This window comes from Ziziphus jujuba, chromosome 1 (assembly GCF_031755915.1).
Source record: "Ziziphus jujuba cultivar Dongzao chromosome 1, ASM3175591v1".
Classification (NCBI taxonomy): Eukaryota; Viridiplantae; Streptophyta; class Magnoliopsida; order Rosales; family Rhamnaceae; genus Ziziphus; species Ziziphus jujuba.
In genome coordinates, this window is record NC_083379.1 from 13,203,102 (window position 1) to 13,275,190 (window position 72,089).

Sequence of the window (72,089 nt, forward strand, 5' to 3'; positions counted from 1 at the left end):
TCTCTTTCTCTCTCCTCTCTCTCTTTCTCTCTCTTCCCCGAGTGTTTTAACAAATAAAACCCCTGCGTGACACTGTTCATGCCACGTGGACCAATCAGAAGCTGACACGTGGCATTTCACTGTTCACCGACCCAAAAACATTAAAATAATACGGTATCCGGTAAACTTCAAACGTCCATAACTTTTTAACCGGATGTCCGTTTTGAGCGTGCCGCTAGTCTATGAACTCGTATCGACGAGCACTTCACAACATGCATGAGTCAAAGCTCAATTCCCCATAAACAAAAAGTCAACTCTAATACCCCCTGGACAGTTTGGACCGCAACTTGTTTCGTCCATAACTTTCAAACCGTAGCTCCGTTTTTGACGTGCTAGTAGTCTACGAACTCAGGGCGTCATGCACTTCACCACGGTACCCTGGTCAACTCGAAATTCCCACCAAGTCAAAAAGTCAACTTTTGACCCCATTCGGTCAACGGTCAACGGTCAACCTCGGTCAACGTGCACGGATTTCGGTGCGATTTGGGACGGGGTGTTACACCCGTGGTTATTTTGTCCAAATTCCTCACCGTTTGAAAAATCCGATAACGGAAAGTTCGACCGATGCTTCAACAGTGTTTTTCGGCCACCGGAGGAAACTTTGGACCAAGGTAAGCATACTGATGAGTTCATTGTCTCTTGGGCTTTTTGTCAATATAAAATTTGTGAATTTTGGAGATCGTTTGATAATTTTTCCATTTTTGGATCAATTAGTTAATTTTCGAATAAGTTGGGGACTGTGTTTAGACAAAATTGGTCAAATTAGCTAAAATTGGAGTTGAATTAGTGAAATTTGATATTATTAGGACCCGTTAGGTGGTTCAATTTTGAAATATTAGGCTTCGGGTGAAAATCTCCAATTTTGGGTACTGGGTCCTAAGGACACGCAGTATAATTGGACTGTCCGGTGTCCAATTTATGCAATTTTGTGATACTGTAAATTATTTTGAGACATTTGGATTATACAAGTGCCTCTCGTTTAGTTGTTTAGAGCCTGAGGAATATTTTGTTATATTACAAGTACTCGAATTGAGCCTGGAGGCGATCCTGTAGAGGAGCAGGCGTGAGCATCTACAGTACTGTGAGTGGTTATATCATTTTTAAATGATTTGGGTATATAGTATAGTATATATGTGGTTTAAATATTTTACGTATATATCATTTGATTGAATGTTATTTTATGCATATATAAATATTTACTTTCACATATATGTGTTATCATTTTATATGACTTTTGATAATATTTTAAGTGATTTTCAAGTTTAATGGATCCATAAATGGACTTGTGGTATTTAAATATCTTGGTAATTAAATTGAGAGTTTAAATCATTTTGGAAACTATTTGGTTTGAGAAACTAGATTGAAAATCATATGATTTTAAGCATGATCAAATATTTTATATTTTTATGTGCTTAAAATTGGTTTATGGTGAATATATTTCACTGTGGTATTTCTGATTTTCATATGAAATGATGTTTTGAGATTTTGAAATATTTAATTAAGCAATGGAAGTTTAAATGTTAAATTATGAATTATGATACAGTATCGTTTAGAAAAGTATATATATAGTCTTACAAGATTGTTTCATGTACACTGTATTGGTTATTTTTAAATTGATGTACCATAGAATGCCAATACCTTGGATCAATATTATATTATATTATATTATATTACCGCGTGCTGGATTTACCACGGTGCCGTGAGGTTGGTTTCATCTAATGGTTATCTATTATTACCACGGACTGTGAGGTTGGGTTTATCCGATGGTTTATTATTATTACCACAGTGCCGTGAAGTTGGTATCATCCAATGGTTTATTATTGCCACGGACCATGAGGTTAGGTATGTCCCGACGGTTATTTATTATTTCCATGACACCGTTCATACATTGGAGGTCGTGAGGTGGGTGTATCCCAAGGTTTGCATATTGATATATCGTATGGTATATTGTATGTGTTTGTATATTTTGTTGATTTACAAAAATTGTGGTGATTTCTACTTTTTCATACTTATTTGGTGGAACTGTATTTATTATATTTTATGCCCAAATGTTTATATCATGATTTGAGACATTTCATAATATTACAATGATCGTTCCTTCATATTTTTTAGTATCGGTTTTTATGATATTAGTTAGGGTACAAGTTTGGGTTTTGTGAAATGATTTTTAAACGAGGAACTTTTCAAACGAGTGTAACGAAAGGTCTTGAGAGAAAGATTTTTCAGAAGTAAATCGTTATTTTTCCTATTATACTTTGCCACTCACTGAGATTCTTTTATCTCACGTTTTATTGTTTTAAATTTGTTCACCTAGGTCCAGACAGCTAGTAGCAGTCTACCTCGGGCACAGATTATCGCTTGTTTCTTTCCACTACAGCAGCTGTATTTATCCTTTCTTTACCTGTTGTTATCTTCTGCACTTATTTATTACTTATTTGTTCTCATAGACTTTGTTGACACTCTTAGAATGCTCTGATTTTAAATATGGGATTCTGTAGAAACCATAATACTCATGTGTGTAGTTATGGCCTATAGTATAGTAGGCCGATTGTGGACTTATTTATATATATATATTTATATATTTGAGGTATTAATGTTAATGCTGATGTTTGATTATCTACGTTTTAAGATGAGATTGCATTGGATATTTTCTAATGATTGTCCAGTGGGACTTCACTAGGCGGGATCACCTGGGAGATCCTGAGAGGGTTCTCGCGGTGGATACTGTCAATTTGGTATCAGAGCTTTAGGTTCTAAATTCATCGGGGTTGCGCATTGCTATGCAACTCATCTTGTGTTTTGCATACTTTGCTAATCTATTTCTTGACATTGATTTCATTTCTTTTGTTCGTGGACATAGTTCCATTTTTCCTTATGGCGCACAGAGGTAGACGTAGGTCTCAGCAGGCTTCAGCCGAAAGTATGGATGCACCCACTTATGAGGAGCATCTTGTCGAGCACCTGGTTCGATCACTCGAGAGGAGTCAGTTTACTGGATATACTGTTGATCAGGCTTGTAGACTTGGTGCAGTGGGTTTTGATGGCTCCACAGACCCTATTGTAGCCTTATCTTGGCTAGATGATATGGAGAAAATCTTGGATGAGGGTATGCAGTGTCCGGATGATGACAGAGTCAGGATAGCTAGTTTTATGCTAAGGAGTAATGCAAGAAAATGGTGGGCTTACGAGAGGACTAGGAGACGCCACACTTGGGCACAGTTTAAGACCGCTTTTCATACTGAGTTCTGCCCTCCAGCTTTTATTGAGACCAAGAGACTAGAATTCGAGACACTCACTTAGGATAGCATGACAGTTTTTGAGTACGAGCGGAGGTTCAGAGAGCTGTCAGAGTTTTGTCCCAATTTGATTGCGGATGAGGTTAGCAAGAAGAGAAGGTTTCTCGATGGATTGAGTGAGCCCATAGCTTTAAGCATCTCAGGTGCTGTTCACCCCACATATCAGTCGATGAGAGATGCTGCTCTTGAGGTAGAGAGACAGGCTCTGATGCGCAAGACTAAGCGCCGATCATATGATGGTTTATCTTCGGGAAACCCCAGCCAGGGATCGTCAAAGAGGGGTAGTTTCAGTTCAAGATCTTCAGGTAGCAGAGGATCCAGAGGGGGTAGGCATGATGCCAGTGGTAGCAGATTTCAAAGAGGTAGACATACCCAGGGTGCTGGATTTCGATCAGTGAGTAGTGGGAGCAGTCATTTTCAGAGGTCCGTAGGCCGAGGTGGTTTAGGTTCTGCATGTACCATTTGTGGCAAGTCTCATGACGGACCGTGCTAGTGGGATGGATCATGCTTTCGGTGCGGACAATCAGGACATTTCAAGAGAGATTGCCCTTATCAAGGTCAGACCCAGTTTAGAGCCTCAGGATCAGGCGCTCAGTTTCAGCAGACCAGTGGGTACAGAGGACAGGATACTCACATTGGTCAGACTTCAGGCGGTTCTGTGAGCACTGGGCAGCAGTCGGCAGCTGCAGCTAGAGGCAGAGGTCAGAGGGGACGACCACCTGCTAAAGGCAAGGTGTATGCTATGACCAGGCAGAGGCACAGGCGACCCCCGACGTTGTGACAGATACATTATCTATACTTGGTGATGATGCACGTGTACTCATTGACCTAGGGGCTACATATTCTTTTATTTCACGTGGGTATGTTGCACGAGTCAGGATGACTCCCATTCCTTTAGGATGTTGCTTAAAGATTTCCACACCCACAGGAGAGTCATTATGGCCTAGTCAAATTCTTAGAGGTAGTTTACTTTGTATTGAGGGCCAAGTTATGGAGGCCGATTTGATCTTGTTAGATCTCCAAGGGTTGGACGTGATTCTCAGCATGGATTGGCTTGCTTCACATTATGCTTTAGTGGATTGTTTTCGCAAGGAGGTGATATTTAGACGACCTAGTCTACCAGTAGTGATCTTCTATGGAGAGCGGAGGCAGACATTTTCAGGTTGGATTTCTGCTATCTATGCTAGACGTTTACTTCAGAAGGGTTGTAAAGGGTATCTAGCCCACATAGTTGATACTCGAATTAGTGAGGTGAGGTTGGAGGATGTACTAGTGGTGAAGGATTTCCCATATGTGTTCCCTGATGATCTTCCAGGTTTACCTCCTGAGCGGGAGATAGACTTTCCCATTGAGTTAGTTCCTGGTACGGCTCCTATTTCCTTACCACCTTATCGGATGGCACCAGCTGAATTGAAAGAGTTGAAGGCTCAGCTGTAAGAGTTAGTAGATGGAGGATTCATTAGGCCTCGTGTTTCACTTTGGGGTGCGCCGGTGTTATTTGTGAAGAAGAAGGATGGTACTTGGAGGTTGTGTGTAGATTATAGGCAGTTGAATAAGGTCACCATCCGTAACAAATACCCTTTTCCTCGGATTGATGATCTTTTTGATCAGCTTCAGGGTGCTAAGGTATTTTCTAAGATTGACTTGAGGTCAGGATACCATCAGTTAAGGATTAGGTAATCGGACATTCCTAAAACTGCATTCAGGACAAGATACGGGCATTATGAGTTTTTGGTGATGTCTTTTGGACTCACCAATGCCCCTGCAGTTTTTATGGACTTAATGAATCGGGTTTTCCGTCCATATTTAGACCAGTTCGTTATTATTTTCATTGATGATATTTTGGTGTACTCGCGGAGTGAGATAGAGCATGAGATGCATTTAAGTGTAGTGTTGCAAACCTTAAGGCAACACCAGTTGTATGCCAAGTTCAGTAAATGTGAGTTTTGGTTAAGTCGAGTGGGATTTCTTGGACATGTAGTTTCTGTTGATGGCATTTATGTAGAACCTCAAAAGGTAGAAGCAGTGTCAGATTGGGAGCAACCCACTACGGTGACTGAAGTACGGAGTTTCCTAGGTTTAGCAGGGTATTACCGCAGGTTCATTGAAGGATTCTCCAAGATAGCAGGACCACTTCACTATTTGACCAGGAAAAGAGTTAAGTTCGAGTGGACTGACAAATGTGAGGAGAGCTTCCAAAAGTTAAAGGAAAAGTTTATTTCAGCTCTTGTTCTGACATTGCCCGAGGGCAATGATGGTTTTGAAGTTTATAGTGATGCTTCACGTCAAGGTTTAGGTTGTGTTTTGATGCAGCATAAGAGAGTTGTTGCCTACGCTTCTAGGCAGTTGAAGAAGCACGAGTTGAATTATCCCACTCACGACTTAGAGCTTGCTGCGGTGATCTTTGCATTGAAGACTTGGAGACATTACTTGTATAGAGCTATTTGTCAGATCTTTACTGACCATAAAAGTCTTAAGTATTTGTTTACTTAGAAGAAATTAAACTTAAGGCAAAGGAGATGGATGGAGTTGCTCAAGGATTATGATTGCACTATTGATTACCATTCGGATAAGGCAAATGTAGTAGCCGATGCATTAAGTAGGAAGTCTACAGGCTCATTAGCTTATATGCAGACAATACAACTTCCTTTGATGGTTGAGTTGAGAGAGTTTAGGTGTCAATTTTCGGATGCGCAAGTCTAGAGCACTTTTCGCTAGCTTCCAATTACGACAAATACTTGTAGATCGTGTTCTCGAGGCCCAGTTTAAAGACCCTTATTTGATGAGTATGAGGAAGAAAGTTGAAGAAGGGGGACAATCAAATTTCACTATTAGAGGTGATTAGGCCTTGGTGATTGGTACTAGGCTCTGTGTTCCTGCAAATGAAGAGCTAAAAAGGCAAATACTGGAAGAAGCCCATAGTTCTGCCTATGCTATGCACCCGGAACCACCAAGATGTACCATACCTTAAAAGAGTATTATTGGTGGGCAGGGATGAAAAGAGAAGTTGCTGAGTATGTATCCAGGTGTTTAATTTGCCAGCAAGTGAAGGCGGAAAGACAAAAGCCTTCTGGACTCCTACAACCTTTACCCATCCCAGAATGGAAATTGGAGCGCATCACGATGGATTTTGTATTCAAGCTTCCCCCCACGGTTCAAAGGCATGACGGTATTTGGGTGATCGTGGATCGACTCACTAAGTCTGCACATTTCCTACCCATTCGTGAGAAGTTTTCTCCTTAGAAGTTGTCGGACTCCATTATGTTGGAATAAGACATGTGAAAGGAAACTTCTAGGTCCTGAGATTGTACAGGCGACAATGGATAAGGTCAATATTATATAGGCCAAGTTGAAAGCAGCACAAGACAGGCGAAAGAGCTATGCGGACGTGCATAGGAAGGATCTCGAGTTCGAGATTGGCGATCGAGTATTCTTGAAGCTCTCTCATTGGAAAAATGTAGTACGTTTTGGAAAACGAGGGAAGCTAAGTCCTCGCTACATTAGACCGTATGAGGTAGTAGAAAGGATAGGTCCAGTGGCTTACAGGATTAACTTACCGGAGGAGCTTTCTCGAGCCCATGATATTTTTCACATCTCCATGCTCCACAAGTATATCTCAGACCCATCACATGTGTTGGAGACACCAGAGATTGAATTGAGGGATGACTTGTCTTATGAGGAGCAGCCAGTGCAAATTTTAGGAAGGGAAGAGAAAAGGCTTCGCAACAAGACTATAGCTTTGTTGAAGGTTCTTTGAAGAAACCACCTTGTCGAGGAGGCGACTTGGGAGCGAGAGGATCAAATGCAGAGTCAGTATCCTTACCTCTTCCAAAACTAAGGTACGAATTTCATGGACAAAATTTCTTTAAGGGGGGTAGGTTGTAACACCCCGTACCAAAAAAAAATCCAAGATTAAGCAAGTTTAACCAAATTGACTAAGTTTGACCAAGTTTGACCAAGTGAACAATGTATGGGTTCAAGTTGATTTTTTCAATAGCCAATATTTTTGGTTTGACTAAGGTACCATTGTGTAGATCTCATCGATACGAGTTCATAGATTGGCGGCATGCCAAATTCTGAGTTACGGGTAAAAAGTTATAATTCTAAGAAGTTTTAAGCATAAATTTTAAATCAGTGTCCAAGCCAGTCTCCATTTTTTGTCTATTAGTGACCCAAGGCTTTATATAAGCCTAGGTAAGCGGATCAAACAGGAAACAAAGCCCAAAATACCTATTTCTTCCTTAAAACCCGAGAAATTCTCTCCTCAGACCCGTGGGTCCGAACTGGATTGTTTCGACTCGTTTACCGTCAAACCGGGTCACCGCTATTTTGCCCATTTTCGGCCAACCACCACTTACACGCGCCAGCCACCTAAGAAGGTCACCTGAAGGGGAGCTCAGGCATGATATTTCACGGCAAGAAGTGGCCGGACACGCCCAGATCGGGCTGGCGAAGTTCACAGCGGCTGGCGAGATGGGTTGCCGGATTTTCTCATTTCTTGGCCATTTCAGGCCAACCCATACACCCTTCCCACTATTTTCAACCCCTCTGAACTCATTCCCGTGGTTATTTTGTCCAGATTCCTCACCATTTGAAAGATCCGACAACGGGAAGTTCGGTCGACGCTTCAACAGTGTTTTTCGGCCACCGGAGGAAACTTTGGACCAAGGTGCGCATACTGATGAGCTCCTTATCTCTTGGGCTTTCTGTTAATATAAAGTTTGTGAATTTTGGAGGTTGTTTGATAATGTTTCCAGTTTTGGATCAATTAGTTAATTTTCGAATAAGTTGGAGACTATGTTTAGACAAAATTGGTTAAATTAGCTAAAATTGGAGTTGAATTAGTGAAATTGGATATTATTAGGACCCATTAGGTGGTTCAATTTTGAAATATTAGGCTTCGAGTGAAAATCCCCAATTTTGGGTACCAGATACTAAGGACACGCGGTATAATTGGACTATCCGGTGTCCAATTTATGCAATTTTATAGTACTGTAAATTATGTTAAGACATTTGGATTATACAGTGTCTCTGGTTTAGTTTTTTGGAACCTGAGGAATATTTTGTTATATTACAGGCACTCGAGTTGAGCCTGGAGGTGATCCTGTAGAGGAGCAGGCGTGAGCATCTATAGCACTGTGAGTGGTTATATCATTTTTAAATGATTTGGGTATATAGTATAGTATATATGTGGTTTAAATATTTTACGTATATATCATTTGATTGAAATGTTGTTTTATGCATGTATAAATATTTGCTTTCACATATATGTATTATCATTTTATATGACTTTTGATAATATTTTACGTGATTTTCAATTTTAATGGATCCATAAATGGATTTATGGTATTTAAATATCTTGGTAATTAAATTGAGATTTTAAATCATTTTGGAAACTATTTGGTTTGAGAAACCAGATTGAAAATCATCTGATTTTAAGCATAATCAAATATTTTATATTTTTTTGTGCTTACAATTGGTTTATGGTGAATATATTTCACTGTGGTATTTCTGGTTTTCGTATGAAATGATGTTTTGAGATTTTGAAGTATTTAATTAAGCGGTGGAAGTTTAAATGTTAAATTATGAATTATGATACAGTATCGTTTGGAAAAGTATATATATAGTCTTACAAGATTGTTTCATGTACACTGTATTGGTTATTTTTAAATTGATGTACCATGGAATGCCAATACCTTGGATCAGTATTATATTATATTATATTACCGCATGCTGGGTTTACCACGGTGCCGTAAGGTTGGTTTCATCTAACGGTTATCTATTATTACCACGAATTGTGAGGTCGGATTTATCCGATGGTTTATTATTATTACCACAGTGCCGTGAGGTTGGTATCATCCAACTGTTTATTATTGCCACGGACTATGAGATTGAGTACGTCCCGACGGTTATTTATTATTTCCATGACACCGTTCATACATTGAGGGTCATGAGGTGGGTGTATCCCACGGTTTGCATATTGGTACATCGTATGGTACATTGTATGTGTTTGTATATATTGTTGATTTACAAATATTGTGGTGATTTCTACTTTTTCATATTTATTTGGTGGAACTATATTCATTATATTTTATGCCCAAATGTTTATATCATGATTTGAGACATTTCATAATATTACAATGATTGTTCCTTTATACTTTTGAGCATCGGTTTTTATGATATTAATTAGGGTACAAGTTTGGGTTTTGTGAAATGATTTTTAAACGGAGAACTTTTTAAACGACTGTAACGAGAGGTTTTGAGAGAAAGATTTTTCAGAAGTAAATCATTATTTTTCTATTATACTATGCCACTCACTGAGATTCCTTTATCTCACGTTTTATTGTTTTAAATTCGTTCTCCTAGGCCCAGGCAGCTAGTAGCAGAATAGCTTGCGCACAGCTTATCGCTTGTTTCCTTCCACTGCGGCAGCTGTATTTATCCTTTCTTTACCTGTTGTTATCTTCTGCACTTATTTATTACTTATTTATACTCATAGACTTTGTTGACATTCTTAGAATGCTCTGATTTTAAATATAAGACTGTAGAAACCATAGTACTCATGTGTGTAGTTATGGCCTGTAGTACCGTAGGCCAATTGTGGACTTATTTATATATATATTTATATATTTGAGGTATTAATGTTAATGCTAGTGTTTGATTATCTACGTTTTAAGATGAGATTTCATTGGATATTTTCTAGAGATTGTCCAGTGGAACTTCACTAGACGGGATCATCCGGGAGGTCCTGAGAGGGTTCCCGAGGTGGGTCCTGTTAGATTTGTCCACATATGCATAGATCAATAATAACTATCTCAACAGCCTTTTATCCAAAAAAAAATTTATGAGAATTAGAAAATATGAATAGCAGCTTCTTAGGTTTTATGTTTTGTTAGGCAGCCTTAAGTTCTCTGGTTCGGTTAGGGTGTTCTTGTACATTATAAAATCAAGTTGATTTGCATTCTTTGAGAGTCAATCTAATTACAAAATAATCATCAAAGTTTCATGAAATTCACCTGCTAAGCTACTATTAGTAATTTTATGTTTAAATTCACCTGCTAAGCTACTATTAAATGAACATTTCCCTTATATATAAGATAAGATTGATGATTTGCCAAAGTCTTAGGAAAAATAAAAAATAAAAAATAAAAAACACCTTGGAGGTGACCTTTTACTTTTAAAGGCTCTGTAAGACATTGTGAAGTTTTTTTGTCAATTTCTATATCATATCATATAAGTAATCATTAATATTTATAAGTGAAAATGCTTTAATAGAAAATTTAAAAAATATATAATTTTTTAAAATATATTAATTTTTCAATTTTTTCTGGACCTCTCAATCTAAGGTCCCTGGGGTTGCATGGATTATGGTCAACAGGGGAGTTTTACGGGAGATATATATATATATATATATATATATATGAAAAATATTGACGGAGGATATCCCACTTATGACAAAATTACCATAAAAAAAAAAGTTAATGACAAATGAAAAAAATAAATTGAAATTGACTATTGGAATATAAAAATATGATATAAACTACGAAATTTAATCATTGATTAGAGATCTTAACAAAAATAAATAAATTGAAATTGATTACTGAATTAATAATATGTAATATAAACGAAGAAATTTAATTATCGATTAGAAATCTTACCTAAATAAAATTAATGCTTTGAAGTCTGTTTGTTTTAGAAGTCTAGACTTATATCACTAATCAAACTCGTTTAATCCTATAAATATAAAATAATATAGAATTCTACTTATATTAAAATTCTAGAGTTATATTCCTAATAAAAAAATTTTTTGGTAAATATATTCCTAATAAAATTTGTTAATAATAAAAATCTATAAAAAAAGAAGCGGTGACCGAAATCTTCTTCATTCTTGCATTACGTATTCATTCATTTAGTACGTAAAGAAGACGTGGGGCCCTTAATCCAGAATTGAGAGATAGGAAAGAAATAGAGAGAGTACATATTCTTGCATTAATTTTTCATTACCGATCGAGTTAGTAGTAAGTAGTAAGTAAGTATGGAGAAGAAGAGTGAAGAAGTTGATGAATATGAAAGCTGGGAAGAGATTGAGTTGAAGCGAAGGAGAAAAAGACAGAGAGAAGCTGCAAGACTTGCGTTAGATCAGATTCAAAGAAGCGTAGCGTTCGGTGATGATCTTGAAGCTGAAAAGGAGATGGGGTTACTGTCTGGCTGGTCGCCTTACTACTATGTTGGTGACAGAAATCGGCCATTATTAAGTGGAATGGGGTTGTCTCTGAAGCATGAGTTTGAAGATGGTGATGATGAGGACGAGGAGGTCATCTTTTGCGGTGATATCAACCTCAACCTCAACCTCAACCTCAATCATGGCAGCGCTATTCAAACAAAGGCAGCCAACAATATTCAATCATTGTCAGAAAGACAGACTGCTCGGGTTGCTATGTTAAAGTCCCGCTTTATGGACGTAATCTCCAAGTCACAACACCAACTTGGTCTTCTTGATCATCGCACCAAAGATTTGAAGAAACAACAACAGCCAATGATCAAGTATCAAAATTTCGAGAGACCAATCGAGGAGAGCAAAACCAAAATGGCGGCTACCATTAAAGATCAAGATTTGAAGAAAAAGCCAATGTTCAAGAACCCATGTTTCCGGAGACCAAGCTGCAGTAGTAAAGATTTCAAGAAACAACAACAGCCAATAATGAAGCTGGATCCAACTGTCAAGAGGCCGATCAAGGAGTGCAAAGCCAAATCTGCTACCATTACTAAAGAACAAGATTTGAAGAAAAAGCTGATAGTGATCAAGGTCGATGGAGCTGGTATCAAGAAGCCGAGGCAGTGCAAAAGCAAATTGGCTGCCATTAAAGCTAGCTTGAATCGGAGGAGGTGTTACATGTTGCATTGAAAATTCATTAGAGGAGCTACGTTGTGCTTGCTTACTTGTTAATCAAGAAACAAAAATATGTATTGCTCTGTACTCTGCTTATCTTGATTATAGTGAAAACATTGGCAACAAAGTGGACGTAGCTCTCACATTGAGAGTGAACCACTCTAAATCTTGTGTTCCAGTTTTATTATTTTTTGTTTTTCTGCATTATTATTAGTTCTCTTGTATTTAAAAATTTATAAATAAACAATTAAAGAGAGATTGATTTCTAAAAGAATAAAAGCAACTTGGATAACTTTAGGGCAAAATATCATTACTATATTTTCGAAGACAGCAAACATTGTTTTTAAGGGAAAGGAAAACATCTTTTTAAGTATAGCTGTACACATGCACATATTAATTAATAATTAACATTAATTAATAATTTATTATTTTTTTTTTTTGGTGAATACATTCTTTAATTAATATTTGCAAGAGTATCAAATTTAAAGGGTTGTTTTTAATTACTGCCACAAATAAACGTGGTGTGGCCTGTGTATTAGGTTTTTATTTTTTTATTTTTTATTTTTCCTCCTTGAGGTTACGGGTAGACCAAAATTGCGGTTTGCAGTCGACTCAAATCTGCTTGAGCACTCTCAAAGAAATTTCTGAAACCAAAACAAAATCAGCAACTGGAATAAATTCTCTTTGTCATCATTTGCTTCATGCATAACAATTTGTAGGCCTATTTTTTTTCTTCTCCATGTTTTCTGCAAATTAAGTAGATCATTTAATTATTATTATCAAACGTCGATAATAATTCTAGTTCAGATTTGACCATCGATGATGATTTAAAAAAAAAAAAGATTTGACCATTGATTATTGATTCAAAGTATATTCCGATTAAAGGTTCCTTGGACCTGAAAGTAGTCGGCATTTTGACCTGACTTATAAAGAAACCTAGATCATTACTCGATTGGACATTTTATGAGCTATATTATTGGTCGTCTTTTTTATTTTATTTTATTATTATTATTATTATTTTGATGATGATGATGATGATGAAATAAACATTAGGCAACGTTTCAGAGTGTTGCTATTTCCACGATCAGAATTATTTTTCTCACTGTTATTTTTTCGAAATTACAAATAAATCCTTTCGGTGTTCTTTTTTTTTTTTCAGTTTGATTTTTTAAGGTTTCATGTTGGCTTCTTCTTCATCGCATCGCCGACAAATTCCTGCCCAATCTAGGCATGATCGAACACCTTCAAAAATTTGACCTATTTCCTTTAATGGGTCTCTCGCATAATAGTTCTTCAACGCTTCCCAGCTTTAGTTTCTTAGATTTGTCGAACAATTGGATCTCTGGCGACATGTCTGAGGATGTAGCACTAATTCTGCCTTCTCTTTCACTAATATCCCATTATCAAAAGTAGCTTTTTTCTTACTGAACCATTACACAAAATTCTTGTATAGATAACATGTCATTCGTCCTTGTCAACAAGAACAATTGATAATAATTGGGGTCCAAATAGTCCAGTGTACCCTGAGAAGCTATACAAACAAGCTCTCGAAATACCAAAAGCCTCAAAAGTCCAAAATCTTTCTTGTTTATAGTTGATTCCAGAGCTTTTTAGTTTTTGAAACTTGCTCTATGCCAATGGAATTGTTTTTTTTTTTTTTTTTTTTTTTTTTAAATATAATAACAGAAAAAAAAAATTTTAATTTTTTAAAATATAATAATAAAAAATAAGAGGAGTTTTTAGTAATTTTATAGAAAAGTACAGTGGGAAAAGAAATTTCAATGGTGCAAATAGCAGCACTCACGTTTTAATTCCTTTTCCCTCCTTTCGAAAACCGAAACAGAGCTTCCTCTTCCTCTTTACCTTTGCTTACTCTTATCCACAACAAAATAGCAGTTGTAGAGCAAGCCTGATCTGATGTAGGCCTTGCGCCACAGCCACATCTCAGATGTATCGGTTCTCTTTCTCTACCACTTTTTATTGTTTCACCAACCCTAGACCCAGATCTTCCAAAGCTTCTTCTCAGAATTTCACCATGACTTCTCACTCTCCAAGATTCTCACGGAGATGAGCAGTTTTCTGGCGCTCTTAACCTTTTTTTATCTCCCCAATATCAGCTACTTAGCTCTTCTTACTCTTGTTGATTGATCAAACTTTTTCTTCAGTTAACCTACTTTATCTTCCAGTTGTTTTTTATCGCCGATGCAAGCAATAAAAAAAATTTGGAAAATGGTGGTTTTGATTCGTAATTTTGTTTTTTTTTTTTTTTTTTTTTTTTGTCCCGGTCATAGAGTCTAGCCCTCGCCATTTTCTTCAATTTCTTGGTAAAAAATCGAAACGAAATAATTGACCCCCCAAAAAAAACCATGTGCAATAGAAGAATCTTGTTTGATTCTGTCAATTTTTTTTTTTTCTTTTTCTATACATATATATATATATATATATATTTAAAATAATAGTCTTTTGGCTTTCTTTTTGTCTAAGAAATTTGATTTTCTTTTGTATTTGTTCTAATGGGCTTGTGAATTCCAGAAGGAAATGGAGAGTGAAGAAGAGATGAATCATGGACCATGGTGGTGTCTATGAGATATGCTTGGATAAGATAGTGCTGCGGAAATGGCTATTGTTAAAGGTTGAGAGAATGCTTACTGGTTTATCTGATCAATTTCATATCTGGCTTTACTTATTTAGGTTTATTATCATTTTATTTTGCTGTGCTGCATTTGATAACCGTATAAATTCTTTTTAGACAACTAGGAAGCTGCTTTAGCCTTGTAGTTGGCTTTCTTTTGTGTGGTTCTGGTTGTGCTTAATGTGCTTTTCTTCTGATTTAATTTCCGCTGAGATTAGTTCTATTATTATTATTGTTTTCCTTTTATCTCGGTTTTGTTGTGGGGTGGGTTTGGCAATGGTGACTGTTATGCAGACTTTTGGTTCGTGTGATCTCCAAAAATATAATTAATTTTATGACTAGTTTATGTCTTATCATAATTACCATGCGGAAGTCGTAAAAAGGGTGAGAATGCAATTAGATTTATGATTCATGAGGCCTTCTTTTGTACACTTAATTAAGAGGGTTAAACTCATTGTTTTTGCTTTAACTAGTGAACAATTTGCTCTTTTGATGATGTGGTACTTAATTCATTGTATTCAGTGCTGGAGTGTTGTTTTTAATATTGCTGACTCCAAGGCAGATTTGATGCTTATGTGCAATAGCTGATTTGGCATGGTCGTTGCCCATATATAAGTATATATATATATATATATATTGCTATGTATGGTATGTGTGAGAGCTTGGGTGAGCTGAGCATTCTTTGTAGCTAGAGTTGTGTAGAGAGAATGAGCCTCCATTTAGCTTTTGCAGTGAGATGCCATTGAAGAGCTGTTATAAGCTTATAATCTGTATTTCCTATGAAGATTAATACAATCAGACTTCCTTGTTGAGCGAGATGCAGTAGCATGATCTTGTGTTACTCTTTCTAAAAGATGGGTTAACTCATCTAGATTTCTTGTCTAAGAAAGTTTTCTTAAGTTCTTTTATTAATAAAAAAATGGTTCCTGTTTCTAATCACATGCATGTAAATTTAATTGGCTGAATATGCATGAAAATGTAGTATTTCAAGTCTAAACTCTTTGGTTTTGCGCTTAGATATTGTGTATTTTACATCTTTAGGATAACTTGAAAACAAGGTTGACTTGTTATGATATCGGTCATTAATTTTACTATCCTTTTTCCAGTTTAGGTGCTCTACTGTTTCTGAAACTTAATTCTGCCCCCTACTTATGGTTTCTTAAAATTAAATATAGACATTCTTTTTCACTATCTTTTTATGAGGTATCTTAAATATTTGTACGTTTATGAATTCTCATTAGTGTGAAAGAGTCACCAGGCTATTTTGTCAATTGGCATTAAATCCTCCACTAACAAACAAATGATAAAAATATCTCCCACATAGAAACCAGTAGATCCTAGAAGTTAATATAGATCTTCATCAGAAAACTTTGTAGCTAAACTTTTGAATGTGAATGAAATAGATCTCCATTTTATTAACAAACTAGCATAGAGAGAGAGAGAGAGAGAGAGTATAAACAAGCAGAAAACACCTCACTACTATTTACCGGCTTATTCACCTTTAATTTTATAACCTTAACAAGAGTTACAGATAATATTGGTTAAGCCCTTGGCATTTCGGGTCAGGAAATTATGCAAATCGCTCCTTTCTTTAGACTCTCCAAAGTTCTCCATTTCAACTTCTACCAAGAAATGTCGCCAACATGTTGCGCAGCAAACCGCATCCTCTTCAACTGCACACTTGTAACGGAACTGCATATATTTATATTAAATTTTGTTAATTTCATTAATAATGAATTGAATATATATTTATATATGTAAATCAGTCCCTTTCAGGTGTGGACATTCACAAATTATATAACTTGCAGATCCAGTATTTTCAATCTTAGAAACAATACACTGATTAAAAAGCATACCTTCAAAGAATACACTATGCCGTCTTGTAATTTTATAGAAATTGTTTCCGGATGAGGAACAAACCATAGCAAACCTTCAACCAATTGCACAATATTATGCTTTCTGTACTTCACTTCTACCTTTAAATGCTTGAGATCGTACAATGGAGAAATCATGGTCTCTCTTATGTTTTCAGGATAAATCAATACCTTTCAAAAGTTAAAGAAAACAAACAAACAAGTTCAAGGTCAATCACTTTTTGAATAATAATAAAATTGAAAAATATATAAAATATATATTTAAAATAAAATAAATAAATAAATAAATAAATAAAAAACCACACACCCACCCAGCCACACGCCCACACACACTAAAGAAAGCATTAGTACTGCTACCGACACCTAGCTGGTTAATTACCAATGGATGTGGCAATTAAAGATGTGTCATAATGATGTGTAACTATTTTATTGATGAAAAATTAATAGAAACTAAATATGATTAAGTGAAATTCAATATAAAGCAATAAGATAATGATATGTCATTTATTTGGTACTAATATCATCATTGTAAACAAAAAAAGTAAGATATAAAATGGTTTAGTAAAAAAAGAAAGAGAGTGAGACAATATGGATAGGTAGGTATTACCTCTGTAGAGATATCATGCAGAAACAAAGTTTCGCATTGATTAAAGGATTCAATAAAATTCCTGAAAGGTCGATGATACTGTTCCGAGATAAGGGAAGGTCTATTCAACCATAGTTTGGCATGAAGCTTAGACTTAGAGATGAGGAGCGGAGGTGAAGGCAGTAAATCCCCTCTGTAAATGAATGAAACTAAGTTTGGAGCTTCAATCTCAACTGAAGACAAATTCGCACATGTGCTCAAATTCAAGCTTCTTAGTTTCCCACCACAAAACTCAATCTTGTTCAATAAATTGCACCCTTTCAGTTCCAAATGCTCAAGAAATAGAAATCTAGATAAATTGTCTTCAACCCATTTATCTGTCACAACACTAGCACCCCCCAGTTTCAGGCTTTTGAGATTTTTACAGTTGCTGATATTCATGCTCTTACAATGATTTTTCTTCTCCAAATCAAATACAAAAGATTCAAGGTTTGGGGCTGTAATGTGAATATTCTCTAGTCCTTGACATTTCATCAAAACCAAAGTTCTCAGATTGTTGCTGCTAAAACAAATATTCTTCAATCTTGTACAGTCATACAGCTTAAGAGTCTCAAGCAAGTTCAAGCTAGAAACATGGTCCGAAAACCACTCATTAGTTATAATTTTTGTGCTCTTGAACCGTAGGAATTTAAGAGTCTTGAAAGAGTTGGGATCGAATAATATTTGACAACTTTGTTTTTGAAACAGCACATAAGCTGAGTATGAAAAAGATTCAAGACGGGCCTGAGGATCGATGCTAATCTTCACCAGCTGGGGACAAGAATTCAATACAACATGCTTGAGTTTATCACCAAGCAAGCTAATAGTTTCTAACCCAGTGCAGTAAGTGAGATCAACATCCTCGATCAACGGACAGCTCAAAACCAAATTTCGATGCCTTAACTTCAAATTAAACCCATTAATCTTCAATCTAGTGATGTGTTGGGCTGAAAAGATGGTGTTTTGCAAATTGCAAACTTGGCTTTGTTGGCTCAAGGGATAAACCCTTTCATTTGTCAAATTAAACTCTTTGACTTTGTTGGCCAATGAAAAGTCTACCATCTTAGAAGCCAAAACATCACTAGTTAATGGACTCACAAAACTCAGCCTGGGAAAACAAGTATCACTGTGATAATGAGTAAGCAATTCAAGAGATTTAGTCACAAAATCAGGGAAGAAGGAAATAATTTGGTAAGATTTAAATTTTTTTGAGCTTTTTTTGAATGAGTCGAAATTGAAATCGAGTACTGGAATGGATTTAAATGCAGAGAAAAACTTCTTGGAAGTGAAGCTGAAACGAATTGCATCCTCCAAAGAAAGCAAAGACGTGATTTTGATGATCAATGATTCAGGCAAGTCTGAGATTAGGTCATGATCATGATGGGTTTTCTCTAATTCTTCCATCTTCTTTATTTTCTTCAATGGCTGATCAACATAATATTCTCTCAAACTCGAATTCAAAGTTTCTTCTTCCATCTGATCGCAAGTTCTTTTTTTTATCACATTAAATTCTAATGTTAAAGCTAGAATTTTATATAGCATAGGGGTTTTCTGATATTCATTATTCCAATTTAGATTAGGAAACCTCTAATTTCCAAATTAGATTAGGATGTATAGGGGTTTTCTGATATTCATTATTCTAATTAGATTAGGAAACCTTTAAGTAACTCCAGAACAAGTAGGAGACACCTCACTACTATTGGATCAGCTTATTCACCTTTAGTTTTATCACCTTAACAAGAATTAGAGATAATATTGGTTAAACACTTGGCATTTTGGGCCAGGAAATTATACGCAATTAAATATATAAATTAATTAATTAAAAACAAACTATATTATCAGGCAACATCTAGTCATTCAATTTTTAAGGTGGTTATGTACAAAAGGCATAATTTTTTAGTTTTCCTTATTACTTGTATATATATATATATATATATATATTTAATTTTTTATATTATTTTACACAAAAAAAAATTAATTTGGAAAATTATTTTTTTAATATGACAAATTTAACAATTTTTTAAAAGAAAATAAACCTAATTATGCAACAAATAATTGAGTTTAGGAAGCACAGTAACAAAATAATAATAAATAATCCTTAGAGACCAAAGTTCAAAATATAGTATTTTTGTTAAATATAATAGTGATAATACTGTACTTCTTCTTTGTCTTCCATCTCCTCTGACTAGGAAAGCCGAGATGAGTTCGTCATATATAAAAAGAAAAAAATATAAGCAAATGGAGTTATCCGTGCGAACCGTGCCCATAACTAGCTGAAAAACTTTTTATCCAAGAAGTTTGATCGAAATTCGCAATATGATGAATTAGTGGAGCTTCTTGTTCTTAGTTGTTGTGGGTTCAGTTACTATCTTCTTGTAACTTTTTGTGTATATTTTGGGTGATCGTAGAGATTAATGCATGCTTGCCAGTTTGATTTTCTTGATGATTTCTATTTACTTGAGATGGATAAGAAAGGTTTCCCCAATTAACCCAGTTCAATTTCTCTGCTTTTAAAACCAATTTACATCGAAATTGATCTTACAGAGATAGAAATTTAGAAAAATGCTTTGGAGTTGGAAGATATATACAACGCCCTTTAGTTTGGCTACGAGCATGTTGGTTTTGTGTTTGTAAGCTGCCCATTGTATAAAAAGGAAAACAAACAGCATATACTGAAATATCAGATTGATGAAATTTTCCACCAGAATACTTTTCTTGTTTATATATCATTAACCTTTTTACCAAGAGCAACTAAAATGGATAAATTCAAAGGTTTTTATTTTTTATTTTTTAAACGAAACAGAAAACTGAAATTGTGGTTTTAATAGAGCAGAGATGGTTACGGTGGGTTTGGTAAGTGAACAGTTACTTTCTTTTTTATATTTTTTTATTTAAAAAGGTGAATTTAATTTACAATTTCGTAAAAAAATTTATAAAAATTCAATAAAATTTTTGGGATCAAGGTTGGATTTTATATCAATAATTTTCTTCACAATTTAATTTTTGAAATCTTTTCAAATTCATTAAAATCAATCATTTTTAAAATTATTTAAAATCAATGATTTTTTGAATATTTCTATATTTTAAAAACAATTTATAAAGTCTTAAGTAAATGAACTTGGATTTTATGAACTTTTATAAAATACATAAAAATATAAATTGAATATCATTAAATTTGTATAAACTTCTTTAAAATTTAAATAGAATATTTCTAAACTTTTAAATACTTTTTAAATACTTTAAACTTTAAATTGAATATACTCAATTTTTTTTCTTTTTCAAAAATATTATTTAATTGAAAAATAGGTGATTTACATATGTTTGTTTTTTAACTCTTTGTTTATTCAAAATCATGCCAGTTAAGTAGATAATTCTCCATGCCATCTTTTATTGTTACACATACTAAATTTGTTAATCAAAATTTTGATAAATAATAATATGGTAATATACGAATAGTTGATAAATTATTCGTGCTTTATAATTATAAAAGAAAAATTAATTCTATAATGCTAATTTACTATTCACTCAAAGTTTGATAGACAAATTTGACAAATATAGAATTACTGTTTAACATATATACTATATATAAAAATAAAAAGGTTTAAATTCAGTTATTAAAAAAAAATTAAACTATTGAGAAAGAAGTCAAAAACTAGAAAATTTTGTAAATCTATAAATTACAAAAGTTAATTTGGCTTTTGTCTTTTGTGTATCTATTTGATAAAGCTAATTTTTAAATAAAAAAGTCTACTCAAAAGTTAAAAAAAAAAAAATTTGTTAAAAGGTAAAAATATTTGATAAGTGTCAATAAACATTTGTCGATCAAAAAAATAATTTTTTTTAATAAATCCAAATTTTAATTTTTTTTATAATTTTTTCACATATATATATTTTTTTTTATTTATAATCAAATACTTATTAGTATTTTAATAAATATTTTTTTTAAAAAAAATCTATTATATAAAATTTTATAAATTAAAACTCTACATTTTTATCTGCTATATGAAACGGATACTTAACACGGTGTTTTATAAACCTCCCAAGAAAGCGTAGTGATTTTTGTTTTTTTTTTTTTGGGTAATTATCCTGCATTAACGCACAAAAGAAAACCCCACCAAAGGGCTTACACCAGAGAGGAAGGGGACCCTTCCTCAGAAGAAAGCAAATCAAAAATAAACGAGGGAAAAAGGGGCAATCCAGGACCCTCCCAAATGCCATAAACAGAACCTCTCAAAGCCCACTTCACTAAGGCATCAGCAAGATGATTTCAATCCTAGGAGACCAGTCTTAGGACCAATCATTAGTTGCAAAAAGCTCTCTCAAATGGAGAATATCAAAACGAGAATCCCATATACAAGGATCATTCTTTCCATTAATCTGGTACACCACACTCTGGGCGTCACTCCACCAACCTAAAGCCTTCCACCCTTTCCCCAAAGCCACCTCAGAAGCCCAAGATAAAGCTTTAAATTCTGCTAGCTTCACAGAATCAGAGATCATGCCTTTAGCAGCAGCTAAGATGACATTCCCATAAGCATTCCTCACAACCAAGGCAGCAGCACTTTTGCGCCCCTTGACTGCAGCATCTACATTGACTGCCAATCTACCCGGTGCAGGGCAAAACCAACATTTAGGGTGATCCAACTTGGGCTCTTTCAAACCCATAGTTCTCATTCCTTCCAAAAATTCATCCACCATGAACTCAAACCTCCTCACCAGCACGGCTATACAATTATCTTTCTAGAACAACTTCTTATTCCTTAAGCCCCATATCACATAAAGAAGGCAACAAAAGACCAAAGAAAGAGAATTAGGATCAGTGTCAAATCTATCCAGAGTAAGGGGGTTCAAGCACCAAGTAACCAACTCCTCAATATTATTGCAATTAATATCTTCGAGTCGTAATCCCCATATGCTTCCAAATGCCACGGCTTTCGAAACTGGGCATTCTTTGAATAGGTGAAAGTAGATTCCTCCTTTTCTCCACATAACGAACAAAAGACATCTCCTACTTCAAACATGTACCCAATGGCTTGCTTGGTGGGTAGCACCTACGCAACCACTCTCAAAAGGAAAATCTTGACCTATTCATGTAGGTTGGCCTTCCAAATAGCTTGCCAAATTCCTACTTGGGCTGAACCCAAGTCTTCTTGAAGTAGCTCACTGCAACTCTTGACTGTGAATATGCCATTACCACTTCCTGTCCATAAAAGGCTATCCTCGCAAAGACTCCTTGGTTTCTCAAGCTGAAGGATAGCATTGGCCGATTGAGAGTCAAAGATTTCTTTAATAACAATTTCCTTCCACCGCCTGTCAGGACCCGTCCAGAATTCCTCCTCCGGAACCCTAGACAGCCCTGATCCCAGGGAAATACCACCGAACCTTCCAACGGAAAATCCGGCAGCACCTCCCCTAAGGGATTTACTTACCACAAATTTACCTGCACTGAAAACACACTTCAAAAATATCCCCTTATTCCTCCCACAAACTACAAATTGGTTCCACAAATTGCAGTACTTAAAAAAATAAATACAGTAATCCAGTGCAAAATAAATACAACAAGAGTGAAAGAAATATTACAACTGCAATAAAAGAATAACAGGGTACTGCCGAACTAAAACAGCGAGGAAGATCAAGTCCGCTCCGAGTGAACACCGACAACCTGGTACCTAGAGGAACGGAATTTAAGAGTGTGAGATGCTAATCATCTCAGTGAGCGACCCTACTACTATACCATATATTATCACAGTAATAAGTATAAATAATAATTATTTGGAAATAATATTTTCTCTCAAAACCCTTACAATTCACTCAGTTGGAAAGGTTCCCCTTTTAAAACAATTTCACAAAACTCTTTATCCATATTCCCCGAAAACCAAGACATCAATTAAATACCAGAAGCGGTAACAATTATATTTTTAATTCCAATTCAGTTTCCAAACATTTTATTTTTAAAACACAGTTCTGAAAATCATTTGATGCACCCACTATATACCAGTGGCGCCAACAGTACCCAGCGTCCCAAGGTACCGCCAGACAGGAGGTTATAGAGAGAAACCGGCATACGGTCGCGTGGCGTCCCACAGCGCCGCTGCTAACCTGGTGTCCCGGCCAAAGGGGGGTGGCCGCCCTCTCCAATGGCATCCACAGGACACCCTCATAATATCAACCGCGCGCTACTCACACCCACCTGCGCGCTAATCACATCACCTGCGCGCTAATCACAACCGTGTGCACACTAACCATATCACATATACCATATGTCAGGACCCGTCCAGAATTCCTCCTCCGGAACCCTAGACAGCCCTGATCCCAGGGAAATACCACCGAACCTTCCAACGGAAAATCCGGCAGCACCTCCCCTAAGGGATTTACTTATCACAAATTTACCTGCACTGAAAACACACTTCAAAAATATCCCCTTATTCCTCCCACAAACTACAAATTGGTTCCACAAATTGCAGTACTTAAAAAAATAAATACAGTAATCCAGTGCAAAATAAATACAACAAGAGTGAAAGAAATATTACAACTGCAATAAAAGAATAACAGGGTACTGCCGAACTAAAACAGCGAGGAAGATCAAGTCCGCTCCGAGTGAACACCGACAATCTGGTACCTAGAGGAACGGAATTTAAGAGTGTGAGATGCTAATCATCTCAGTGAGCGACCCTACTACTCTACACTATCATACCACGGTAATAGGTATATAAATAATAATTATTTGGAAATAATATTTTCTCTCAAAACCCTTACAATTCTCTCAGTTGGAAAGGTTCCCCTTTTAAAACAATTTCACAAAACCCTTTATCCATATTCCCCGAAAACCAAGACATCAATTAAATACCAGAAGCGGTAACAATTATATTTTTAATTCCAATTCAGTTTCCAAACATTTTATTTTTAAAACACAGTTCTGAAAATAATTTGATGCACCCACTATATACCAGTGGCGCCAACAGTACCCAGCGTCCCAAGGTACCGCCAGACAGGAGGTTATAGAAAGAAACCGGCATACGGTCGTGTGGCGTCCCACAGCGCCGCTGCTAACCTGGTGTCCCGGCCAAAGGGGGGTGGCCGCCCTCTCCGATGGCATCCACAGGACACCCTCATAATATCAACCGCGCGCTACTCACACCCACCTGCGCGCTAATCACAACCGTGTGCACACTAACCATATCACATATACCATATCACATAATCAGAACACCAGTACGTGCACGGTGCATCTAAAAATTATAAAATCCATAAATTTAAATCATAAAACAAATTTCACATTTTTCATAAGCATAGCGGGCATAATCCATCCGCTTGAACCGGGAAATTCTCCACAATTTCCTTATAATCCATACCATAAATTCCATGATTTTCAAATCCACCAACTCCCAAATCCATCAATTCAAATATCCACATTTTTTTTTTCCAAGCATAAATAATTTCTCGAAATATCATAATCAAATCCCATAATATTTTATGGGCATATTTCATAAAAATTGAAATCACCAACATAACCAAATATTTTCCTTGAAATATTTGAAAATCAAATCGTGCCCAATTTACCATTAAAACCACACCAATTTCAAAATCCTCAAAACCATAAAATAATTCCACATGGCATAAATTGGTGAAATACACATTTTCTTAAATCCGATAAATTCACAAATAATTCCACAATAATTCAAATAAATATTTGGCACATAGAAATTAAATTCCAAATATTTAAATCACACATTATATATTCACCAATTAAATTTCCAAAATTAATTTGAAGGTGGGTCACTCACCTTGAGCACGCAATTAACCCATGATCCACTACGGGATCAATTCTACGACTCACCGGTGCTCCTAGAACAAAATTCACAGACAGTCAAATAAATTAATATTTTATTCGGGTAAATAATACCCGGTACCCGGGGCTCAAACACAAACTTTAACCAAAATGGTCGAATGATATACCGAATCGAAGCTTGTGGGACGAGGATCACCAATCCGGTCTCCGTCGACCCCAATTCCGCCGGAGGTAGCCGGAATTTGGTCGGAAAGTTTCGACCGGTGTTCACTTCCCCATATCTCGCAAACCGCTTCGAATTTCTGGGATTGGAGGCCATTTTTGGATTCAGAGGACCCAAAATAGGGGGATAGGAGGCTCAATTGGGAGTGGGCTGGCCGGAAAACACAAGAAAAGAGGAGAGAGAAACTTGGCCGGCCGGCGGCTTCTCCGGCCCGATCGGCGCGCGTCCGGCGGCGGCTGGCCGTGAAACTTGGCGGCCAAGCTCGTGAGGTGGCGGGCTTCCTTGGTGGCTGGCGCGTGAGGGCTATGGGTGGCCGGAATTTGAAAACACGGAAGAGAGAGAGGGACGGCCGGTGGGGAGAAAAAAAAAAAAAATAACTGTTGCGTGCTTGGTGTTTCGGGGAAGAAGAAAGGAAAAAAAGAAAAAAAGAAAAAGAAAAAGAAAAAGAAAAAGAAAGAAGTGGTGGTGTTTTCCCACGTGGGGAAAAGAAAAGAAAAAGAAAAAGAAAAAGAAAAAGAAAAAGAAAAAGAGAAAGAAAAAGGAAAAGAAAAAGAAATAATTAAATAATATTAATAATAATATTATTATTCAAAAATAATAAAATAATTTGATTTTTTTTTTTTTTTTTTTTTTTCACATGGTTGACATGTGGCATTTCACCATGGTGACACATGGCCACCTTCATTGAGTCACACGTGGCACCTCGTTATGCGTGTAAAAAAAAATAATATTAAAATAATACAGTATTTGAAAAACTTTACAGGTCTATAACTTTCAAACCACATGTCCAAATCGGACGTGCCGCTAGTCTATGAACTCGTATCGACGAGTACTTTACAACCATACAAGAGTCAACTCACAATTACATCACAAGAAAAAGTCAACTCCCGGCACCTTTTAGACAGTTTACACTTCAACTTGTTTTGCCCATAACTTTCAAACCGTAGCTCCGTTTTCGACGTGCTACTAGTCTACGAACTCAGGGAGTCATGCACTTCGCCACCGTACCCTAGTCAACTCAAAATTCTCACCGAGTCAAAAAGTCAACTTTTGACCCCTTTCGGTCAACGGTCAACGGTCAACCTCGGTCAACGTGCACGGATTCCGGTGCGATTTGGGACGGGGTGTTACAGCCTTCCCCCCTTACAAAAATTTCGTCCTCGAAATTTCCGCACGTCACTGGAACAGATACGGGTACTGCTCACGCATCTGTGTTTCGGGTTCCCACGTTGCTTCCTCGACTAAGTAGTTCCTTGCCAACCAATCCATGCCCAACACTACTTCAAGTCCGGATAGATCCAACAGGATCAGGTCTGTTTCCATCCCTTGATCTGTGAAATCGTCGGGCGTAGTCCTGGCTCCCTGCTGCGTCATAGCAAACACCCGGCCTTGACTTGTCTGCTGGGTTCTCCTTCCTCTACCTCGACTCGATCCTGCAGACGGCTGTACTGATCCCGAAGAAACTCCTACTGGCTGACTCCCCTGGGAACTCTATCCTGGAAATACCCTTGTATGCTGTGTCCGTCGACCTGCTTCTAGCACACTGCCACTACCATAAGGGCAATCCCTCCTTATGTGACCTGGCTGCCCACACCGAAAGCATAAACCATCCATCTGACACTGCCCAGAATGATTCCCCCTACAAAGTGGACAAATCCGCGGAGAACCAATGCGTGACTGCTGATACGAGCTTGCATCCACAATGATCGAATGGCGAGCTGGCTGGGGCATGCGATAACTATCTCTCCTCTGGAATCTGCCTCGTGGGCTTAACCCATCACTGTCTGAGCCTGAGCTATGGCTCTTCTTAGCTGCTCCCTGTCGAGGTACTCCGCTATACGATCCTTCGAATGATCTGCGCCTCGAGGGTCTGTGTATCTCCTCCTGTCTCTCTAGCTCGAGCGCTGCATCCCTGGCGGACTGATAGGTGGGATGTACTGATCCAGAAAGGGTGTAGCCGATGTTCTCTTTCAATCCGTCTATGAACCTCACCTTCTTCGTGTGATCGTCGGGAATCAGGTGCATGCAGAATCCTGATGGTTCTCGGAATCTCCTCTCGTACTCTGTCACCGTCATGTTCCCCTGTCGTAGTTCCTCGAACTCTCTCCTTCTTGCTTCACGGTAGGCAGGAGGACAAAACTCAGTAGAGAAGGCCATCTTGAACTGATCCCACGTATGCCTTACACGAACAACTGGGCTAACTTCTCGGGTGAAAAACGTTCTCGCACCGGTAGGAAGTGTGCCGACTTGGTGAGACGATCAATGATTACCCAAATGCCGTCGTACCTTCTAGGTGTGGAAGAAAGCTTGAATACGAAGTCCATGTTGAGTTCTTCCCACTTCCACACAGGAATCGGTAAAGATTGGAGTAGTCCCAAAGGCTTCTGTCTTTCTGCTTTCACTTGTTGACAAATCAAACACTTTGATACGAAGTCTGCCACTTCTCTCTTCATACCAATCCACCAATAATACTTAACAAGCGTCCGGTACATCTTGGTACTTCCCGGATGCATCGCATACATCGAGCTGTGCGCCTCCTCCAAAATCTCCTTCTTGAGTCCTGGGATATCCGGAACGCAAAGTCGTCCTTTATACACGAGGGCTCCATCCCTCCTTATGGAAAATTCCGGATCAAGACCTTCTTGTACCTTGCCCTTAATTGTCCTCAACTTAGGATCTTCCATTTGGGTCTCTACTATACGATCCACCAACACCGGTCGTACCTGGAAGCTAGCCATAAGAACTCCTGAAGGGTGCATATGCATTAACACCCCCATCTTCTTCAACTCCACCATGAGAGGTAGTTGGATGACTTGGACGTGAGCAAGAGATCCAGTAGCCTTCCTACTCAAAGCATCTGCCACTACATTCGCCTAATAGTGACTTTAACTTCCCTCTTGTGCAACTTTCCTTCTCATGCCCACTAATTAAGGATAGTCAAATTGGTCCACGAGAACACGATCTACAAGTCTTGGTCATAGTCGAACGCTAACCATAAGGTGCTTCTAAAGCATGCATCCTTAAACCAACAACCAACTCTCGTGACTCGATCAGCACTTTAAAAGGTTAGATTAGAACTTAAGTCTAATTTCCTCAAATACTGGTATCACCAAGTTAAGGTTGAGATTAATTCACTTATCTTCGATTACCCTCCTAGTACTTACAATTATAAAACCCTTGCTCCTCATTGATTAACCAATAGTCTTAACCTCGACAAACATCAATCTTTCTTTTAACTAAATTCAACAAGGTCATGAATAAAATTTCTCAACATCCAAATACCATTCTTGAAAACCCTAAGTTTCCCCCATTTCAAATAAATTCCATGAATCCACACCTCAAGCAATAAAGAATTTAAATCCTAATTCTAGCATCACCACCAATACTATGAACAAATCACTAGATCCTTAACCCAATAAAGTATTCCACACTTCTTAAATTCTAACTCCGTCCCAAAAATCATACTCCTTATCATTGTAAATTATCACCAACAATATCAACCACCTTGAATCGATGAAGCACCATCAATACGAACCTTAAATCTCCAAGGAAATAAGATATCAAGATCTTAGCTTCTAGAATGAAAAATAACCATGCTTAAACATCCAACCATGCCTAAGGAATCATCCTCATCTCATTAACCTCATCAACCACCAAGTAGAACTTTAGTCGCTATCCGGATCTTGCTTGATTCTCTAAACGCTGTCGTACCTTCTCTTTGTGAACGATAGTTTAAGCACGAAATCCATGTTTACATCTCCCTACTTTTACTTATCGGTGACCTAAGTACCTTTATTCGGATCTTGCAACTTCCTTTATCGTGCCAAACCACCATGTCATCCAGTGAGCATTCCATACGTCTTTATACCCTTGGGGTGTATCGCATACATTGAATCACGTGCTTCCTTTAGGATCTCCTTTTTGAACTCAACGATACCCTGCTTTGGATTCTTAATTGGCGATACTTAACCTTAAGTCGCTTTTGGAAAAACCATAACATAAAACAAATAATAAAATATATTTTTCAAATATACCTAACTTGCATAGGCAATTGTTAAAACTCCACATTGAAAATCATATCTTAAAATCCATTGCATAAAATAAAATATGCACGCTTGTAATGGAGGTACGTACGATACCTTCTACATGTTACGTAATCCATGATTCCAACTGTCGCCGACACTCTGCTACCAATACAAACCAGGGTGGTTGCCTATATTGGCCGTCCAATTCCCCGGGCTCATAGGCAACATGATCATGGGGCTAGCTCTACATGGACCACATTGGTTCGCCGCCTCCATATGGTGCAGTATAATATCAAACGATATAACATACAAATACATGTACGAACACAAACCAAAAATACTTGAATAAAACACCTTTAATTTCCAATACCACGTTGAAAAGCATTTAATTTTGATAATCGATTGGAAAAATATTTTGACGCCTTGAAATCGATCGACACACATCCTTAGGCAATCATCATTCTTCTCCATGAACGAAACGGATACCATTCACGATGATAAGCTTGACCTTCAAAAAGAAAAGGCATCCTCGACCATCGACTAGGCCATAGGAATTTCCCGTTAGGCTAGATGATCCTAATTGACACCCTCGAAGATTAGAGTTATTCAAACTCGGGCAACGAATTTACTTCGAGACAAACAGAAAGAACGCTTTCACACGGGTAAAACGAGAGATTAAACACGGATAGGATGCACAACAATGCACAGTCCCTTAGGAATACTAGAACCTAGAGCTCTGATACCAACTGTCAGGACCCGTCCAGAATTCCTCCTCCGGAACCCTAGACAGCCCTGATCCCAGGGAAATACCACCGAACCTTCCAACGGAAAATCCGGCAGCACCTCCCCTAAGGGATTTACTTATCACAAATTTACCTGCACTGAAAACACACTTCAAAAATATCCCCTTATTCCTCCCACAAACTACAAATTGGTTCCACAAATTGCAGTACTTAAAAAAATAAATACAGTAATCCAGTGCAAAATAAATACAACAAGAGTGAAAGAAATATTACAACTGCAATAAAAGAATAACAGGGTACTGCCGAACTAAAACAGCGAGGAAGATCAAGTCCGCTCCGAGTGAACACCGACAATCTGGTACCTAGAGGAACGGAATTTAAGAGTGTGAGATGCTAATCATCTCAGTGAGCGACCCTACTACTCTACACTATCATACCACGGTAATAGGTATATAAATAATAATTATTTGGAAATAATATTTTCTCTCAAAACCCTTACAATTCTCTCAGTTGGAAAGGTTCCCCTTTTAAAACAATTTCACAAAACCCTTTATCCATATTCCCCGAAAACCAAGACATCAATTAAATACCAGAAGCGGTAACAATTATATTTTTAATTCCAATTCAGTTTCCAAACATTTTATTTTTAAAACACAGTTCTGAAAATAATTTGATGCACCCACTATATACCAGTGGCGCCAACAGTACCCAGCGTCCCAAGGTACCGCCAGACAGGAGGTTATAGAAAGAAACCGGCATACGGTCGTGTGGCGTCCCACAGCGCCGCTGCTAACCTGGTGTCCCGGCCAAAGGGGGGTGGCCGCCCTCTCCGATGGCATCCACAGGACACCCTCATAATATCAACCGCGCGCTACTCACACCCACCTGCGCGCTAATCACAACCGTGTGCACACTAACCATATCACATATACCATATCACATAATCAGAACACCAGTACGTGCACGGTGCATCTAAAAATTATAAAATCCATAAATTTAAATCATAAAACAAATTTCACATTTTTCATAAGCATAGCGGGCATAATCCATCCGCTTGAACCGGGAAATTCTCCACAATTTCCTTATAATCCATACCATAAATTCCATGATTTTCAAATCCACCAACTCCCAAATCCATCAATTCAAATATCCACATTTTTTTTTTCCAAGCATAAATAATTTCTCGAAATATCATAATCAAATCCCATAATATTTTATGGGCATATTTCATAAAAATTGAAATCACCAACATAACCAAATATTTTCCTTGAAATATTTGAAAATCAAATCGTGCCCAATTTACCATTAAAACCACACCAATTTCAAAATCCTCAAAACCATAAAATAATTCCACATGGCATAAATTGGTGAAATACACATTTTCTTAAATCCGATAAATTCACAAATAATTCCACAATAATTCAAATAAATATTTGGCACATAGAAATTAAATTCCAAATATTTAAATCACACATTATATATTCACCAATTAAATTTCCAAAATTAATTTGAAGGTGGGTCACTCACCTTGAGCACGCAATTAACCCATGATCCACTACGGGATCAATTCTACGACTCACCGGTGCTCCTAGAACAAAATTCACAGACAGTCAAATAAATTAATATTTTATTCGGGTAAATAATACCCGGTACCCGGGGCTCAAACACAAACTTTAACCAAAATGGTCGAATGATATACCGAATCGAAGCTTGTGGGACGAGGATCACCAATCCGGTCTCCGTCGACCCCAATTCCGCCGGAGGTAGCCGGAATTTGGTCGGAAAGTTTCGACCGGTGTTCACTTCCCCATATCTCGCAAACCGCTTCGAATTTCTGGGATTGGAGGCCATTTTTGGATTCAGAGGACCCAAAATAGGGGGATAGGAGGCTCAATTGGGAGTGGGCTGGCCGGAAAACACAAGAAAAGAGGAGAGAGAAACTTGGCCGGCCGGCGGCTTCTCCGGCCCGATCGGCGCGCGTCCGGCGGCGGCTGGCCGTGAAACTTGGCGGCCAAGCTCGTGAGGTGGCGGGCTTCCTTGGTGGCTGGCGCGTGAGGGCTATGGGTGGCCGGAATTTGAAAACACGGAAGAGAGAGAGGGACGGCCGGTGGGGAGAAAAAAAAAAAAAATAACTGTTGCGTGCTTGGTGTTTCGGGGAAGAAGAAAGGAAAAAAAGAAAAAAAGAAAAAGAAAAAGAAAAAGAAAAAGAAAGAAGTGGTGGTGTTTTCCCACGTGGGGAAAAGAAAAGAAAAAGAAAAAGAAAAAGAAAAAGAAAAAGAAAAAGAGAAAGAAAAAGGAAAAGAAAAAGAAATAATTAAATAATATTAATAATAATATTATTATTCAAAAATAATAAAATAATTTGATTTTTTTTTTTTTTTTTTTTTTTTCACATGGTTAACATGTGGCATTTCACCATGGTGACACATGGCCACCTTCATTGAGTCACACGTGGCACCTCGTTATGCGTGTAAAAAAAAATAATATTAAAATAATACAGTATTTGAAAAACTTTACAGGTCTATAACTTTCAAACCACATGTCCAAATCGGACGTGCCGCTAGTCTATGAACTCGTATCGACGAGTACTTTACAACCATACAAGAGTCAACTCACAATTACATCACAAGAAAAAGTCAACTCCCGGCACCTTTTAGACAGTTTACACTTCAACTTGTTTTGCCCATAACTTTCAAACCGTAGCTCCGTTTTCGACGTGCTACTAGTCTACGAACTCAGGGAGTCATGCACTTCGCCACCGTACCCTAGTCAACTCAAAATTCTCACCGAGTCAAAAAGTCAACTTTTGACCCCTTTCGGTCAACGGTCAACGGTCAACCTCGGTCAACGTGCACGGATTCCGGTGCGATTTGGGACGGGGTGTTACACCATATCACATAATCAGAACACCAGTACGTGCACGGTGCATCTAAAAATTATAAAATCCATAAATTTAAATCATAAAACAAATTTCACATTTTTCATAAGCATAGCGGGCATAATCCATCCGCTTGAACCGGGAATTTTCCCACAATTTCTTTGTAATCAATGCCATAAATTCCATGATTTTCAAATCCACCAACTCCCAAATCCATCAATTCAAATATCCACATTTTTTCCAAGCATAAATAATTTCTCGAAATATCATAATCAAATCCCATAATATTTTATGGGCATATTTCATAAAAATTGAAATCACCAACATAACCAAATATTTTCCTTGAAATATTTGAAAATCGAATCGTGCCCAATTTACCATTAAAACCACACCAATTTCAAAATCCTCAAAACCATAAAATAATTCCACATGGCATAAATTGGTGAAATACACATTTTCTTAAATCCGATAAATTCACAAATAATTCCACAATAATTCAAATAAATATTTGGCACATAGAAATTAAATTCCAAATATTTAAATCACACATTATATATTCACCAATTAAATTCCCAAAATTAATTTGAAGGTGGGTCACTCACCTGGAGCACGCAATTAACCCATGATCCACTACGGGATCAATTCTACGACTCACCGGTGCTCCTAGAACAAAATTCACAGACAGTCAAATAAATTAATATTTTATTCGGGTAAATAATACCCGGTACCCGGGGGGTCAAAACACAAACGATATCTAGAATTTACGAGTTATATACCGAATCGAAGCTCGAGTGATGCTAATCACAGATCCGGTCTTAATTTTCGATGATCGTACCCGACGGGGTTTGAATTTCGTCGGGAAGCTTTTCGGGTTTCGGCTCCGCCATTCTCCCAAACCGTCGCGAATTGGCGGAAACGGAAGTCGGATTTGGGTTCAGGAGGTCGAACACTGCGGACTGGAGCTGGCCGGAATTTTCGGGGTACTCGCCGGAACAGTAATTTCCGGTGGGCCGCCACGTCACCGGCAACCGTCGCCGGAACAGTAATTTCCGACGGTGGCCGTTTGCTGTGAAATTTTGCAGATTTGTAGATCGTGAGGAGAGCAATCCAACGGGACCGACGGTGAGCAAAACGGAGGTCGGACGGCGGAGAAATCACCGTTTGAAGATTTTCGACCCCTCGCCGGAAAACGCTCCGATCCCGGCGCGTCGGTGGTCCGATGGCCGTGATTTTTGGTGGGTAGGCCGGACTTGAGGAGAGGATGCTGGGTGTATGGCGCGTGTACTGTATATCGGCCGGAATAGTGCCGATTCGCGGTGGCCGGCGGTGGAGGGGGAAAAATCGCCGCCAAACTTCGGAAGTCCGATCCGGGCGCGTCCGGCGGCCGTTCGCCGTGAAATTTGGAGGTTTTGCCGGAAATGAGGTGGGCAAGCTTTCTGTCCGGCGCGTGTAGAGTAACTCGGCCGGAACAGTGGCAAAATCCGGTGGCCGGCGGTGGCTCTCTCTCTCTCTTCTCTCTCTTTCTCTCTCTTCCCCGAGAGTTTTTCAAAATTAAAACCCTGCGCGACACTGTTCATGCCACGTGGACCAATCAGAAACTGACACGTGGCGTTTCACTGTTCACCGACCCAAAAAAAAATATTAAAATAATACGGTATCCGGTAAACTTCAAACGTCCATAACTTTTTAACCGGATGTCCGTTTTGAGCGTGCCGCTAGTCTGTGAACTCGTATCGACGAGCACTTCACAACCATGCATGAGTCAAAGCTCAATTCCCCATAAACAAAAAGTCAACTCCGGCACCCCTTGGACAGTTTGGACCGCAACTTGTTTCGTCCATAACTTTCAAACCGTAGCTCCGTTTTCGACGTGCTACCAGTCTACGAACTCGTGGCATCGTGCACTTCGCCACGGTGCCCTAGTCATCTCGAAATTCTCACCGAGTCAAAAAGTCAACTTTTGACCCCTTTGGTCAACGGTCAACGGTCAACCTCGGTCAACGTGCACGGATTCCGGTGCGATTCGGGACGGGGTGTTACAGCCTTCCCCCCTTACAAAAATTTCGTCCTCGAAATTTCCGCACGTCACTGGAACAGATACGGGTACTGCTCACGCATCTGTGTTTCGGGTTCCCACGTTGCTTCCTCGACTAAGTAGTTCCTTGCCAACCAATCCATGCCCAACACTACTTCAAGTCCGGATAGATCCAACAGGATCAGGTCTGTTTCCATCCCTTGATCTGTGAAATCGTCTGGCGTAGTCCTGGCTCCCTGCTGCGTCATAGCAAACACCCGGCCTTGACTTGTCTGCTGGGTTCTCCTTCCTCTACCTCGACTCGATCCTGCAGACGGCTGTACTGATCCCGAAGAAACTCCTACTGGCTGACTCCCCTGGGAACTCTATCCTGGAAATACCCTTGTATGCTGTGTCCGTCGACCTGCTTCTAGCACACTGCCACTACCATAAGGGCAATCCCTCCTTATGTGACCTGGCTGCCCACACCGAAAGCAGAACCCATCCATCTGACATTGCCCAGAATGATTCCCCCTACAAAGTGGACAAATCCGCGGAGAACTAATGCGTGACTGCTGATACAAGCTTGCATCCACACTGATCGAATGGCGAGCTGGCTGGGGCATGCGATAACTATCTCTCCTCTGGAATCTGCCTCGTGGGCTTAACCCATCACTGTCTGAGCCTGAGCTATGGCTCTTCTTAGCTGCCCCCTGTCGAGGTACTCCGCTATACGATCCTTCGAATGATCTGCGCCTCGAGGGTCTGTGTATCTCCTCCTGTCTCTCTAGCTCGAGCGCTGCATCCCTGGCGGACTGATAGGTGGGATGTACTGATCCAGAAAGGGTGTAACCGATGCTCTCTTTCAATCCGTCTATGAACCTCACCTTCTTCGTGTGATCGTCGGGAATCAGGTGCATGCAAAATCCTGATAGTTCTCGGAATCTCCTCTCGTACTCGGTCACTGTCATGTTCCCCTGTCGCAGTTCCTCGAACTCTCTCCTTCTCGCCTCACGGTACGCAGGAGGACAAAACTCTATCAATGGCAGTTGTTCATCCCAGCTACCACGAAACTGCATAATGCAAGACCTTAGCAGGTCTTCTAATGTCTGAATTGTGCACTCTGCTTGTCCATCAGATTGCGGGTGAAAAGCGGTGCTGTAGTTAAGTCTTGCTCCTAGTGCATCAGCCAATTTCCGCCATAGTCGTGAAGTAAAGCGCGGATCTCGATCGGAGACGATGACTAACGGTACTCCATGAAGACTTACAATGCGTTGCACGAACAACTAAGCTAACTTCTCGGGTGAAAAATGTTCTCGTACCGGTAGGAAGTGTGCCGACTTGGTGAGACGATCAATGATTACCCAAATGCCGTCGTACCTTCTAGGTGTGGAAGGAAGCTTGAATACGAAGTCCATATTGAGTTCTTCCCACTTCCACACGGGAATCGGTAAAGGTTGGAGTAGTCCCGAAGGCTTCTGTCTTTCTGCTTTCACTTGTTGACAAATCAAACACTTTAATACGAAGTCTGCCACTTCTCTCTTCATACCAATCCACCAATAATACTTAACAAGCGTCCGGTACATCTTGGTACTTCCCGGATGCATCGCATACATCGAGCTATGCGCCTCCTCTAAAATCTCCTTCTTGAGTCCTGGAATATCCGGAACACAAAGTCGTCCTTTATACACGAGGGCTCCATCCCTCCTTATGGAAAATTCCGGATCAAGACCTTCTTATACCTTGCCCTTAATTGTCCTCAACTTAGGATCTTCCATTTGGGTCTCTACTATACGATCCACCAACACCGGTCGTACCTGGAAGCTAGCCATGAGAACTCCTGAAGGATGCATATGCATTAACACCCCCATCTTCTTCAACTCCACCATGAGAGGTAGTTGGATGACTTGGATGTGAGCAAGGGATCCAGTAGCCTTCCTACTCAAAGCATCTGCCACTACATTCGCCTAATAGTGACTTTAACTTCCCTCTTGTGCAACTTTCCTTCTCATGCCCACTAATTAGGTCCACGAGAACACGATCTACAAGTCTTGGTCATAGTCGAACGCTAACCATAAGGTGCTTCTAAAGCATGCATCCTTAAACCAACAACCAACTCTCGTGACTCGATCAGCACTTTAAAAGGTTAGATTAGAACTTAAGTCTAATTTCCTCAAATACTGGTATCACCAAGTTAAGGTTGAGATTAATTCACTTATCTTCGATTACCCTCCTAGTACTTACAATTATAAAGCCCCTGCTCCTCATTGATTAACCAATAGTCTTAACCTCGACAAACATCAATCTTTCTTTTAACTAAATTCATCAAGGTCATGAATAAAATTCTCAACATCCAAATATCATTCTTGAAAACCCTAAGTTTCCCTTATTTCAAATAAATTCCATGAATCCACACCTCAAGCAATAAGAAATTTAAATCCTAATTCTAGCATCACCACCAATACTATGAACAAATCACTAGATCCTTAACCCAATAAAGTATTCCACACTTCTTAAATTCTAACTCCGTCCCAAAAATCATACTCCTTATCATTGTAAATTATCACCAACAATATCAACCACCTTGAATCGATGAAGCACCATCAATACGAACCTTAAATCTCCAAGGAAATAAGATATCAAGATCTTAGCTTCTAGAATGAAAAATAACCATGCTTAAACATCCAACCATGCCTAAGGAATCATCCTCATCTCATTAACCTCATCAACCACCAAGTAGAACTTTAGTCGCTATCCGGATCTTGCTTGATTCTCTAAAATAAGCACGAAATCCATATTTACATCTCCCTACTTTTACTTATCGATGACCTAAGTACCTTTATTCGGATCTTGCAACTTCCTTTATCGTGCCAAACCACCATGTCATCCAGTGAGCATTCCATACGTCTTGGTACCCTTGGGGTGTATCGCATACTTTGAATCGCGTGCTTCCTTTAAGATCTCCTTTTTTTTAACTCAACGATACCCTGCTTTGGCTTCTCGACTGGCGATACTTAACCTTAAGTCGCTTTTGGAAAAACCATAACATAAAACAAATAATAAAATATATTTTTCAACTATACCTAACTTGCATAGGCAATTGTTAAAACTCCACATTGAAATTCATATCTTAAAATCCATAGCATAAAATAAAATATGCACGCTTGTAATGGAGGTACGTACGACACCTTCTACATGTTACGTAATCCATGATTCCAACTGTCGCCGACACTCTGCTACCAATACAAACCAGGGTGGTTGCCTATATTGGCCGTCCAATTCCCCGGGCTCGTAGGCAACATGATCATGGGGCTAGCTCTACATGGACCACATTGGTTCGCCGCCTCCATATGGTGCAGTATAATATCAAACAATATAACATACAGATACATGTATGAACACAAACCAAAAATACTTGAATAAAACACCTTTAATTTCAAATACCACTTTGAAAAGTATTTAATTTTGATAATCGATCGGAAAAATATTTTTGACGCCTTGAAATCGATCGATCGACACACATCCTTAGACAATCATCTTTCTCCTCCATGAACGAAACGGATACCATTCACGATGATAAGCTTGACCTTCAAAAAGAAAAGGCATCCTCGACCATCGACTAGGCCATAGGAATTTCCTGTTAGGCTAGATGATCCTAATTGACACCCTCGAAGATTAGAGTTATTCAAACTCGGGCAACGAATTTACTTCGAGACAAACAGAAAGAACGCTTTCACACGGGTAAAACGAGAGATTAAACACGGATAGGATGCACAACAATGCACAGTCCCTTAGGAATACTAAAACCTAGAGCTCTGATACCAACTGTCAGGACCCGTCCAGAATTCCTCCTCCGGAACCCTAGACAGCCCTGATCCCAGGGAAATACCACCGAACCTTCCAACGGAAAATCCGGCAGCACCTCCCCTAAGGGATTTACTTACCACAAATTTACCTGCACTGAAAACACACTTCAAAAATATCCCCTTATTCCTCCCACAAACTACAAATTGGTTCCACAAATTGCAGTACTTAAAAAAATAAATACAGTAATCCAGTGCAAAATAAATACAACAAGAGTGAAAGAAATATTACAACTGCAATAAAAGAATAACAGGGTACTGCCGAACTAAAACAGCGAGGAAGATCAAGTCCGCTCCGAGTGAACACCGACAACCTGGTACCTAGAGGAACGGAATTTAAGAGTGTGAGATGCTAATCATCTCAGTGAGCGACCCTACTACTATACCATATATTATCACAGTAATAAGTATAAATAATAATTATTTGGAAATAATATTTTCTCTCAAAACCCTTACAATTCACTCAGTTGGAAAGGTTCCCCTTTTAAAACAATTTCACAAAACCCTTTATCCATATTCCCCGAAAACCAAGACATCAATTAAATACCAGAAGCGGTAACAATTATATTTTTAATTCCAATTCAGTTTCCAAACATTTTATTTTTAAAACACAGTTCTGAAAATCATTTGATGCACCCACTATATACCAGTGGCGCCAACAGTACCCAGCGTCCCAAGGTACCGCCAGACAGGAGGTTATAGAGAGAAACCGGCATACGGTCGCGTGGCGTCCCACAGCGCCGCTGCTAACCTGGTGTCCCGGCCAAAGGGGGGTGGCCGCCCTCTCCGATGGCATCCACAGGACACCCTCATAATATCAACCGCGCGCTACTCACACCCACCTGCGCGCTAATCACAACCGTGTGCACACTAACCATATCACATATACCATATCACATAATCAGAACACCAGTACGTGCACGGTGCATCTAAAAATTATAAAATCCATAAATTTAAATCATAAAACAAATTTCACATTTTTCATAAGCATAGCGGGCATAATCCATCCGCTTGAACCGGGAATTTTCCCACAATTTCTTTGTAATCAATGCCATAAATTCCATGATTTTCAAATCCACCAACTCCCAAATCCATCAATTCAAATATCCACATTTTTTCCAAGCATAAATAATTTCTCGAAATATCATAATCAAATCCCATAATATTTTATGGGCATATTTCATAAAAATTGAAATCACCAACATAACCAAATATTTTCCTTGAAATATTTGAAAATCGAATCGTGCCCAATTTACCATTAAAACCACACCAATTTCAAAATCCTCAAAACCATAAAATAATTCCACATGGCATAAATTGGTGAAATACACATTTTCTTAAATCCGATAAATTCACAAATAATTCCACAATAATTCAAATAAATATTTGGCACATAGAAATTAAATTCCAAATATTTAAATCACACATTATATATTCACCAATTAAATTCCCAAAATTAATTTGAAGGTGGGTCACTCACCTGGAGCACGCAATTAACCCATGATCCACTACGGGATCAATTCTACGACTCACCGGTGCTCCTAGAACAAAATTCACAGACAGTCAAATAAATTAATATTTTATTCGGGTAAATAATACCCGGTACCCGGGGGGTCAAAACACAAACGATATCTAGAATTTACGAGTTATATACCGAATCGAAGCTCGAGTGATGCTAATCACAGATCCGGTCTTAATTTTCGATGATCGTACCCGACGGGGTTTGAATTTCGTCGGGAAGCTTTTCGGGTTTCGGCTCCGCCATTCTCCCAAACCGTCGCGAATTGGCGGAAACGGAAGTCGGATTTGGGTTCAGGAGGTCGAACACTGCGGACTGGAGCTGGCCGGAATTTTCGGGGTACTCGCCGGAACAGTAATTTCCGGTGGGCCGCCACGTCACCGGCAACCGTCGCCGGAACAGTAATTTCCGACGGTGGCCGTTTGCTGTGAAATTTTGCAGATTTGTAGATCGTGAGGAGAGCAATCCAACGGGACCGACGGTGAGCAAAACGGAGGTCGGACGGCGGAGAAATCACCGTTTGAAGATTTTCGACCCCTCGCCGGAAAACGCTCCGATCCCGGCGCGTCGGTGGTCCGATGGCCGTGATTTTTGGTGGGTAGGCCGGACTTGAGGAGAGGATGCTGGGTGTATGGCGCGTGTACTGTATATCGGCCGGAATAGTGCCGATTCGCGGTGGCCGGCGGTGGAGGGGGAAAAATCGCCGCCAAACTTCGGAAGTCCGATCCGGGCGCGTCCGGCGGCCGTTCGCCGTGAAATTTGGAGGTTTTGCCGGAAATGAGGTGGGCAAGCTTTCTGTCCGGCGCGTGTAGAGTAACTCGGCCGGAACAGTGGCAAAATCCGGTGGCCGGCGGTGGCTCTCTCTCTCTCTTCTCTCTCTTTCTCTCTCTTCCCCGAGAGTTTTTCAAAATTAAAACCCTGCGCGACACTGTTCATGCCACGTGGACCAATCAGAAACTGACACGTGGCGTTTCACTGTTCACCGACCCAAAAAAAAATATTAAAATAATACGGTATCCGGTAAACTTCAAACGTCCATAACTTTTTAACCGGATGTCCGTTTTGAGCGTGCCGCTAGTCTGTGAACTCGTATCGACGAGCACTTCACAACCATGCATGAGTCAAAGCTCAATTCCCCATAAACAAAAAGTCAACTCCGGCACCCCTTGGACAGTTTGGACCGCAACTTGTTTCGTCCATAACTTTCAAACCGTAGCTCCGTTTTCGACGTGCTACCAGTCTACGAACTCGTGGCATCGTGCACTTCGCCACGGTGCCCTAGTCATCTCGAAATTCTCACCGAGTCAAAAAGTCAACTTTTGACCCCTTTGGTCAACGGTCAACGGTCAACCTCGGTCAACGTGCACGGATTCCGGTGCGATTCGGGACGGGGTGTTACAGCCTTCCCCCCTTACAAAAATTTCGTCCTCGAAATTTCCGCACGTCACTGGAACAGATACGGGTACTGCTCACGCATCTGTGTTTCGGGTTCCCACGTTGCTTCCTCGACTAAGTAGTTCCTTGCCAACCAATCCATGCCCAACACTACTTCAAGTCCGGATAGATCCAACAGGATCAGGTCTGTTTCCATCCCTTGATCTGTGAAATCGTCTGGCGTAGTCCTGGCTCCCTGCTGCGTCATAGCAAACACCCGGCCTTGACTTGTCTGCTGGGTTCTCCTTCCTCTACCTCGACTCGATCCTGCAGACGGCTGTACTGATCCCGAAGAAACTCCTACTGGCTGACTCCCCTGGGAACTCTATCCTGGAAATACCCTTGTATGCTGTGTCCGTCGACCTGCTTCTAGCACACTGCCACTACCATAAGGGCAATCCCTCCTTATGTGACCTGGCTGCCCACACCGAAAGCAGAACCCATCCATCTGACATTGCCCAGAATGATTCCCCCTACAAAGTGGACAAATCCGCGGAGAACTAATGCGTGACTGCTGATACAAGCTTGCATCCACACTGATCGAATGGCGAGCTGGCTGGGGCATGCGATAACTATCTCTCCTCTGGAATCTGCCTCGTGGGCTTAACCCATCACTGTCTGAGCCTGAGCTATGGCTCTTCTTAGCTGCCCCCTGTCGAGGTACTCCGCTATACGATCCTTCGAATGATCTGCGCCTCGAGGGTCTGTGTATCTCCTCCTGTCTCTCTAGCTCGAGCGCTGCATCCCTGGCGGACTGATAGGTGGGATGTACTGATCCAGAAAGGGTGTAACCGATGCTCTCTTTCAATCCGTCTATGAACCTCACCTTCTTCGTGTGATCGTCGGGAATCAGGTGCATGCAAAATCCTGATAGTTCTCGGAATCTCCTCTCGTACTCGGTCACTGTCATGTTCCCCTGTCGCAGTTCCTCGAACTCTCTCCTTCTCGCCTCACGGTACGCAGGAGGACAAAACTCTATCAATGGCAGTTGTTCATCCCAGCTACCACGAAACTGCATAATGCAAGACCTTAGCAGGTCTTCTAATGTCTGAATTGTGCACTCTGCTTGTCCATCAGATTGCGGGTGAAAAGCGGTGCTGTAGTTAAGTCTTGCTCCTAGTGCATCAGCCAATTTCCGCCATAGTCGTGAAGTAAAGCGCGGATCTCGATCGGAGACGATGACTAACGGTACTCCATGAAGACTTACAATGCGTTGCACGAACAACTAAGCTAACTTCTCGGGTGAAAAATGTTCTCGTACCGGTAGGAAGTGTGCCGACTTGGTGAGACGATCAATGATTACCCAAATGCCGTCGTACCTTCTAGGTGTGGAAGGAAGCTTGAATACGAAGTCCATATTGAGTTCTTCCCACTTCCACACGGGAATCGGTAAAGGTTGGAGTAGTCCCGAAGGCTTCTGTCTTTCTGCTTTCACTTGTTGACAAATCAAACACTTTAATACGAAGTCTGCCACTTCTCTCTTCATACCAATCCACCAATAATACTTAACAAGCGTCCGGTACATCTTGGTACTTCCCGGATGCATCGCATACATCGAGCTATGCGCCTCCTCTAAAATCTCCTTCTTGAGTCCTGGAATATCCGGAACACAAAGTCGTCCTTTATACACGAGGGCTCCATCCCTCCTTATGGAAAATTCCGGATCAAGACCTTCTTATACCTTGCCCTTAATTGTCCTCAACTTAGGATCTTCCATTTGGGTCTCTACTATACGATCCACCAACACCGGTCGTACCTGGAAGCTAGCCATGAGAACTCCTGAAGGATGCATATGCATTAACACCCCCATCTTCTTCAACTCCACCATGAGAGGTAGTTGGATGACTTGGATGTGAGCAAGGGATCCAGTAGCCTTCCTACTCAAAGCATCTGCCACTACATTCGCCTAATAGTGACTTTAACTTCCCTCTTGTGCAACTTTCCTTCTCATGCCCACTAATTAGGTCCACGAGAACACGATCTACAAGTCTTGGTCATAGTCGAACGCTAACCATAAGGTGCTTCTAAAGCATGCATCCTTAAACCAACAACCAACTCTCGTGACTCGATCAGCACTTTAAAAGGTTAGATTAGAACTTAAGTCTAATTTCCTCAAATACTGGTATCACCAAGTTAAGGTTGAGATTAATTCACTTATCTTCGATTACCCTCCTAGTACTTACAATTATAAAGCCCCTGCTCCTCATTGATTAACCAATAGTCTTAACCTCGACAAACATCAATCTTTCTTTTAACTAAATTCATCAAGGTCATGAATAAAATTCTCAACATCCAAATATCATTCTTGAAAACCCTAAGTTTCCCTTATTTCAAATAAATTCCATGAATCCACACCTCAAGCAATAAGAAATTTAAATCCTAATTCTAGCATCACCACCAATACTATGAACAAATCACTAGATCCTTAACCCAATAAAGTATTCCACACTTCTTAAATTCTAACTCCGTCCCAAAAATCATACTCCTTATCATTGTAAATTATCACCAACAATATCAACCACCTTGAATCGATGAAGCACCATCAATACGAACCTTAAATCTCCAAGGAAATAAGATATCAAGATCTTAGCTTCTAGAATGAAAAATAACCATGCTTAAACATCCAACCATGCCTAAGGAATCATCCTCATCTCATTAACCTCATCAACCACCAAGTAGAACTTTAGTCGCTATCCGGATCTTGCTTGATTCTCTAAAATAAGCACGAAATCCATATTTACATCTCCCTACTTTTACTTATCGATGACCTAAGTACCTTTATTCGGATCTTGCAACTTCCTTTATCGTGCCAAACCACCATGTCATCCAGTGAGCATTCCATACGTCTTGGTACCCTTGGGGTGTATCGCATACTTTGAATCGCGTGCTTCCTTTAAGATCTCCTTTTTTTTAACTCAACGATACCCTGCTTTGGCTTCTCGACTGGCGATACTTAACCTTAAGTCGCTTTTGGAAAAACCATAACATAAAACAAATAATAAAATATATTTTTCAACTATACCTAACTTGCATAGGCAATTGTTAAAACTCCACATTGAAATTCATATCTTAAAATCCATAGCATAAAATAAAATATGCACGCTTGTAATGGAGGTACGTACGACACCTTCTACATGTTACGTAATCCATGATTCCAACTGTCGCCGACACTCTGCTACCAATACAAACCAGGGTGGTTGCCTATATTGGCCGTCCAATTCCCCGGGCTCGTAGGCAACATGATCATGGGGCTAGCTCTACATGGACCACATTGGTTCGCCGCCTCCATATGGTGCAGTATAATATCAAACAATATAACATACAGATACATGTATGAACACAAACCAAAAATACTTGAATAAAACACCTTTAATTTCAAATACCACTTTGAAAAGTATTTAATTTTGATAATCGATCGGAAAAATATTTTTGACGCCTTGAAATCGATCGATCGACACACATCCTTAGACAATCATCTTTCTCCTCCATGAACGAAACGGATACCATTCACGATGATAAGCTTGACCTTCAAAAAGAAAAGGCATCCTCGACCATCGACTAGGCCATAGGAATTTCCTGTTAGGCTAGATGATCCTAATTGACACCCTCGAAGATTAGAGTTATTCAAACTCGGGCAACGAATTTACTTCGAGACAAACAGAAAGAACGCTTTCACACGGGTAAAACGAGAGATTAAACACGGATAGGATGCACAACAATGCACAGTCCCTTAGGAATACTAAAACCTAGAGCTCTGATACCAACTGTCAGGACCCGTCCAGAATTCCTCCTCCGGAACCCTAGACAGCCCTGATCCCAGGGAAATACCACCGAACCTTCCAACGGAAAATCCGGCAGCACCTCCCCTAAGGGATTTACTTACCACAAATTTACCTGCACTGAAAACACACTTCAAAAATATCCCCTTATTCCTCCCACAAACTACAAATTGGTTCCACAAATTGCAGTACTTAAAAAAATAAATACAGTAATCCAGTGCAAAATAAATACAACAAGAGTGAAAGAAATATTACAACTGCAATAAAAGAATAACAGGGTACTGCCGAACTAAAACAGCGAGGAAGATCAAGTCCGCTCCGAGTGAACACCGACAACCTGGTACCTAGAGGAACGGAATTTAAGAGTGTGAGATGCTAATCATCTCAGTGAGCGACCCTACTACTATACCATATATTATCACAGTAATAAGTATAAATAATAATTATTTGGAAATAATATTTTCTCTCAAAACCCTTACAATTCACTCAGTTGGAAAGGTTCCCCTTTTAAAACAATTTCACAAAACCCTTTATCCATATTCCCCGAAAACCAAGACATCAATTAAATACCAGAAGCGGTAACAATTATATTTTTAATTCCAATTCAGTTTCCAAACATTTTATTTTTAAAACACAGTTCTGAAAATCATTTGATGCACCCACTATATACCAGTGGCGCCAACAGTACCCAGCGTCCCAAGGTACCGCCAGACAGGAGGTTATAGAGAGAAACCGGCATACGGTCGCGTGGCGTCCCACAGCGCCGCTGCTAACCTGGTGTCCCGGCCAAAGGGGGGTGGCCGCCCTCTCCGATGGCATCCACAGGACACCCTCATAATATCAACCGCGCGCTACTCACACCCACCTGCGCGCTAATCACAACCGTGTGCACACTAACCATATCACATATACCATATCACATAATCAGAACACCAGTACGTGCACGGTGCATCTAAAAATTATAAAATCCATAAATTTAAATCATAAAACAAATTTCACATTTTTCATAAGCATAGCGGGCATAATCCATCCGCTTGAACCGGGAATTTTCCCACAATTTCTTTGTAATCAATGCCATAAATTCCATGATTTTCAAATCCACCAACTCCCAAATCCATCAATTCAAATATCCACATTTTTTCCAAGCATAAATAATTTCTCGAAATATCATAATCAAATCCCATAATATTTTATGGGCATATTTCATAAAAATTGAAATCACCAACATAACCAAATATTTTCCTTGAAATATTTGAAAATCGAATCGTGCCCAATTTACCATTAAAACCACACCAATTTCAAAATCCTCAAAACCATAAAATAATTCCACATGGCATAAATTGGTGAAATACACATTTTCTTAAATCCGATAAATTCACAAATAATTCCACAATAATTCAAATAAATATTTGGCACATAGAAATTAAATTCCAAATATTTAAATCACACATTATATATTCACCAATTAAATTCCCAAAATTAATTTGAAGGTGGGTCACTCACCTGGAGCACGCAATTAACCCATGATCCACTACGGGATCAATTCTACGACTCACCGGTGCTCCTAGAACAAAATTCACAGACAGTCAAATAAATTAATATTTTATTCGGGTAAATAATACCCGGTACCCGGGGGGTCAAAACACAAACGATATCTAGAATTTACGAGTTATATACCGAATCGAAGCTCGAGTGATGCTAATCACAGATCCGGTCTTAATTTTCGATGATCGTACCCGACGGGGTTTGAATTTCGTCGGGAAGCTTTTCGGGTTTCGGCTCCGCCATTCTCCCAAACCGTCGCGAATTGGCGGAAACGGAAGTCGGATTTGGGTTCAGGAGGTCGAACACTGCGGACTGGAGCTGGCCGGAATTTTCGGGGTACTCGCCGGAACAGTAATTTCCGGTGGGCCGCCACGTCACCGGCAACCGTCGCCGGAACAGTAATTTCCGACGGTGGCCGTTTGCTGTGAAATTTTGCAGATTTGTAGATCGTGAGGAGAGCAATCCAACGGGACCGACGGTGAGCAAAACGGAGGTCGGACGGCGGAGAAATCACCGTTTGAAGATTTTCGACCCCTCGCCGGAAAACGCTCCGATCCCGGCGCGTCGGTGGTCCGATGGCCGTGATTTTTGGTGGGTAGGCCGGACTTGAGGAGAGGATGCTGGGTGTATGGCGCGTGTACTGTATATCGGCCGGAATAGTGCCGATTCGCGGTGGCCGGCGGTGGAGGGGGAAAAATCGCCGCCAAACTTCGGAAGTCCGATCCGGGCGCGTCCGGCGGCCGTTCGCCGTGAAATTTGGAGGTTTTGCCGGAAATGAGGTGGGCAAGCTTTCTGTCCGGCGCGTGTAGAGTAACTCGGCCGGAACAGTGGCAAAATCCGGTGGCCGGCGGTGGCTCTCTCTCTCTCTTCTCTCTCTTTCTCTCTCTTCTCTCTCTTTCTCTCTCTTCCCCGAGAGTTTTTCAAAATTAAAACCCTGCGCGACACTGTTCATGCCACGTGGACCAATCAAAAACTGACACGTGGCGTTTCACTGTTCACCGACCCAAAAAAAAATATTAAAATAATACGGTATCTGGTAAACTTCAAACGTCCATAACTTTTTAACCGGATGTCCGTTTTGAGCGTGCCGCTAGTCTGTGAACTCGTATCGACGAGCACTTCACAACCATGCATGAGCCAAAGCTCAATTCCCCATAAACAAAAAGTCAACTCCGGCACCCCTTGGACAGTTTGGACCGCAACTTGTTTCGTCCATAACTTTCAAACCGTAGCTCCGTTTTCGACGTGCTACCAGTTTACGAACTCGTGGCATCGTGCACTTCGCCACGGTGCCCTAGTCATCTCGAAATTCTCACCGAGTCAAAAAGTCAACTTTTGACCCCTTCGGTCAACGGTCAACGGTCAACCTCGGTCAACGTGCACGGATTCCGGTGCGATTCGGGACGGGGTGTTACACCGCCCCTCTTCTTGATCTAACAACTCCGCTACCTTGCAAACAGCAACACCAGAAGCTCCATCCCTTTTCTTTGGCACCTTACTTTCTAAGTTAGGGACCTAAGGATCCTTCCAAACATCTATGCTCCAACCATTTCTAGTTTTAAAGCAAGACCCTCTCACCAATAAAAGCTTCGAACTAAAAATGCCTCGCCACACTGCCGAGTCTCCATTCTTGGCAAAACAACCAAAAAAGGACTCACCTCTCAAATACCTGGCCTTCAACAGCTTCACCCACAAACAGTCTCGATCCTTTGCAATAAACTAGCCCAGCTTTGCAATCAACGCCGTATTAATATCTTCAAACCTTTTAAAACCAAGACCCCCTACAGATTTGGGCTTGCAGATAGAAGACCAAGACTTTAAGGCTAAAATCCTCTTAGCTCTAGGTTTGATGCTCCACCAAAACCTCTTGATAATGGAATCCATCTGCCTAGGTACTCCCTTGGGCACCATAAATGTTGACATGGTATAGATGGGGATGGCTTGAGCTACTGTCCTGATCAAGGTGGCTTTGCCAGCTCTAGAGAGAAGATGGCTTTGCCACCCAACGAGCCTATTTTTCAATATTTCCTTCATCGTCATAAACTCTTTAGATATATTTCTGCCCATCACCAGAGCATTACCCAGATACAGAGCACCATCTTTCAGCTATTTCAAATTCAAAAGCTCCTTCAGTTTCCTTTTCATATCCGAGCTCATGTTCCGAGAGAACAAAATATGAGATTTATCCTGATTAATTTGTTGTCCAGACCAATTGCAGTAAGTTTTAAGGCATTTAACAATGGCCTTTGCATTTTCCTTATTAGCTCTGCAGGTAATTAAGAGATCATTTGCATAGAGTAAATGAGAAACCGCTGGGGCATTCTTGCATATTTTAATTCTTTGAACTCCACTCTCCTTGTCCATCAGTCTTGAGAAAATCTCTGAGCAAAGGATGAAAAGATATGGAGAGAGAGGGTCTCTGTGACAGTCCAGACCACCCGCATCAGATATTGTCGGCTTTAGGTCCAGCCCACATAGTTTTGTTAAAATGCATCTCAAGGGAAAGGTATCCACACCCACTTATAAGAAGTGCTTCGTTCCCCTTTCCAACCGATGTGAGACTTCACAGTCCCTTTGTCTCAAACCTCTCGTCGGATCAATGTTGCCTACAATATTTCCATTAATGCAAACCTTATAGCTGACAGAACTAATACAGCTGAAAATAAGCTCTCTGAACTCCCTTGAGAGCCCCCACAGTCTAAGAGCTTCAATGACGAACAGCCATTCAAGCCTATCATAGGCTTTCCTAAAGTCCAGTTTAACGACCATGAGCCCATGCTTGCCTTTATGTTTCCTGACCTTATGAACGATTTCTTGAGCTATGATTGTGTTCTCCGCTATCCACCGTCCTTCCACAAAGGCCCCCTGATATGGCAAGATGATTCTTGAAAGAAACGGCTTCAGTCTGCTTGTAATAATCTTGGAAACCACCTTATAACAAAAGTTACAAAGGCTTATAGGTCAAAAATGGTTAATAGTAAAAGGGTGTTTCACTTTGGGAATCAAAACTATAAAGGTTTTATTAATGCCTGCAGAAATGGATCGAGTGCGAAAGCTCTCTTGAACAAAACTTATCACTTGATTGTGAACTATATCCCAATAATTATGATAAAAAACACCCAAAAAACTATCCGGCCCAAGGGCTTTTAGAGGGTGGAGTGGCACCCCGTCCCAAATCGCACCGGAATCCGTGCACGTTGACCGAGGTTGACCGTTGACCGAGCGGGTCAAAAATTTACTTTTTGCTCCAGTTGGAATTTCCAGTTGACCAGGATACCGTGGCGAAGTGCACGATGCCCCGAGTTCGTAGACTAGTAGCACGTCGAAAACGGAGCTACGGTTTGAAAGTTATGGGCAAAACAAGTTGAAGTGCAAACTATTCAAGGGGTGTCGAAGTTGACTTTTTATTTATGGGGAAATGAGCTTTGACTCATGCATGGTTGTGAAGTGCTCGTCGATACGAGTTCACAAACTAGCGGCACGCTTAAAACGGACATCCGGTTAAAAAGTTATGGACGCGTGAAGTTTGCCGGATATCGTAATATTTTAATGTTTTTGAGTCGATGAACAGTGAAATGCCACGTGTCATCACCTGATTGGTCCACATGGAATGAACAGTGTCACACAGTGGCTTTTATTTGATAAAATCTCGGGGAAGAGAGAGAAAGAGAGAGAGGAGAGAGAAAGAGAGAGAGAGTCCGACCGGCCATCGGAGATTTTCAAATTTTCTGGCCGATCTACTGTACACGCACCGGTCAGCAAGGTTCCCCTCCCCATTTTTGGAAAAACCTCAAAGTTTCACGGCGATCAGCCGCCGGATGCGCCCGAATCGAGCGTTCGAAGATCGGCGGTGACTTTTCCCTCCACCGCCGGCCACAGCCGATTGGCCCATTTCAGGCCATTTTCCGGCCACACGCGCCAGCTAGCCATCACCACCTCCTCAAGTCCGGCCGACCCACCAAATTTCACGGCCACCGGACCACCGACGCACCGAGATCGGAGCGTTTTCCGGTGAAGGGCCGGAAATCTTCAAACCGTGATTTCTCCGCCGTCCGGCCTCTGTTTGCCTCACCGCCAGTCCCATTGGATTGCTCTCCCCACGATCTACAAATCTGCAAAAAATCCCAGCCAACAGCCACCGCACGCGCCTCCGCCGGCGACGGTTGCCGGTGACCGCGGCGACTCGCCGGAAGTTACTGTTCCGGCGAGTACCCAGTTTCCTGGTCGGCTCCAGTCCACTGTGTTCAACCTCCTGAACCTAAATTCGGCATCCGTTTCCGCCAATTCGCGACGGTTTGGGAGAATTGCGGAGCCAAAACCTGAAAAGCTTTCCGGCGAGATTCCGACCCCGTCGGGTCCGATCACCGGAAAGTAAGACCGAATCAGTGATCCTCATCACTCGAGCTTCGGTTCGGTACATAACTCGCAACTTTTAGATATCGTTTGGTGTTCGCTCCCCGGGTACCCATTTGGGAGTTATCCGAATAAAATATTAATATTTTTGGTTGGTACACTGTGGTTGTTTAGGTGCGCGTACGAGTAGTGGAGTTGATCCTGAGGAGGATCTTAGTCGATTTGCGCGCTCAAGGTGAGTGAACCACCTTCAAAAAATTATTTTGGGCAATTAATTATGTTTAATTGGTATTTAAATTATGCTCGTGTGGTGTGATTTAATTATGGTTTTATTGTGGTTTAATTTATTTATTATGCATGAGCAAAGTATGTTTCGGTATTAATTATACGTGGTTTTAAGTAATATTTTTCGGGCATAATTGGGTTAAATATTTTATGAAAATATTTGTTTGAATTTTATAAATTATGCCCGCGGTATTTTTATGGTTGCATCTCGTACTTCGAGAAAATTGTGGTTTGTTAGTTGTCAATGTTTCGTACCGGTTTATTAAATAAAAATATGTGGGATGGTAAGTGTGAGAATTTAATGTATTTCCCACGGTAATTTTGGAAAACGGTACGGTTGGTTAATAATGATTATTTTAGATGCACTCATACAGTATTTGTGTTCTGGTGTATGGACACGTGGTAGCACGAAAGTATTATGTGGTTTAGCACGCAGGTATTACTTCACCCGTGAGTTGCCATTGGACCGTGGGCAGGCAAATTCGTTATTGGCCACAGCCGCCCCCCTCCTTGGCCGGGATGATGGTTTCAGCAGCGGTACTGTCGGGACGCCGAAGTGCCGTTTGCAGGTTTCTCTCTTTAACCCCCCGCCAGTCGGTGATCGGGACGCTGGGTATCAGAGGGCATCACCGATATATGGTGTGATGCGTCAGGTGTAATTTGCAAATAATGTTTCAAACCCCAAAGGAGTTCAAAAATTATTTACTATAATTTATTACATTTTAATTATATATTGGTATGTATTTATTTATTTATTGTTTATCAAATGGTTTAATCCCTTGGTTTTCGGGAAGTATGTACATTGGGTTTTGTGAAATTGTTTTAAAAAGGGAACATTTCAAACGGAGTGATTGGTGAGAGTTTTGAGGGAAATTATTATTTCCAACAGTTATTATTTATTATTATTTATTTATTAATTGTTGGTATTTATTCAATTCCCTTAATTGTTATTATTATTATTTTATTATCATTAAAAGTGTTCAGTAGTTAGGGTCACTCATTGAGATGATTAGCATCTCACGTTTTTAAGTTCCATTCCCTTAGGTGCAAGTGGTGGTAGACGTTCTTCCGGAGCGAATCAAGTTTTCCGCTGCTGTTGTGTTTCGAGAAGTACTTCTGTACTCTTTCATTTCAGTGTATTATTTCTTTCAGCCTTGTTGTATTTCTGTTGATTAGCACTTCTTAAAGCTCTGTATACTATTGGGACACTTATGTTTTATTTATGCACTGGACTGTTGTTATTGTTGAGAAGTGCTGAAATTTTGTGGATCAATTTGTAGTTTGCGGGAGGAATAAGGGGATGAGTATCGAAGTGTGTTTTCAGTACAAGTGATTTTTGGTAAGTCCATCCCTTAGGGGAGGCTCTGCCGGATTTTCCATTGGAGGGTCCGGTAGGGTTTCCCTGGTATCAGGGCTTGTCTAGGGTTCCGGGGAGGAATTCTGGACGGGTCCTGACATGGAGGGACCAAATACTTTCTCAGATTTCGTCAACGGAAGAGATTCGAATCAAATCTTGATTTTTTGCTTCTGATAAAACATAACCATCCAGCCTTTCAAGTTCCACAGGGATGGTAGGATTGTCTGTGCTGAAAAGTTCCTCAAACTCTTTTAGAAAATAACTTGAAATATCATTACTGTGATTCAACCATTGATTTCCATCGAATAAAGAAAAAATCCTATTACGCCCTCTCCACATAATGACACTGGAATGGAAAAATTTTGTGTTTTTGTCACCCTTAGCCAACCAGAGTTCACGGGATTTCTATCTATTAATGCACTCTAGTCTCGATCTCTATTCTCTCAAAGCGTCTTCAATGTGCTTCTGCCTAGCACTAACAGCCCCTTCACTGAATTTGATGGAATCCAGCTCCTTTTCAAGTTTCTTGATTTGCTCATGTGAGAAGCCAAAATGGCACCTGTTCCATCTCCGAAGAGCCAATGAAATATTATTTAGCCTTCTCATGACACGATGAGCCTCCATGCCATCTTGGACAGGAGCATTCCAAGCTTGATCCACCACTGCATGGCTAGAAGCGTCTCGGGTCCAAGCTTTTAGGAATCGAAAGGGTCTTGCCTTGAAAGCCTCATTCCCACTAGTGTATAACAGGATTGGCACATGATCAGATGTTTCAGAGACTAGATGAGCAACTCTTGCTTCACAGTGGCGATCAATCCAGCTTCTGCTAGAGATAAAATGATCAAGCCTCTCTTGAATATAGGTGCCTCCTACATGATGATTCTCCTAGGTGAACTTCTTCCCCGAGAAACCCAAATCAACCGCACCAACATTGTGCACAAAATCTGATAAAAAGAATTTTCGACCCTAGCAATGCCTCCCTCCAAACTTTTCCGAGCTATCCATAATCTCATTAAAATCCTCCATAGCTAACCACGGGGACTTGTAATCCTTCACCAAACCTTCAAAATTTAACCAAAACTCCTCCTTCTGTCTTAAGTATGGGGTGCCATAACACCCCACCAAAGTCCAATTCTCTATTGGGTCTATAACTTCACAGCAAATTAGAGAATTGGTTTTTGACACATAAACCATTGCTAGGTCTTCACTCCACATCATCGCTAGACCTCCTACCCTGTCTTTGGCTTCCACCACCTCACAAGTAATAAAACCAAGCCTCTAGGCTAGAGATAAAATTTTATCTTTTTTTGCTTTAGTTTCAGCCAGAAATAAACAACTTGGGCAATGGGTCTTGACTAAACACTTTATGGAATTGATAAAATCTCCATTGGCAATTTCCCTGCAATTCCATGCCAAGAATTTCAGTGGTTGGGAGGAGGGGGGGGGGGGGGCATGAATTGGCCCACCTCCTCAGCCACATGAAAATCCTATCCCTCTCTTGAAGGTTGACGCTGATCAGCTAACCTCTCGAACCCCCACACTCCAATGAGTCTCCTTCTGGCATTCTGCTTCCATCTTTTGGAATGACCAGCAGACCCACTTTCATTTGAGCCCCTTCCTAAGCAAAAGCCAATAGATGGAGAAGAGGCTTCATCCCCAGATCTTCTGTTCCTCCATTAGTAATTGAAGCACTTAAAACTTCTAAAGTGCACCCCCCATCAAAACACCCAGCAGAATTTTCGAAGTCAGGTCCATCACCACCACCCCGAATGGTTGGGTTTGACAAAAAAGGAATATTAGCCCACTTCTTGGATCCACATAAGTTTAGCCTTCCATTAAAAGTCTTTTTAGAGCAATGGGTCCTAGAACGAAAAACTTGGCCCAACTCCCCCTCTAAAAGACCACTCAGAATTTTCTTTTCTGGCTCAAAACCCAAAGGAAAGTTGTTAAAGACATTAGTAGCCCACCTAGCTAGAGAAGATGGGTCAAAAAACAAGGTGTTGGAATGATTAAAAATTGAGGCACGCTTGTTCTCCGCTGTAAATGAATCTTGCCTTTCGAGAGAAATCGATAGTGCATTAAAATCCGGACAGAGCTCACGAGCTCCTTGGATTCCTTCAATCGGCTTAGTCAGACCAAGTAAGCCTTGCTCCCAGGCTTGACTAAAGGAAACATCATTTAGGAAATTATTTCCTTGACTTTTGGTCATCAAATATAAATTAGCAATAATCTCCTCATTAACCGAAGCATTAAAGAAACGCAGACAGCCAACCACCTCTGCCCTCAACCATTTCCCATAAACCTGCACCAAGTTGCCATTGCCCCAGGTAAAGGAAGTTGGAACCTCAAAACTGCACTTTCCGGTGGTGTGATGTAACACCCCGTCCCAAATCGCACCGGAATCCGTGCACGTTGACTGAGGTTGACCGTTGACCGTTGACCGAAAGGGGTCAAAAGTTGACTTTTTGACTCTGTGGGAATTTTGAGTTGACCAGGGTACCGTGGCGAAGTGCACGATGCCACGAGTTCGTAGACTGGTAGCACGTCGAAAACGGAGCTACGGTTTGAAAGTTATGGACGAAACAAGTTGCGGTCCAAACTGTCCAAGGGGTGCCGGAGTTGACTTTTTGTTTATGGGGAATTGAGCTTTGACTCATGCATGGTTGTGAAGTGCTCGTCGATACGAGTTCACAGACTAGCGGCACGCTCAAAACGGACATCCGGTTAAAAAGTTATGGACGTTTGAAGTTTACCGGATACCGTATTATTTTAATGTTTTTGGGTCGGTGAACAGTGAAATGCCACGTGTCAGCTTCTGAGTGGTCCACGTGGCATGAACAGTGTCATGCAGGGGTTTTATTTGTTAAAACACTCGGGGAAGAGAGAGAAAGAGAGAGAGGAGAGAGAAAGAGAGAGGAGAGAGAGAGAGAGTCACCGGCCGCCGGTCATTTTCACGTTTTCTGGCCTAGTTACTGTACATGCGCCGGCCATCCAGATTGCCCACCTCATTTCCGGCAAAACCTCCAAATTTCACGGCGAACGGCCGCCGGACGCGCCCGGATCGGACCTCCGAAGTTTGGCGGCGATTTTTCCCCCTCCACCGCCGGCCACCGCGAATCGGCACTATTCCGGCTGATCTACAGTACACGCGCCGTACACCCATCATCCTCTCCTCAAGTCCGGCCTACCCACCAAAAATCACGGCCATCGGACCACGGACGCGCCGGGATCGGAGCGTTCTCCGCCGTCCGACCTCTGTTTTGCTCACCGTTGGTCCCGTTGGATTGCTCTCCTCACGATCTACAAGTCTGCAAAATTTCACAGCCAACGGCCACCGCACGCACGCGCCGCCGGCGACGGTTACCGGTGACCGTGGCGGCCCGCCGGAAATTACTGTTCCGGCGAGTACCCGAAATTCCGGCCAGCTCCAGTCCGCTGTGTTCGACCTCCTGAACCCGAATCCGACATCCGTTTTCGCCAATTCGTGACGGTTTGGGAGAATTGCAGAGCCGAAACTCGAAAAGCTTTCCGGCGAGATTCCGACCCCGTCGGGTCCGATCACCGGGAAGTAAGATCGAATCTGTGATCAGCATCACTCGAGCTTCGATTCGGTATATAACTCGTAAATTCTAGATATCGTTTGTGTTTTGACCCCCCGGGTACCGGGTATTATTTACCCAAATAAAATATTAATTTATTTGACTGTCTGTGAATTTTATTCTAGGAGCACCGGTGAGTCGTAGAATTGATCCCGTAGTGGATCATGGGTTAATTGCGTGCTCCAGGTGAGTGACCCACTTTCAAATTAATTTTGGGAATTTAATTGGTGAATATATTATGTGTGATTTAAATATTTGGAATTTAATTCCTATGTGCCAAATATTTATTGGATTTATTGTGGAATTGTTTATGAATTTATTGGATTTAAGAAAATGTGCATTATATAAATTTATGCCATGTGAAATTATTTTATGGTTTTGAGGATTTTGAAATTGGTGTGGTTTTAATAGTAAAATGGGCACGATTTGATTTTCAAATATTTCAAGGAAAATATTTGGTTATATTGGTGATTTCAATTTTTATAAAATATGCCCATGGAATATTATGAGATTTGATTATGATATTTCGAGAAATTATTATGCTTGGAAAAATGTGGATATTTGAATTGATGGATTTTGGGAGTTGGTGGATTTGAAAATCACGGAATTTATGGTATTGATTATAAAGAAATTACGGAGAATTTCCGGGTTCAAGCGGATGGATTATGCCCTCTATGCTTATGAAAAATGTGAAATTTGTTTTATGATTTAAATTTATGGATTTTATGATTTTTAGATGCACCGTGCACGTACTGGTGTTCTGATTATGTGATATGGTATATTGTGCACACGGATATGATTAGCGCGCAGGTGGGTGTGAGTAGCGCGCAGGTGATATTATGAGGGTGTCCTGTGGATGCCATCGGAGAGGGTGGCCACCCCCCCATTGGCCGGGACACCAGGTTAGCAGCGGCGCAGTGGGACGCCACGCGACCGTATGCCGGTTTCTTTCTATAACCTCCTGTCTGGCGGTACCTTGGGATGCTGGGTACTGTTGGCGCCACTGGTATATAGTGGGTGCATCAACTGATTTCGGAACTGTGTTTTAAGAATAAAATGTTTTAAAACTGTATTGGAATTAAAATTACTATTACTGTTCGGATATTTATTTGATGTCTTGGTTTTCGAGGAATATGAATAAAGGGTTTTGTGAAAAGGTTTTAAAAGGGGAACCTTTCCAACTGAGAGAATTGTAAGGGTTTTGAGAGAAAATATTATTTCCAAATAATCATTATTTATATACCTATTACCGTGGTATTATATTGTATAGTAGATAGGGTCGCTCACTGAGATGATTAGCATCTCACACTCTTAAATTCCGTTCCTCTAGGTACCAGGTTGTCGGTGTTCATCCAGAGCGGACTTGATCTTCATCGCTGTTTTACTTCGTGAAGTACCCTGTTCTTCTTTATTGCAGTTGTACTATTTCTTTCACTCTTGTTGTATTTATCTTGCACTGGATTACTGTATTTTTGTTTTGAAGTGCTGAAATTTGTGGAACCAATTTGTAGTTTGTGGGAGGAATAAGGGGATATTTTTGAAGTGTGTTTTCAGTGCAGGTAAATTTGTGGTAAGTAAATCCCTTAGGGGAGGTGCTGCCGGATTTTTCGTTGGAAGGTTCGGTGATATTTCCCTGGGATCAGGGCTGTCTAGGGTTCCGGAGGAGGAATTATGGACGGATCCTGACATGTGATCTAATCTTCCACATTGATAACAGAAATCTGCTAATCTTTCATATTTAAACTGAATCCAACGATCATCTCCGTCTCCTTTCCTTTGGAAAAATCCCGGCGATAATGGTTCTAAGATATCCAAATCCAATCTAACACGCAAATACCTACAAGCAACCACATATCCTTGATTAAGCGATTCCCTATGGACTCACCCAACCATATTGTCAATTCTCTCAACAGAGTCCTCATGCAGATAAAGAGGGGGAAGGCCATGGATTTGCAAAAAGAAGGTAGTAGAAGTGAAATAGATCTCATCTATGGATTTGTCAAAGGGCCACACCTTTAGATAGATCTCATCTATCACGATCGCCCTCTAAAGACCTCCTACTTATCTTCTCTAGAACCAAAAACGAACTTAAAAACATTATCTTTCAACTTTTCTAAAAGGATTCTGGATTTCACCTTCCAGATCTTGAGAATAATATCAAGAACTAATCGTTTGCTAAGAGTTTTAGGAGATAGCACCTTTCCAAGCAAGACCCTTTCCTCAAAATCCCCTAATGTCCCAGACTTTGGTTGCAAGGACAAAGAGCTCAGAAAACCTTGTAAACTGTTTAGACGACCTTGGTTGAACTCCATTCAAAAAAGAAGAAGAAACCCCTATTTCTACTAGAAAAACAAACAAAAAAAATGGCAGATATGGAAGAAACTAGATCACCATACTGCTTACAGAGCGAAAGAAGAGGCTAGATCTAATGGATCTTTCTTCTTGGTGGCATTGTATGCGAATTAATATTCCATTCTCATCAGGTCAATTTGGAAACAACACACAAACTTCTCAACATTTTGCGTAGTGATGATTATAGAAGGATCCACTGCTTGTATAATTAATATTAAATATTTATAAATAGAGGAGTGATAATCTACACACCCTTCGACACTCGCTGCCTTTATAAGGTGACATGTGTCTTTCAGCTTTTGTGCAAATCAAGACAGCCATAACAGAAACAACTACCAATGTCTTTTGCGTGTAATTACGAAATTACCATTTTCTTTTTTTTGTTCTTTTTTTTTTTTTTGGGGGGCCTTATGAAAAGTGAAAACCACTCAGTTTGCCAACTCGTATTTTATATGGCTTCTGTTTTTTTTTTTTAAAAAAAAAAAAATAGACTGAGTTAAACACAACCTATAAAAATATTAAAATAACAAAAAAGTTTCCTATTTTCACATGTATAAGATGAAGATAAAAATAATATTTTACAATATTTTATATATATATATATATATATTGTGGGTAAATTTAATTTTTTTTAAAAATATATATTTTTATACATATTTTAATAATGTCAGTCAAATTAAAATTGTGCCCTCATAATTTATATTTTTTTTCTTTTTATCTTAATTTTTACTTATGTATTTTTTTTTATTTCTCCAATTTAACAATTCGCATAATCTCTATTAAAAGTTCCATATATATATTTTTAATGTATAAGAGTTATAAGAGTTGATAGATCAATTATTATGTATCTTTTTAAATGTAAAAAAAAAAAAAAAAAGATTATTAAATCTATTAATCCATAAACTAAAAAAGGATTATTAAATCTATTAATCCATAAATATTTTACAGTTGAAGTTTAATCTAAAAAATATATTTTTTGACATTTTGGTTGTTAAATTACTTTTCATGTACATTTTAGCAGGCTTTTAGGGTGGCTGGGCCCCCTGCTCCCCAGTACCTCCCGAGCACACACAGGCTGGATGTGGAAACTCTGCCACTTGAGCTCCACGGCGAGTCTTAGAGGGCATGTCCACTTGATGCATATATTGGGCCGTTCTTGCATGTGGTGTTCTTTTATTTTGCAATTTCATTATATTTTTTAATTGCAACAAATGTATTGCATACATCAAAATTGTTATTAATTAAAAATAATTTAAGGATCAATTATAAATAAAAAATTTATTTTTAAATATCAAGCAAAAAAATCATAAACTAAAGTACAACTACGATGGAATAGCTCAAAGATTGACAAAGCTAATAAATCAAAATCCAAATATATATAAATCATCATCATCTTTGTTCACTTTTCATATTCTATGAAAACATGACATTATTTTAATTAAAATTTATTTTGGTTTAACATTATTGTTAACAAATCCTCATTTATGATCAAATATTACATTTTAAAAATTTTTAGTTGAAATTATCTATACAATTTTTTGTTAATATAATAATTTTTTTCTAAACCAACCATATATATTATAACAGAATTGTTATCTAAATATTTCTTTTGTAAATTTTATCTTACTTTCAACAGCTTTATTGTTATTTTTCTAATCAATTTATGTAAGTCACTTTTAATAGAAAGCTATGTGGATAATTAAATTGGAAAAATAAAGCAAAAATAAAAATAAAAGGCAAAAATTAATTTAAGAAGGCAAAATTCTAATTTAGACGACAGTTAAAATATGTATAAGAAATATTAAAGAAAAAAATATTGTAAAAAGAAAATTGATTCCTCCCTTTATTTATAGCACCGACTATAAAATATAATTTTTATCTGTATTTTAATTATGTAAAAATTATTTTTCTAAGTTGATGAACCAATGAGTTGGTTAAAAAAATAACTAAAGTTACGTTTGGTTAAAAGGATGATTATTTCTAAAAATTTAGAATTAATAATTTCTAGAAATAAAAAAGCATTACAAAAACAAGAACATAAAGTAGCATATTTTGTATTCTCTTATTATGGGGGATAAAGATTCTGAACATTTTAGAAAGAATAACAATTCTTTATTTTAAGGAATTAGGATTCCATAGAAATAGATAAGATAAATTTTAAAAATCCAACCAAATAAAAGAATATCAAAATTTTAAAAATCTTTATTCTATTCCACTATATATTCTATAAGCCAAACATATTCTCAAGAAAAAAAAAAAAAAGAATGAAATTCATATTAGAGTTCTGCAAAAAGAATGGTTTCAAGAAAAATTAAAATTAAAAATTTCATAAAAGACCGCACCGTGGATTAAATACTCCTCAACTAAAAGTTTATAAAATGGCAATTGGGTTATTGAATGCAAAAGACATGGTAGTTGTCGTTGTTTTATTTTTACAAAGGGATATTTTCATGAGAAGTTCCTAAACTATATGCTTTATGATATTTTAGTCCAAAAATTATTTTTTTAGACAATTTCATCGCTAAACTCATTTGAAGTGTTCAACTTTAATCCAAATCTTTGATTTAGTCCAAATATTTAATGAAACATGCATGTGCCTGTCATATGCCCATTTTATAAGGGCTTTGAAGGTTATTTTCACTTCAAAGATGGTCAAGCTTTAATGTCCGATTAAAGTTGGCGTTTTCAACATGCCCTCCTCCTCCTATGACCTCCATTCTGATGACTTTAACAACTCCACACTATCAAATTCCAAATCATGTTCGATCCCTCAAGGATCTTTGGAGACCATTGATTAGGAATGGTCTAAGACATATTTTCAACATGACCACTGATTATGTTAAATTTTAATCATATTTTCATACTTTCAAATGTAGATTGATCAAATGCATTGATATAGCCATACTTTTCATTATTATTTTGAAGAGTACTATTGTAAAGATGATGCATTTTAGCCATTTTTTTTTAACCTACAAATGAATTTTGTTGAAGGAATGGTCAGAAAAGTGAAATTTATATGCTTCTCCAATAGATGGATCATATTAAGTTTTGATAATATAAATCTTATACAAGAAAAATCTTGGATTGCTCAAGCTGAAATGGGATTTCATAAACCAAAATCCTATATTGCGGAGACTAAATATTCCAACTTTACTACTCACCATCTCTATTGACAAGACTATCCCACAAACTCGGAAGGTCATTCAAACTTTGGGGGAGAGAGATGTCAGGAGCACAAGAATGAACATGGTAAAAGGAACAACGAGAGGCATTTTAAAAATGACTTTGAATGCCTTTATAAAATAGGTATGTGACAGCCCGTGCATGTTTAGTCAAACATTTGGATGAAATTGGCAATTTGAACTAGTGGTGCACATTTCCAATTAATTCAGAAATGAAATTGTCTAAAAGAATTATTTTGGGATTAAACTGTCATATAAAACATATAGTTTAGGGAGTTCCAATTAAAATATTCCTTTTATAAAAGCTGGAAGGCACATATTACTTAATAAAATCAGCGAATGTGTATGCGAGTGCTTTTTTGGATAAAAATAATAATAATAATGGGCTTTCTAATGGGTATCATCAGCGTGTATGCGAGTGCTTGATGAGAATGTCAGCGGCATCCATTATTCAGTAAATATTGGCGTGACATTGCCCACTTCACTTGGGTGAAAAGAATGGGATCCTGTATTTGGGATCTCTTCTGACCGCAAAAAAAAAAAAAAAAAAAAAAAAAATTGGGATCTCTCTAATTTACTAAAATTAAAAAGACAAACCATCTATTCGGTTTATATTTGAATTAATTGTAATATATGAAGATTAATTTAACAATGATCCCGTATTTTATTTCATTTTACTTTTATAAAACTCATATAATTACTATTTTTTTTTTTTAAATATTGGGGTGGAGAATTTGAACATAACCTTTCTATATAAGGAAGTAGTTGCTTTTCTATTGGTTGTCTCAAGCATCCATTATAATAAATTATACATATAATTTTATTACAATGGAGTTTGTCCCCATCATAATGTGTAACCTCACTTGAAATTATGCTACCTTATTTCACAGTCTAATATAAGGTTTTGCCAATACATGTAAGAAGGAATGGATAAAATCTAATCCAATTCGTTTAAACCGACCAATAAAATATATTTTTAACGTTTTGAATTGAATTTTTTATATAAATGGATTGGATTGGTTATTGGATTGGAAATACAAACATAATCTAATCCAATCCAGTTCAAATAATATATTATATGATTAAAAAATTATATATTTTTATTTTTATATATTAATTTTTAATATATATTTTTTAATATATCCCCAAAATTTCCAAATGAAATGAAACACTAAACAACAACATGCCTTATCATTATGTTGCTTATGTTGCTTTGCTGCCGCCACCATCACCATTAACCGAGTTTCAACCATCATAACCATCAAAATTCACAGCACAACAAGCTATCGATTGCTGCTTATTCTTCATTTCTTTGCTTCAATACTCAGTTATCAGTTGCTCATTCTTCATTTTTTGCTTCAAGACTCACGACAATTTCACAAGCAACACTCATTCTTTACTTCAATACTCGACATCAGCTTGCTATTCTTTCTTAGCTTCAAGATTCACAGTAGATTTACAAGCAATACTCATTCATTGCTTCAATACTCGACATTAGTTTACTGTTCCAAACCGATTAACCAATTTAAACAAAACCGATTATAAATAATTTGAATTGATTTGGATTTAAAACTTCAATAGTTTAGATTGAATTATTTTATTAAATAACTCGAAAATATAGATTAGATTATATTTTAATTTAAAACCGAATCAATTCAATCCATATCGACCCCTATATGTCAACCATCATAAAGTAGTTATCTAATATTAGGCATTAAGGAAAAACAAAAAAGAAGAAGAAGAAGAAGAAGAAGAAGAAGAAGAAAGGGGTGCCTATATTATGGCAGGAGACAGATATATATATATATATATATTTTTCCTTTCTTTTGCTGTGCCCCCTGGGCTTCCCTTCCCCCCAAGACTCAAACCAGCGTCCACTGGCCGGGATGTGATGCTCTGACCACTGAGCTCCCACGCGATTCAAAAAGACAACAGGAGACAGATGTTACTGTAGCAAATTTGTATAAACGTTCAGATTTTTATTGGGTCAACATATAATCATGTTTTCCGTTGTAAACCATTGGTAAGTATAACTAAACAAATATAACATAATAAATAAATAAATAACGGATCCCCAATAAATTAATTAATGGTGGTGGTATTAATGAACAAATTGACAAACAAGCAAAAATATATAATCAGTGTCTTTCTTTTACCGAAACGTCCACAGCATGCCACATTCTCTTTCAAACTGATATGAGACACCCAATTCCATTCCAAAAATTTCCGCCGGAATTCAGTCCAAATCCAACGACAAATGCATGGGGAAGTACAAAACATTTTAATAACAAGTCTCTGGAAGTAGAAAGGTCTCCTTACATTTACTGCTACTGACACCCACCACTATCAATTTCTTCTTCTTCTTCTTCTTCTTCAAGAAAGACACCCCCAAACCATCACTACGACCACCATCTTCTTCTTCTTCTTCACCGCAGCAAAAGAGAGATGGATTCAAGCCCATCAAAATGGACATCCCTCCCAGTCCACATGCTAGAAGAGATTACGAAGCGCTTAGACATTCGTACGTACATTCTCCACCTACGCGCCTCTTGGCGTCTTCAGTTCCTCTTCCACCCAAGAGCCTCCTCTGTAACCCTAATGGTTCACCTCTCAAACTTCCATTTCCAATCGATCCCAACAGCGACCTCCACAGCAATCGTAGAGGCCACCTCTTACTCAAAGAGAGCACCATCTACTGCCTCGAACCCTTGACCACGGAGATTTCATCCAGTACTACCAACTGCTGGTTTGTTAGGATTGAAGACGCTGACGACTCCCGAAAAGTTCTTTCAAGCATCTTCGCACCATCAACAAACGAAGATTCATAGGCTGCCCAATCAACAGGTTATCAATTTTGTTGGATTATAGGGTAAGGGAGGTAAGCAAAATGCATGATCTCGAATTTTTTGAAATTAGTGAAATCGACAGTAGTGAAATTGAATTCAATGATCTAAAATCTATTGAGATTGAGAAAGCTGTAGTGATTTGTAAGAACGACATTGAGTTCTTGGTCATGGCTATCCATAGTGGAAATTGGGAATTCGGAAAATGGGTGATGGTAAATGGGCGAAACTGCTGAGGAGAGAGGAGATTTTCCTTATGTAGACGTTGCGTTTCATAATGAAAAGTTTTATGCTATGGATGATATGGCGCCGACCATAGCAGTTGATCCATCATCTTTGGAAGTAACTCAAATAGTCAGCAATGAGCATTAATATAGAGGAGGTCCTGGGAGTAGTTGGTGAATTGGCTTGGGGAATTGTTTCTGGTTGATTTTGATTTTGAAGATTCTGATGATGAAGGCGGTGGCGGTGGAGGTAGGACTACAACCTCTTATTTAGAACTTTACCAATTTAGGACTAGGACGTCTCATTTAGAACTTTACAAGTTAAATAAAGATCATTTTGCTGGATTGAAGAAGAACTGTGTTTATTTCCCTCGTGGCTGCTTTAATGTTGGCAAAGATGATTTCCCAGGCTGGGATGTTGGCTTGCTTGACTTGGACGATGATTTTGCTCAGCCCCTGAAATCTGTTGTTTCTAAAATTTTTTGGCCTCCTCCAACCTGGCTCGAATAAAGACAAAATTGAAAGTAAGAATACTACCTTTTAATTATCAAGTTTGGTTTATTTGTTAATGCTTTAATACCTATGCTCCTTTTGTGTCTTTATTTAACTGTTCAGTAATTGTTTCATGAGTTCCTTTTCAATTAATTTATGTTGTTTGACATTCCAATGATTTGGTGATAGGATTGCCGAACCCAATTAAAAATGAATTGCCTGCTTAACTTTTTGGTCTTCTTTCAGAATTCATATTTGGTTACTCTTTTGTTTATGTGTCAGTGCCCTTCAGCTGTATCAATTTCCACATACTTAGACGTTGAACAACATATTCTGTTTTATGATGTGTAATATATATGTGTTTGATGTGTACGTTTTAATATATGCATGTATATGTTGTGTTTATATATACAGTATATATGTATGTATTTTATTTGTGTATGTGTATAACTGTGTATATATGTTTCATAGTTTCAACTATTGTTTATGTATATTTCTATTGTTTAGTTTCATTTTTTTTTTTCTTGGTGTTTGTGGTAATATAGAGATCGTGCATGCTTTTTTTGTTTTTTCATAACAGAGAGACCGTGCACGCTTGCTTTCTAGTTTAATTTTGCCTTTGGTAATTTCTATTAACTTGAGATGGAGGGATAGAGTTTTTACCCCTAAAAACAAAATAAACAACGATAGCTTAATTGGATTTTACCTGAGGGTAATTTTTGCTCACTCCTGATCCCACTCGGTAAGCCTTACTAGAAGCTCTCTTAAATGCTAATCTGTAATATATCAATTTCTTTTTTTCTTGCAACAATTTTTTAATTTTTGTTATTTTTCAAATTAAAAATATTATATATTTTTTGAGTTTTTATATAGGTTCTTTTTTAAAAAAATATGTATTAAAAAAAAAATAAAGCTTTGTCACTTAATAAGGTGGTTGGTTTTTTATTTATACTTTGTGTAATTTGTTTACTTATTCAAGTGTTAGCAGCAGCTAGAGTTTGTTAGGCATTTACATGAATTATAAAGTTTTTATTTTTCTTAAATAAAACATTAACTACAAAATTAAGGGAGAAAAAAATACAATTATAATTGTGTAGTTTTTTGTTGTTTTTTTATTTTTTATTTAAGTTTATAAATATTTAATATGTTTAACAAATTATGATTAGGAAAGTTGTCGTGGGTTTTAAGAATGAGAGTGAGTTTTGGGTCATGGCTATTTGTACTGGTGGGAAATTGGGAGTTTGGACAATGGGTGATAAGAAATGGGCAATAGTTGATGATGGGTGCGAAGATTTTCATTTTGAGGACATTGCTTTTCACAATGGAAGGTTTTATGCTGTGGATGACATGGGTTGGACTATGGCAATTCGTTCTTCATCTTTGGACGTTACTCAAATGGTCAGCAGTGGGCAGCGATATTTGGGGTTTCTTTAAGTACTTGGTGAATTCGCTTGGAGAGCTGTTTCTGATTGATCATCATGTAGATCTTGGTTATGGTTTCCCCATTGAAGATTGGGATGATGAAGGCACTGATCTCCTTATTTAGAACTTTACAAGTTTGATGAGAGACGCGATTTGATTTCTGTGAAGGACTTAGGAGAACAGGTAATGTTCGTGGGAGATGGTTGTTGCTTCTCTGTTTCAGCTAAAGATTTTGTTGGATTGAAGAAGAACTGCGTTTATTTCTCTAATGATCGCTTTGTTGGTGGTAAGGGACATTTCCCAGATTGGAAGGCTGGTTAGCTTGACTTGGAGAACGACAATGCTCAGCCCCTGAAATCTTTGTCGGATATTCTAAAATTTTCTGGCCTCCGCCAACCTAGCTCAGGCAAACACCGAATTGGAAGTAAGAATATTATCTTTTAATTATCAAGTTGTTGTTTAGTTGTTTTAATGCATTAATATCGTTGTGCCTTGTGAGTCTTTATATAATTGTATGCATGGGTTTCAATTAATTTATTTTGTGTGAAATTTCAATGGTTTGGTGATGGGATAGCAGAAGCCAATTATAGCTTTATAGGAACAATAACTTGCCTAAAAAATTGGCCGAACCATGCTTAACTTCTGGACTTGTTTGAGGGATTCATATTTGGATATTTTTTGTTTGTGCATCTTTGTCCTTTAGCTGTTTCTGATTTCTACGAACTTATGCCAATATATTTCTGTTTTATGTGAATGTTTAATGTGTATACAATTTTGAATATGAATGTATATGTCTGTGTATTTATATATATAGTATATATGTATGCGTACATTGTATTTGTATATGTGTGTAACTGTGTATTTATGTTTTATAATTTATACTATTGTTGAAAAGTATATACCTCACTGATTTCCCAAAATATAGGTTACCTGAGATTTCTTTTTGAGTGGATTGCTCCTTTGAATGATTCAAAATTGCTGTTTGGCTCCTTGCCTTTTTAATATTTGAGCTTCTTTTTTAGATAAGAATGTTTAAGCATTATAAATATACTGCCATATGGACAAGGATTGTAGGTTGTGTAAAATTTTCCTACTCTGATGTGTTTTATGATTGGTTCTGTGGTTGAGATATACTGTTATTGGAATCATTAGAAATTAAAACCTGTTTGCTATTATATAATTTGACTAATGAGACCCTCTACCTGAACTAAAAGTGATTAAAGTTGATTTCAGATGTATGATAATTACCTACAAACTAAATTATGAAAAAATCAATTTGTTTTTTTTTTTTTTTACCCCCATAGCAGTTAGTGAACTATGAACTACGTTTAGATTTTTAGTTATCATGAGTCATGTAGTGGTTTTAGTTAATAAATCTCTGTTTATTTATTCAGTTTCTATGACATTTTTATTTATTTATTTTTATTTTGGTGAAAACAGTTTCTATGGCTTGTATTATAATATATAAGAATCTCAAATAATATACACATTTTGTCCAGGCATGTAATGTCCATATGTTTATGTATGCAGTATATTTATATTTGTGTAACTATGTCTGTATGTTTTATACTTTCAACTATTGTTTATGCATATCTTCCCAACTAGGTATTTTGAAAAGTATATATCTTATGAATTTCCCAAAATAAGGGTTAGCTGAAGTTTCTTTTTTGGTGGATTGCTTCTTTGAATGATTCAAGATTGTAAATTATATATCTCTATGGGCTCCTTAGCTTTTTAATATTTGAACTTCTATTAGATAAGAATGTGTGAGCATTATAAATTTGCTGCCATTTGGATGAGGATTGTAGCTTTTTTATTTCAATTATAGAATGTTTAAGCATTATAAATATTGAAACGAGCTCATGTAAATTTCCTACTCTGATGTGCTTGATGATTGGTCTTGTGGTTCAAATATATTATTAATGGAATCATTAAAAGCCAAAACCTACTTGCTTTAATAAATTGATTAGTGAGCCTCTAAAACTGAACCTTTAGGCATTAAATTCAGTTTCAGATATTTGATAAATTACCATAGAAAGTTTGAGTAGTGAATTATGAACTGCTTTTAGATTTATGGTTTGTCATGAAACATGTAGTGGGTTAATAAGGGTTGATAAGTCTCTGTTTAATTATTAAGTTTCTGTGTCTTATATTATAATATATGAAATTCTCAATTTATAAACGCACTTCTTGTTTGTGCAAATTCTATTCCACTCATGCGTTTGTGCAACTTGCTGCAGTATTTTTGAACAATATCCCCTTATGGAGGAATGCTTGTGCTTTTAGTGATAGGATATTGAAGATTAATTGAATCTTGCAAAAGTAGTAGGTTTTAGTAATATATACTTCTGATACTTCTATGAATTCGAATTTTGTATTTGAGCATGAAAATTCCATATCTCCATGGGCAGAATGTTGCATAATGAATTTTATCACTTTGTTGTTTGCCAAAAAGAGACTTTATCACTCCATTTTTCATCCTTTTTTTTTTTTTTTTTTTTTTTTTAGCTTTTGTTTTTGTGTGTGAAATGGCCAGCTTAATGCCTATATCTCAACGATATCATATGAATATAGGAACATTTACATTAACGTTCCACAACACTAGTACTTTGCTTAGAATATTTGCAACTATTTTTCATGCATATATCTAGCATATGTAATTTTGCTTTTGTATGTTACTTAATTTGGTCCCTGTTTCTGTTTATTATCTTTCATCATCTTCTCTCTGGCAGCAAAACAGAGATGGATTCGACCACATCAAACTGGTCCACTCTCCGAACTGACATGCCTGAAGAGATTGCGAAGAGCTTAGACACTCATACAGAAATCCTCCATCTACACGCTGTCTATTCCTCTGGGTATTCTTCAGTCCCTCTTCTACCCGAAATCCTAACTCTCAAACTTTCATTTCCAATTGGTCCTGACAATAACAGCTTCCACCCCAAGCATAGAGGCCATTACTTTCTCAAAAAGAGCACCTTCTACTGCCTCGAACCATTGACGAGAAAGATTTCAAGTTCTACCAACAACAGCAACTGGTTTGTTAGGATTGAAGATGCCCATGACTCCAGGAAAGTGCGTTTCAAGGATCCTCTTTCCAAATTCACCATCAAGAAATTGGGTAAGATTGGTAGGCTACCCCATAGGGCTATCAACTTGTTGGATTATAAGGTAAGGGAGGTAGGGAAATCACATGGTCTCGTATTTGTTGATATTAGTAAAAATCGATGATAGTAAAAGTGAATTTAATGAGCTGAAATCTTTTGTGATTCTGAAAGTTGTCATGGGTTTTAAGAATGAGAGTGGGTTTTGGGTCATGGCTATCTATATTGGTGGGAAACTGGGGGGGTTTGGAAAATGGTGATGAGGAATGGGCAAAAGTTGATGATGGGTGTGGAGATTTTTGTTCTGTGGACATTGCTTTTCACAATAAAAGGTTTTATGCTGTGGATGACATGGGGCAGACTATAGCAATTGATCCTTCGTCTTTGGAAGTTACTCAAATGGTCAATTGTGGGAATTGATATATGGGTTTATATAAGTACATGGTGAATTTGCTAGGAGAGTTGTTTCTAAATAAGTGGGATCAGGTGATGTACGTGGGAGATGGTTGTTGCTTCTCTGTTTCTGCTGAAGATTTTCCTGGATTGAAGAAGAACTGGATTTATTTCTCTGATGATAGCTTCGTTGGTGGTAAGGGTCACTTCCCCAGTTGGAAGGCTGGTTTATTTGAGTTGGAGGACGATGTTGCTCAGCCCCTGAAATCTGTTGTTGGATATTCTAAAATTTTCTAAGTCTCCACCAGCCTGGCTCAGGTAAACACCAAATTGGAAGTAAGAATATTATCTTTTAATTTTCAAGTTGTGGTTTAGTTGTTAATGCATTAACATTGATGTGCCTAATGAGTCTTTCTTTAATTCTATGCGCATGATTTGCAATTAATTTATGTTGTTTGGCATTTCATTGGTTTAATGATTGGAGAGCAGAAGCCAATTATAGCTTTTTAGGAACAATAAATTACCTAATAAATTGGCTGAACCATGCTTAACTTTCTGGACTTGTTGAGGGATTCATATTTGGATACTTTTTGTTTGTGCATCTTTGTCTTTTAACTGTTTCCATAAACTGACACATTGGACAATATATTTCTGTTTGTGGAAATGTTCATTGTGTATACCTTTTTGAATATGCATGTATATGTCTATATGTTTATGTATACAGTATATATGTATGTTTATATTGTATTTGTACACGTCTGTAACTGTGTATTTATGTTTTATAATTTCAACTATTGTTTATATAGTATGTGTGTGTGTGTGTGTTCTGAAGTAGGTATTTCGAAAAGTTTATACCTCACTGATTTCCCAAAATATAGGTTACCTGAAATTTCTTTTTGAGTTGATTGCTTCCTTGAATGATTCAAAATTTCTGTTACTCCTTGCCTTTTTAATATTTGAGCTTCCGTTTTAGATAAGAATTTTTAAGCATTATAAATATACTGCCATATGGACGAGGATTGTAGCTTATGTAAATTTTTCCTACTCTGATGTGTTTTATGATTGGTCCTGTGGTTAAGATATCCTGTTATTTAGGAATCATTAGAAATTAAAATCTGTTTGCTGTTATATAAATTGACTAATGAGGCCCTACAACTGAGCTTTAAGTGATTAAAGTCGATCTCAGGTGTGTGATAAATTACCTACAAAGTAAATTATGAAAAAATCAATTTTTTTCCCATAGCAGTTTTGTAATGAACTATAAACTGCTTTTAAATTTTCTGTTATCATGAGTCATTAGTGGTTTTAGTAAGGG

The 72,089-nt window shown here is 38.6% G+C and overlaps 1 protein-coding gene and 3 long non-coding RNA genes across 7 annotated transcripts in view; 2 read left to right on the forward strand and 2 right to left on the reverse strand.

The window, feature by feature from the left end:
• LOC107418241 (F-box protein At2g26160) overlaps positions 1-2,430 on the forward strand; it is a 12,754-nt gene extending 10,324 nt beyond the window's left edge. Inside the window, exon 4 of the mRNA XM_060815850.1 lies at positions 2,354-2,430. The gene's annotated coding sequence lies outside the window, so the exon portion shown is untranslated. The remainder of the gene's footprint in view (positions 1-2,353) is intronic.
• Positions 2,431-22,690: 20,260 nt separating this feature from the next.
• LOC132799899 (uncharacterized) lies at positions 22,691-25,777 on the reverse strand. 2 transcript variants are annotated; one of them, XR_009634855.1, is made up of 3 exons: positions 25,313-25,777; positions 25,141-25,201; positions 22,691-23,025 (listed from the first exon to the last, which is right to left on the reverse strand). It is a non-coding gene; the product is annotated as an uncharacterized LOC132799899 (long non-coding RNA). The 2 variants fall into 2 exon arrangements; XR_009634854.1 differs by lacking the exon at positions 22,691-23,025 and adding an exon at positions 23,663-23,975.
• Positions 25,778-30,011: 4,234 nt separating this feature from the next.
• On the reverse strand, positions 30,012-32,300 carry LOC132799999 (uncharacterized). Its single transcript, XR_009634941.1, has 3 exons — positions 31,836-32,300; positions 31,664-31,724; positions 30,012-30,498 (listed from the first exon to the last, which is right to left on the reverse strand). It is a non-coding gene; the product is annotated as an uncharacterized LOC132799999 (long non-coding RNA).
• A 32,110-nt stretch (positions 32,301-64,410) lies between these two features.
• The window catches only part of LOC107418258 (uncharacterized), a 9,283-nt gene continuing 1,604 nt past the window's right edge, over positions 64,411-72,089 (forward strand). Inside the window, exons 1-5 of one of the 3 annotated variants that reach the window (XR_009635912.1) lie at positions 64,411-65,613; positions 65,773-65,887; positions 67,022-67,460; positions 67,582-67,701; positions 70,010-71,092. This is a non-coding gene — a long non-coding RNA (uncharacterized LOC107418258). Of the gene's footprint in view, positions 65,888-67,021; positions 67,461-67,581; positions 67,702-70,009; positions 71,093-72,089 lie in introns of all 3 variants that reach the window. The other 2 variants (XR_009635911.1, XR_009635910.1) reach the window with 2 other exon arrangements.